General features: G+C 34.7%; 5 protein-coding genes across 6 annotated transcripts; 4 read left to right on the forward strand and 1 right to left on the reverse strand.

Annotated features, from left to right (window-relative positions):
* The first annotated feature begins 9,226 nt into the window (after positions 1-9,226).
* Positions 9,227-14,669, forward strand: LOC128207672 (restin homolog). The gene is made up of 3 exons (XM_052910725.1): positions 9,227-9,682; positions 12,686-12,735; positions 13,019-14,669. The coding sequence occupies exons 1-3, from the start codon at positions 9,373-9,375 to the stop codon at positions 13,994-13,996; spliced, it is 1,338 nt and encodes a 445-aa protein (XP_052766685.1). The 5' UTR covers positions 9,227-9,372; the 3' UTR covers positions 13,997-14,669.
* A 3,107-nt stretch (positions 14,670-17,776) lies between these two features.
* LOC128209630 (SAYSvFN domain-containing protein 1-like) lies at positions 17,777-23,120 on the forward strand. The gene is made up of 2 exons (XM_052913742.1): positions 17,777-17,914; positions 22,755-23,120. The coding sequence occupies exons 1-2, from the start codon at positions 17,777-17,779 to the stop codon at positions 23,112-23,114; spliced, it is 498 nt and encodes a 165-aa protein (XP_052769702.1). The 3' UTR covers positions 23,115-23,120.
* Positions 23,121-23,233: 113 nt separating this feature from the next.
* LOC128209629 (uncharacterized) lies at positions 23,234-25,819 on the forward strand. Its single transcript, XM_052913741.1, has one exon. The coding sequence runs from the start codon at positions 23,234-23,236 to the stop codon at positions 24,788-24,790; it is 1,557 nt and encodes a 518-aa protein (XP_052769701.1). The 3' UTR covers positions 24,791-25,819.
* A 1,087-nt stretch (positions 25,820-26,906) lies between these two features.
* LOC128209779 (conserved oligomeric Golgi complex subunit 2-like) lies at positions 26,907-43,793 on the reverse strand. The gene is made up of 18 exons (XM_052913982.1): positions 43,615-43,793; positions 41,801-41,962; positions 41,376-41,441; positions 41,096-41,176; positions 39,685-39,788; positions 39,226-39,331; positions 38,165-38,344; positions 37,436-37,560; positions 36,014-36,137; positions 34,854-34,993; positions 34,497-34,558; positions 33,373-33,542; positions 32,524-32,751; positions 31,258-31,333; positions 30,918-31,063; positions 30,381-30,517; positions 29,421-29,592; positions 26,907-27,654 (listed from the first exon to the last, which is right to left on the reverse strand). Exons 1-18 carry the CDS (start codon positions 43,693-43,695, stop codon positions 27,529-27,531), a joined length of 2,286 nt encoding a protein of 761 aa, XP_052769942.1. The 5' UTR covers positions 43,696-43,793; the 3' UTR covers positions 26,907-27,528.
* Positions 43,794-46,749: 2,956 nt separating this feature from the next.
* Positions 46,750-57,867, forward strand: LOC128209198 (ribosomal RNA processing protein 36 homolog). Of its 2 annotated transcripts, XM_052913126.1 has the most exons (10): positions 46,750-46,847; positions 49,680-50,007; positions 50,575-50,590; positions 52,387-52,447; positions 53,289-53,360; positions 53,961-54,027; positions 54,290-54,394; positions 55,001-55,075; positions 55,848-55,965; positions 57,660-57,867. In XM_052913126.1, exons 2-10 carry the CDS (start codon positions 49,684-49,686, stop codon positions 57,803-57,805), a joined length of 984 nt encoding a protein of 327 aa, XP_052769086.1. In that variant the 5' UTR covers positions 46,750-46,847; positions 49,680-49,683; the 3' UTR covers positions 57,806-57,867. The 2 variants fall into 2 exon arrangements, with proteins under 2 accessions (XP_052769086.1, XP_052769087.1); XM_052913127.1 differs by lacking the exon at positions 46,750-46,847 and having other exon boundaries at positions 49,706-50,007; positions 50,575-50,589; positions 52,385-52,447.
* The last annotated feature ends 828 nt before the right edge of the window (positions 57,868-58,695 follow it).

Raw genomic sequence — 58,695 nt, forward strand, 5'->3', positions numbered from 1 at the left:
CAGCCCGGACACAACAACTTATACTCTATGTCCTTATATGCAACACTCCGTTGTGAATAAATACCTAAGTGTGACCTTGACCTTAGAGGTAGGGACACGGGTCTTGCACGCGACACGTCGTCTTGGTATGTCGAACACATGTGGCAAGTTATTTTAAAATCTGTCCATACAAGGGAAAGTTACAGCCCGGACACGACAACCTACACTCTATGTCCTTATATGCAGCACTCCATTGTGAATAAACACTAAGTGTGACCTTGACCCTAGAGGTAGGGACACGGGTCTTGCACGCGACATGTCGTCTTGGTATGTGGAACACAAGTATATCCTTACAAGGGAAAGTTACAGCCCGGACATGACAACCTATACTCTATGTCCTTATATGCAACACTCCATTGTGAATAAATACTAAGTGTGACCTTGACCTTAGAGGTAAGGACATGGGTCTTGCACGCGACACGTCGTCTTGGTATGTGGAACACATGTGGCAAGTTATTTTAAAATCTGTCCATACAAGGGAAAGTTACAGCCCGGACACGAGTTATTGAGCCGGACACACGGACGGACGGAAGGACGGACCGGCGGACGGACGGACGGACAGACGGACGGACGGACGGTGCGATTTTAATATGCCCACCTTTGGGGGCATAAACTAGGTATGTCTATCAAAGATTGTTAGGTACCGCCTTGGAACGGTCAGTATACAAAATATTCCTGGTTTTGTCCGGTCAATTTGTCTTCTATCAGCCCGTAAGATTGTTAACATAACGTGAAATACTAATTGGCCTATGCCATCTACCGGTTTCTATTATAAGATGATTTTAAGATGTTAGTAATCTAATAAATGATATTCTATGCTTTGGAATGTTTAATTCATTTAAATACGTTTGGAATCAATACTGATGACAAATTGATGGTAACAAAGCTCTTGAAGAAATTCGGCAGTTTTGTCTAAATATATATATTAACGCCTGCTATGCTCAGTATAACTTATTTCCAACCCGTTGAAACAACTAGACATCTTTCAATCCTGAAGATGATAAAATGTCACGAAATACACCTGCCTATTTTTTTTTTATTTGAAAATACTTTTATGCCATTTCTTAGTATTTTATATACAATGCTCACATAATTATGATATTGAGATTCAATTATTTGATTCTAACAGATCTTCCAACATACAATGAATATCTACCGAGTTTTCCACGGACAAAACTATTTTGTGTGGATCTTTAACACTTAAACACATACCACTCGTTATGATCAAGAGGGCCATTTATCACGCTACGGTCCGACTCCGCCATGTGTTTAACCTCTTTAATATATATAGTTTTTTTTTCTTCTTTCGTAAGTTTACAATATTTTTTTGTGAAACTGACCTCCAATTTCACTTGTATTCCTATCACCTTTATAACTGATAAAGATAAGTAAACCCTGAAATTAAATAGTTTTTAAGAGTAAGCAAACAACATTGTTCATGTTTGCATTCTTAAAGAACATTTACACGATTACTGGCAGCTTAGAAATTACAAAACAAAGTATAACAGAGTTTGTACTTTACAAGTAACTGCCAGTGATGCTACTACATTTCTATAAAAAAAAAACTATGACACACGTGAAATGAAAAACGATCTTACACTAATATCAACAAATATCCTTTCCCGCAGCATGAAGAATAATGTTATGTTCTAAAATAAATAAGAACCTTGTATTCTTGATGTCAAAATAGATGTGCAGTGTACCAAATTTAAGGCGATACAAACTTGCCCCTTCGTTTGTTCTGTGTTTACCTCAATATCAAACGCTAAAAAACGCCACCATGTCAGTCTTCACTGGTTATCGATAACTAGCACACTTTCTCAATTTTTTTTTATATCTAAAACGACTAATAGACTATACTAAACTATACTTTATATAATAACATATGCATTTAAAACGAACATCAATGACATATGAAAGGTGCTTTCCAAATAAAACTCTATCACAATATGTATAAAGATATTGTAAATTATAGCTCAAACCACGAAGTAAAAGTATCAGCTAGAGTGCTACCTACATACCTTCGAAATCAGTCGTTAGCTAGCTTAGTATCGCATAAGATTAATCGTTGTCGTATTCATAATCATAATAATGACTTTACAGTTAACCACGTGTATCCTCGCAAACCTTGTACACAGAAATACAGAGGAAAATGTAGAACATAATTCAGCTGTGAAATAATACTAGTAGTGGTAAGGAGGATCAGGTCAATTTGTTCTCGTAATTGATTTGTCTGCGATTATTTAAACATTCACCAATGTGCACAAATTTAACGTTGTCGACAACAGAAATGATTAGTCAACATTCTAGACAGAATGCAAAGCCAGCAAAATACCAATGTTTTTGTCTGATTTATTACCATTTTGCATGAAGAATAACATGAAATGGTGATTTTACCGCTTCAAAATTGTTTCAAAAGCTTTTTTTATAGTGCAAACAACAAGGGTTATCTGTACGACTTCATCTGCAGTTTAAACTGTGGATTTATTTCTCTGTTTGGTCATGTTTTTGAATTCCATTGCGCCATCAGCAATCTATATGCGGGCTTTCTACATAATTGTATCGTGAGAGGTCATCATATATTTTTGCTTTTAGCGTCCTATTACGTACCGGGCCATTCTTTAATCAAGTAATGCATTATTGACAACTAAGTGAAGCTTCCGGGGAATGCGTCACAGATGCGACTTCGAAAATGTTTGCAATAGTTTACGGTTTCTATTGTTAATTGACAGTGTGTTTTTATTCAATTTCTAATTTACAATAGAGAATTCTGTCGAGAAATAAATTAAGGAAATTGAACGAGACATTGGCATTGGTAAGTATTTGTTTATCAGAAGCTGAGTCATTTTGCACTGCGTTAGTCAAATGCTTTCAAACATCTATCAAATAAGACAGTGATGTGTTTCTGTTGTGCCCAACAAATAATAACCAAAATGAAATCGCTTTCGTCTCGAATCGTTTATTGTTGATTTTGTTGTTTTGTCTTAATCTACTAAAAGATGAATATGTAATATTTATCTAAAGGCTCAAATAATGTCTTCTCATCCAATGTATCTGTCTGTGATGGGACTATATCCAACAACAGAATAGTGAAAGTCATTGATACGATCAAAGTACAACCGTTCGTTTCGAATGCAAACTAACAGGCGATCAAGGGTACGCACATGCATGGTAAATAACTCGCAGGTCTGCTATAACTTATCATTTTTCTTTCATGCCTTCTTTAAGTAACATTATGTATCGACAACAATGAAAAGCGTGAGTGTATGTGCATATAAACTAGTTAAAGATCCAAGTGAGCTCGTGTTCCAGTAGCCACACATTCCGCTGACATTTCCAAGGTACTTCCATTATTCCATTATTATTTGGATGCGTGTGTCTGTTTTTGGTACATGTATATTTTGTTAGGTTAAACTTATTTAGTTATACAATGATTGTGAAACAAACTATTACAACTTATATTTATTTATCACTCTCGTTGGCACGATGTTGCGCGAGAGTGTGGTCTTGTGCTTTGGGGGAAACCGGAGCACCCGCAGAAAACCCACTTGTCCGGCTTGGTGACCACTAACCAAACTCACATGCGCCCAGGCCGGGAATCGAACCCGGGTCACCTTGTTGAGAAGCGAGTGCGCTAACCACTGCGCTAACCGGACAACCTATGGTATATTTACGTTTGTGGTTCTCGTTCAGTGTCGTTTGGGCCCTTAACTTGTGCCTCTAATCAGGGTTTATATTTGTTTGTTTTGACAACTGAGCGAGTCCCTAATGTTTTCATTGTAATATTGACTGTATCAGAGACGGTGTCTACCGACTGGATTGTTCTACAGGACACATTCTACGCGAATATAGGAATTAATGGTTTTACTTAATTCTTAAGAATGTGTCGATTGATACTCCAGAAAATAGAATAATGCTTAAAATACTCAGTTTTATTTGTGTTTGTGTTTTACTTCCCGTTACAAAGATTAATAAAGCAGTTCTGTTACATAATTATTATTTTTAAATCAATAAAACTATAAATGTGAATAGCATTTTAGATGACCAATTTGTATCGAAATATTCCTTTCTGTCTATATCGAGTAAAGGCGAGCATGTTTTGTTCCGTGTTACAAGGTCAACTGAAATTATTATGCCTGTAGCTGTAAATGCTTGTGACGGCGGAGGCATCTTCTTCATTACTTTATAACAGGAATCGAATATCTATAACCCGATTACTTGTCCAACAGACCACAAAACGTCATGGCGTTCTAAAATAAAGTATGTCCAATTTTCTTTCGTAACCTTTACCGCGGATTAATGTCAATCAAGTTAAGAGTATTTCGTTTTTATTAGACATCACAGATTGGCAGAGTGGTTCAATATGAATCGTTTTCATCATTAATGACTTAACTTCCGAAATGTATTGGACAATTAATCACTGCGATATTATTCTGCTGTACACTACAGTCAACAAAATTAACAGTGATTTTCCATAAGACAATGGCCAGATATACTAAAAAGTCTAATAAAATAGACTACCCATTTCCTTAGCTCTTACAAGTATGCATAGATACATAAAGTTGACAACGCGAACGTTTTCGATGATAAAGACCAAATGTTAATTGGTAAGCGTACATGTATATGCCCCTAGGTTAGAAGTTCCCGTTTTTATCGGTCACGTGTTGCTCACAATCTCGTTTCCATTGCTCATTTTAGAGCTATATTTCTACCACCTCAGATAAGTAGAGCGAGAAATTTAGCAATGCTAGAAATTTTTATTTTGCCCACGGGCAAAGATAAAACAAGTACCCGTATGGAACTCCTTTTTTTATTTTCATCACACAATTACCTCCCTTGTTGAAGACTGTCGTCTGAAGCATCATGGAAACCTTGTCTGGTGACAATATTTAGAATGCTAATTTATTACTTCTCGCTTCAAATGACACCATAAAAAAATCCTGCACCATTCAAGAAATAATGCTGAACTCTCCTTAGAACTATTTAAAGACCGATTTGACTATTAACATAATCTGAATCACTGCGCGCATATCCATGACAACAACGAATTGTCACATATCCATACGCATTTATTTTTATTACGCACAAAAGGTTTCCAGCAAAAAAATGTTTACTAAATTTTATTTAACTGAAGTGGGAGAAAAAAGCATCTACCATAGCCGCTTGTGGAAACGGTAAACCTCGTTTCCGTAAAACACCCTACGCTCGGATCGGGATGAACTTATCTTACACTCTCGGTTATGGAAGATACTTATAATCTTACCTTTACCTACCTGCATTCTTTTTGGTGTTTTCGAAACCGAGCAGCAGTATCATATAAGAACGTTGGGCGTATATCTAGCGTATTCCAATATTTGCTTAGATAACTAAAGTTTGAGTACTTATTTCTTCAAAAATATCTAAAAGAGGATAAAGCTAAAACAATAATTAATATAGGTGTTAAGAAAAGAAAACAATACATTTTTTTTCATTTTTGGCCATTTAAACAGCAAAATAAAATTACTCAACATACATAAAGACTCCTTTCTAGGCATGCCTGTGGATTTTAACAGTAAAATGATAATTTTCAATAATATTTTTCATCATTTATTTATTCTAAAAGAAAATCGTGTTTCATTGTTCTGGTGTTTATCACTAAAAACACGAAACTTGAAAGCAAATAAGTGAAATCTCTTTTAATTATATAATGCTTCAAAAGAATTATTTCAATGCTGATTTCATAAACTAGATTTCTGAATAGAATATTCCCTACACGTGTCAGAATACACGGACGTTAAAATATTGGTCGGTATCTTAACAGGAATATATTTAGGGTGATATATTCTGATAAGAAAACAAAGATGCAATTGCAACAAGATCGAATAAAGACATGATTTTAATCGGAATTTCTAACAAACCTTATTTGCCCGACAATAGACGAATACACTAAGGATTAGTAAATAACTTTGAGATGCAGCAAAATGTCTTTAAAATAGGGAAAAAAGGATAAAGATGTGGCTGAAGTTCATCACCTTGACGTTATAAGCACCGATAGTATTTATGATTTAGTTTGGTTACATTTGCAATTGATAGGCATGTGTTGATCAGGCAAGGGCGGTATTCCCAACAGTTATCGTAAGTAGGTCTATTTAATTTGATGTTAACAAACAACAGTAAAGATACCATTTGGGATACTATTGGTTGTGTTCTCATATTATTTAGGTCAATTGAAAATATTATGCTATGGTTCACTGAAATAACAAAACGTCAAGTTAAAATAACTAGTGGGTGATACGTCAGTCATCCCACATTCAGAGGATATTCGGTATCTCCAGAACAACAAACCATCAGATTAATTCGTCTTACCATGTCCATAATAAAAGCCACCAATGGACACCAGTTATTGCTATCAATTCTGAAGATAGACGTGATTAAGACAGACTCTGGTGATTTATTCCGGAAACAATCTTGTTACAAGAGCCAATTTCCTCGAGTAAGTTTTAATTTGCATGAAGAAAGCAAGACTTTAATTGACGGTTTTGCATTTCCTGAAATGAATCATTATATCCAGGAAGCAAACGCCTCTTTATACGTACTTGGCATTTCCATTTTGTGGTAGACAACTGCAAAACGCACCCAAGTGTCGTACAGCGTCTAGTACGCACCCGAGTGTCGTACAGCGTCTAGTACGCACCCGAGTGTCGTACAGCGTCTAGTACGCACCCGAGTGTCGTACATCGCCTAGTACGCACCCGAGTGTCGTACATCGCCTAGTACGCACCCGAGTGTCGTACGGCGTCTAGTACGCACCCGAGTGCTGTACGGCGCCTAGTACGCACCCGAGTGCTGTACGGCGCCTAGTACGCACCCGAGTGCCGTACGGCGTCTAGTACGCACCCGAGTGCCGTTCGGCGTCTAGTACGCACCCGAGTGCCGTACGGCGTCTAGTACGCACCCGAGTGCCGTACGGCGTCTAGTACGCACCCGAGTGCCGTACGGCGTCTAGTACGCACCCGAGTGCCGTACGGCGTCTAGTACGCACCCGAGTGCCGTACAAGAGCCACTTTCCTCGAGTAAATTTTAATTTGCATGAAGAAAGCAAGACTTTAATTGACGGTTTTGCATTTCCTGAAATGAATCATTATATCCAGGAAGCAAACGCCTCTTTATACGTACTTGGCATTTCCATTTTGTGGTAGACAACTGCAAAACGCACCCAAGTGTCGTACAGCGTCTAGTACGCAACCGAGTGCCGTACGGCGTCTAGTACGCACCCGAGTGCCGTACGGCGTCTAGTACGCACCCGAGTGTCGTACGGCGTCTAGTACGCACCCGAGTGCCGTACGGCGTCTAGTACGCACCCGAGTGCCGTACGGCGTCTAGTACGCACCCGAGTGCCGTACGGCGTCTAGTACGCACCCGAGTGCCGTACGGCGTCTAGTACGCACCCGAGTGCCGTACGGCGTCTAGTACGCACCCGAGTGCCGTTCGGCGTCTAGTACGCACCCGAGTGCCGTTCGGCGTCTAGTACGCACCCGAGTGCCGTACAGCGTCTAGTACGCACCCGAGTGCCGTACAGCGTCTAGTACGCACCCGAGTGGCGTACAGCGTCTAGTACGCACCCATGTGTCGTACAGCGTCTAGTACGCACCCGAGTGTCGTACAGCGTCTAGTACGCACCCGAGTGTCGTACAGCGTCTAGTACGCACCCGAGTGTCGTACATCGCCTAGTACGCACCCGAGTGTCGTACAGCGTCTAGTACGCACCCATGTGTCGTACAGCGTCTAGTGTGTGACATCTATTAATGTGGCTAAACCACCAGCCATTGCACATCTGGTAATAGGATTGCAAGACTTGTTGTTTATAAGAAGTTAAATTTCTTTTGCACCGATCACCTTGCATGTGATTATATTATTTACATGCTAATCAGATTTTGCACAGCTAAAATTATCCCTTAAGTCAAGGTAAAATTGTAAAGATCTAACAGTTGTGGTGGCTTGTAATTGTTCCAAGTCTTTTTGAAGATAAGTATATATTCATACACTAAATAAAACTTTTTTGGAAACATGAAGATAACAGTCAATTGTTTTCATAATCTGATTATTTAGGCGAAATGTAAGAAATGTATTTTTTAGGTGTCCGCCATTTTAAAAACGTCCTCATTGGCAGACTCTTATCTGTCCAAAAAAGTGTCCAAAATTGCATTCAATTATAAAGTGTATTTTAAATATACAAATTCCAATTATTTTATAATGAAGATATGGGTTTGGCAGTCTAAATGGTATGGTAAACTAAAAAAAAATCGTTTCTTTTGTTTTTGCCTTTTTCTTAATTTCTTGGGGTTTATCGCAGAACCGAAAGACATTGAAAAATATAAGGTTTTGGTACCACCATCCCAAAGATGCCATATCATGTTGTATAATAAATTATGTAATCTGTTTTTTCTTGATATGTGGTGTCTCGGATTGTCTGTAGGGCCTTGATGTTAGTGCCTTTTAATGAAATCATGATTAAATTTACGATTGCTAGACTAGTCTCTGGTGTTTCAATCTTATTAAAATATGTTTTGTTCGAATGTGAAATAGATTAAAACATAATACCATTAACTCCATGATGTATCCGTATCATAATAGATCGACTGAAGTAAGGACAACAGCCCTGATAGAATACATGTGATACCTCTTGTATGCAGAAAACAGTTGATTATTTGTAAAATGAACGGGTCAATATTTGCCATGACAACGCATACAAACATTCATTATATATTTACTCATATATGCTAATTATATTAGTGCATTAAACCAGCGTATTCTATCACAACTAAAGACAAAGGGATAAAGACACTCCATACCTACGCATATGCTCAGTTTATTCTGCCAAGACTATTCAATAATTTCTTAACATAACAGCTGCTTTATAAAAACATGACTGTGCCTCACATACAGAATATCACTAATGAGCCCCGGCATTGAATGTATAAAGACGGACAAAGTTAACGTTTGGCGTGATGAAGACATTGATCTACCTATCTCATCTAACCTACGCACGCACATGAAGAACAACCGATACTTTGTTCACAATATGCTACCTCCTCTGATTTGAAATAATGCATTAAAGCGGCATTGTTTTATATACTTCGATTCGATCCTATTGTTCGTATGTTTTTGTTCATTTCAAATGGTATTTTGGGTCACGCTGGGCATGAGACGAAACAGTTTCATATTTTGATTAAGTCTGTCTTTGGCAAAACATCTTGGAATAGGAAACATCTAATTAAGAAAACTAATTAACCAAATTTGTGTCTCTTTAACACGAATGGATAGGGTGAATTTAGTTTAAGCAATTGAAGGGAAATGAATTCTGTGGACGAGGCGGTATTTCGTCGTAATTGGGAACTACTAAAACAGGAAATAGATGTCGATGACTTTGTTCGTAAACTTGTAAAGGCTGGTGTGTGGGGCTCCACGCAAGCCGAAGCAGTCCTCAACGCGGCCCCAGCAAACAGGGATGCCAAGGCGGAGCGGTTTTTACATGCGGTTGTCAACAGCGGCACGAAATGCCTCCAGACCATGTGTAACATCTTACTTGAAAACAGAGACAATCCAAGATATGAAACATTGGTCAAGGCGCTGGGTATACAACAGTCATTCACCCAAGATTCAGGTATTTTTCTTAATTTTATCTAATGGCATGTGGTATTCTCTTTTTACAAAACTGGGACGTAAAATGGGTTTACTGGGAACGAAAAAAATACATGTTGGTACCCCAAGGGCAGACGTATAATCGTGATAAAGTAAAGTGTGGCAATGTGTTTGAGGATTTTTATATGGTATTTGTCTATGTTGTATGCCACTAAATTCTCTATTCCTTATTAAACAGTGAAAATGCAGCGCGCCGTATTGTAAATCATATCAAGCTTCTGGCGTGTTAAGATCCCGTTTCACGTGCCGTGTGACATGCCTTCAACACACTGAAATATAATTGATTATTAAACTAATTATATTGATTTATCGATATCAAATATATTTCAGGAAAACACTGTGTCTCTCAAAGAACAGGTTCCCGAAAGGAATATTGCGCTTTAATTGAGCTAATATTCAAGAAAATGATTTGATTTTATTTGAAGAGAGATAACTGCGTATAAGATTTGGAATGCCGTGTATGTGCTGAGTGCCGTTTCTTCTATTAAGCTACAATCAGTGTATTAAAATATTGAATTAATCGAACGAGGCAAATAATTAAAAGCAATTTTGCAATAGAATGATTTTCAGAGGAACTGCATTACCATGCATTCGTCTCGAGTGCTTCGCAGTCTCAACAGATACGTGGTTGCACACCGAACTAGACGAGAACATGACTCCACAAAAGCGCCCTTTCACATTAATTTCCTCTATTAATGTAACTTGACTTTTATGCACGCCTTCAATTAGTAAACGTCTAGACAGACAGCAAATAATTAATTCTGTAGTTCTTCAGCTGACACATTTTGTTAATTCAGCTTTCACCATTTCTGTTCCCAAGCGTGCTCCATGTCGGTACATAAAGGTTCTATAATTCCGAATAAGCAGAAAGTAGAAGAGATAACACAGTTAATAATCCCATTGCGTGTTAATATTATTTCATTTAAAACATAAATCAATTCATAAATGGTTACGAATTTAAGTTATTGCATATTTACGCCCGTTTGATGGATGCAACAATTTACAATCCAGTCTAAGGCGACGAGAAGGCGATTCTCGTGTCAATTCAGATCGGTTTCAAAATTGGTGTTTGTAATCTGGAATTGTCTAGGAAACGCTTCGAACTATGTATCCAATCTTGTTTCTGCAATTAAGTTCCAAGTTCCAAGCATAATGGAGGAAGTAGAATAAAATGCCAAAAACACTCTTGTAGTAAACTGATATAAATGTATTTAAGTTACTATTTAAGATATTTTTAATTGGGTACATATTGAATGAGTGTGTACGTTATTTCAGTGTTTTTTTTTAAATGTATTTTGCAAAGAAAACATAATCCCTTTGTCGTTTAGATAACGTTTTACGATTGTTCGTATGTATGAATGGACATTTTATATAAAAAAGTTTAATACAAATATAAACATGTTTGCGTTTAATTGGTTATAATGAAGATGTAAGGAATATGTAAGACCATTTGTCTTCATATTTATGACGTCAAGATTTTAAAATTGATAATGTCACATATAAAATCGAACTTTTAAACGTACATTCGAATTATTTGATGTCTATAACGTTTACAGTTGATATTTTTTTACAATAATATACTACAGTCTTTGTTTTAATTAATAGCAACACAACACCTTTTATCTTGATTGAACATCTGTATGCGTCCTTAAAATGCAAATCAACGCATGTTCGGCTGCCTCCGAATGTGTACGCCCTATTTTGTGAATACAATCAAGTCCGGTTGCAAACAAAAAAAATGAAGTCTGTGCATTAGAATTCGTCTAAATGGATGCACACAGAATGTACCACAAACCTAAAGAACATTTTTATAATTACTTCCAGTAAGTAAATGCGTAGGTTTCTTGAACTTATATATTATCCAATACCCTTTGAGATTAAACGCTTTTAATCTGAACATGACGTATATTGGCCGAAAAATAATATGTTTTAGTTAGCTTATTTTGTGACACTGTGACTGGAACGAAATCGCAATACTGTGGCCGTCATCCCCAACATTGGGAATAATCCTTAATTGCGACCCAAAATTACAATTCCCATGCCTTCATCTGGACATGACATCCTCAATCACGTAGCACATAGCTGAAAATAAATAGATTTTGTTGTAATTATCTAGTGTCAAAGGACACCTCTGAAGATGTAATATCCGTCTGGGTCAGATGGCTCTTAACAAGTTAACTATGGTGGGAAACGTTTCAATATCTTAGGGGAAAGCCCATGTGTTCTAAATATAATAGACCAATCATCCCGTTTCTGTTTTAATTAAGCGCATTCCCTGACTGTATTCCTTTGTAGTGACTGGTGTGCATCTAACAAAATAATGGAAGGATTTAGTGCTAGGCGTGCCTTTCTCTGGTGCTTGAAAATAGAACAGCGCTTAAGCAGGCGTTGTTGCACTTAACAAAACCGTCATTTGAGCATTATTAATCCGTGTAAATGCATTAAAACAACACATACAATGCATTATTTCATAAAACTACATTGAAACAACGCATGAATTTCATATTATCGTATGGGTTTAGGAGATAGTTGTTTGTATGTTACGAAGGGTGTTACGATGTTACGAAAAAGCGCCCAAATCAGATTCAAATAACAACGGAATTACTAGTTTGTTATGATGTAAGAATAATTAACATATTAAATAACACAATTGGGTTTTTTCAACACGGCCTGAATAGACGAATACAGACAAAATATCATTAAATAGTGAATCGTACACATTACGAATGGTTCTGTATGTTGCAGTCCAGTGTTGTCAACACATGTTAGTTCTATACTCCCCTTGACTACAAACTTATATCACCAGCCACAATAATATACAAAATCCCACTTTATTCAAGTTATCATGTGACTAGTGGATATTGGTTGAGATGTTATGATTATGTTCATCAGGATTGATCGAAGTCGTGTCTATTTACACATATACCTGGTATAAATTTGTTATTTTTATTTTGTTTTATTTTAGGGGTCTCAACACTCGGTGCCGTGAGGCAGTCAACAACCATGTCAGCTATGGTACGATATCTTTGTTTTCCATTTCGTGATCAATTGCCATCGATTTGATTTATTGTTATTGATTTCAAGTGTTTTATCCACAAAAAAGAGATCCCTTGTTTTCTTTAATCGTATACTATATATATTAATTGCGCGTTAACATTAAAAGTGTAGTTGGAAAATTTCCATGATTTGTTAGATAATGGTTCTTCTTTTCTGTTGATAATTAAGTTCCGTGTTCACCCCAAGTTATGTCAGTGGGTTATAAAGAAATGATCAGTTTCATTATGTTTTATCTATTCAGAGTTCAACTAGTTCCTTGAATTTGAACGTCGGTGCTTGTGCAGAAAACCTTTCTGGGGAGAGAAGCGATCGTATGGTATCAGCCCGTGCACCTTGGCGAGCTGATGAGTTTTTCCGTCGCGAAGACACAGAAGAGAATCGACCGAGCACACCTGCTGAAGCTGTCCAAGCAGCCGTACAGAAAGCCAGTGACGAAAAGAGCGGCAATCTTGATATGGACGCGCTCGAGCAAGAGTTGGTGAAGATTGCTCCTACTATAGCTGATCTGTTCTCTAAAATACATACTCAGACAACGACAGTTGTTGCAACAAGTGACGAAGAATTGAAGAAGATCAGAGAAGATAATGATCGCTTAAGAAAGACTAATAGAAGTTTAGTGGAAAAGTTAAATTCATTTCAACAAAAAATTATTCAGCTTCAGTTAGAAAACAAAAAATTAAGAGAATTCAATGACAATGAAAAAATAAAACAAACCCAATTAGATGAAAGGTCTCTCGAATTAGACTTGTTAAAAGAAAAACTGATTTTTCAAAAACACGCCCTTGAAGCTAAGGAAAAAGAGCTTGACCTTCAACTGGAAAAATTGCAATCCGTTGTAACAGACAATGAAGAGCAAAAATTAAAATTGGCAAACTTAGAACAGCTGCACGAAGAAGGTCTCACAGATTTCGAAGAGCAGCAAATACAGATTGATGAATTGAAGAAAGAGAAAGAGCAGCAAAAGGAACAAATAGAGGTCCTAGAAGTGAAGCAAAAAATGAACGAACAGTTTCTTGTACGGCTGGAAGAGAGGCTGGCGATGTTAGAACAACGGGGAAACCAGAAGAAGACAAGAACGCGGTTTATGGGAACTAAGCCATGGATGAATGGGATGATGGGGAGGTCGCACCACGTGCATGTGAAAATACAACCCCAGTTTCCTACTGACTTTTCGTCCGCTAATATCGGTGTAAAAGGTGGCAAAGGATGGTCATTTTGATACTGGGATAAAAAAAAGATTTAATACTTGAATTTTATGTTTGAGCGAAAATATTGACAAGAGATGATACACTTTGTAAAACACCAAAGTGAAATCAACTTCGATGATGAAACATATGCAAAACAAGACAGGAGATTTCCTACGGAGAAATATTTCGAATTAGGTTAAATTTGCGTAAACTACATACACAAATGACGAATGACGACCGCTTTATGCAAGATGATTGTTGGAGATACCAGATATTGACGGCGCCCATACTAAGCTATTCATTATGATAACAATAAAGCCGTTCATCATTTGTCTTAGGTAGCTACTTATCATATTTCTTTTGTCTGCCACAGCACTGTTGTATTGATTTGAATATAATACATGCGATTGTGTATTTGATATCTGTACAATACATTTACAAAATTATAATGTTTACAACACGCATGCTATTTATGAAAGATTTACAGAGCGCCACGGCTACTTCGTTTTAAATGTTTACTTAAACTACGAATGTCATTAGCTTAAGGCAGATTCACATTTAATTGATATATCCGTATTTTCATGTTATACAACATCATTCATTGGCTTGCTATTTTTGTGAAGGAATTTTAGAAGACGTTGTCACTGTACAATGTGACATACTTGACATTTTACATTTATACTTGTATTTATAGAACAAACATTCTCAACAAATACTTATAATATATTTTATTGCGTATTTCATTTCATTTTTTACATGACGAGTATAAATTTTTGAAAACAACATTGTTTACATTATATAAAATAAAAATATGTTTTAACCATAGAATCCTTCCTGAGAAAGATCTTAACGTCAAAGAATAGATGGCTTAATAACCAGTGAGTGTTTTTACATATTTCATAGCACGTTACATCTATATCTTGAACAATTGTGATGACCCTAAAAATTAACTCCATGGTTATCAACTTTATAAGTACATTATTTATTAGAAAGCGTCCAGTAGACCCTTTGGACGTGAAAGTGATCACCATGTAATGGTGATAACGATGTTTTTTTACAGGAGAAAACACTGTTAAAACCCTGTCTGGATGTCTCGTCATGTTGCTAGGCCAACACAATAATGATATATCATTTTTGGAAGCCTATCATGGGTTACGTTATCGTGAATATTATTCCGTAATCAATCAAGCTCCATGGCTGTATTTGTCATTGAATACGAACCATAGAGTATGATTAACGAAGTAAGACACTGACAGAGTTGGACACAAGTTTCTTATATTTGTGTCTGCCATTGTCTTATATTGGGAAATGAGCATGGCAGAGAATTCGATTGAATACTTATTTTAGAACATACATGGAAACATGTTACTTGACAACATTCTTTGCTGTCACAAACGTTATGTAAGAAGTATTGATATTAAACTCACCTATGAACACCTGCCTCCATTTTTGAGGATATCTGCAGGAAGGCACACGTTAACAGAGTCTATGGAGAACTTAGTTTAATTAGGTGAACTAGCATCAGGTGAACATAACGGCGTTTAAACCAATATACCATTTTACCATGAAGGCTCTATTACAGCAGAATTAAAACCGTTCATTAACCGATTATAACGAATGTGACATGCACAAGCCCAAAGAACAAATATGAGGCGATTTCCATAAACATTTAGTTTACATAAATTGGGAAAATGTGTTAAAAAAAAGTATTCCAGCTTTTACTTTGCTGATACGGGTATTTTTTCACTTTCATTTGAGTAAAACATGATTGTTTTCAACAAGACATTAATCAACAGTAAGCTTGTCTAGAATACTAGCTATATCTAACTACAAATAACACTGCACAGCTGTCAGTGACATTGAAAAAATAGATGTTGGCAATAGTTTTAAAAACAAGTCAATTTAATACAGAGTCAATAAGCATCCTTTCTGACATACTGTCATATGATGAAATCAGATGTGTGTAATCAGGAAATCCTTGGTGCCAAGGAACACCTCGGCCATTTTACATCGAAAACAACCTCGGATGTATGCCGGTAAACAGTAAAAGCATTTCATAAAATTTTAAATAATAGTATTAATTAATGGTAATGTTTAATGTGTAATTTGAATAACTTATTTCTTATTATTTGCTAGTGACGTGTATTGGTGCATAATTAATTTTGATCCCCCAAGAGTAAAGTCCACATGTTTAACCGATATATTGAAATTACTACGCAATCTTCTTGCAACATGGTAAAGAATGTAAAGGATTCTGACATTGTAAACTGTCCATATATATCCGAGGTTGTTTACGATGGAAAATGGCCGAGGCGTTCCAATTGTGTCCCCTTGCTGACCACTAGGCCAGTTGTTCTATCTTATTTCTCGTGGTCAGCTACTGCTCGCCAGGAAGGTGAATGGCATACCGCGTGACTAAAATTGGTTGGATGGCTGTGGTCATTCTATTGGCCGTCGCTCACAAACATTTCACTGATAGTTGTGTTGTGTTGAAAGTGAAAGTAGACTATTTCTTTTAATAATAAAATATTTTAAAAGTCATGTTAATCAATCGTTCAGATCAACACAAATCATTTAAACCCCTTATACATTTATTATCTTTCGAAAAAAGTAAAAGTAGATCATCAGAAACTTCAAAAACACATGTTAAACACTACGTTTCCATTACAACTCTTATTTATATTTGCGCGCTCACATCCGGAGTTAATTTATGGGACAGAAAATACTAATAGCCAATTAGATTGAAAAGGTCTTATGCATTTTGCATCAGCACAAATACCATATACATTTCTGCTGTTTAGAATTCAGTGCGAGGAAAACGTAATTTCAAGTATTTACTAGGCTTATACTGAAGAAAAGTAAACTGTTGCAGTTAATGTTGTTGTTGTAGTTGTTGAGTTGTTGTTGTTGTTGTTGTTGAGTTTATACAGGTCTGCCCGCACCCAATAATGGTAAACTGAATTGCTACAAAACCCGTTTTCCCCAACCTTGACCTTCGTAATTGCATTTGACATTGACCAATTAGTTTTTCACTTCTGTTGACATCCTCGCTCAATTTCTAATAGAGAGACACATACCATACAAACAAATTCATAAATAAACAGATGAGCAAATTTATCCAAAGTTCTTATTTAAATGTTGACAAATATAGATAATCACCGCTTAATCACTTAAGAAATGGAGTTTCAGTCATGCCATTCAGAATAAAAAACAATATTTGTATACCAATAATCTTACCTCAAAACTTACAAATATACATTAACCAACATGAGTTCTTGGACTAGGTAGTCATGGTGGCCGAGCATTCTGTCGACATGAAGTTAACGGCCTTAGGTGTGATGTTATCAGCATGGCGGCAATTTAAGAGTGCGGGCTTTCGCCGTGAGGTTAGCAGCCTGGTACGTGGCATTGCGGCAATGTCGTGTGGTGTGAGCGGCAGGGAGGCTTTAAGGCCTTAGAGTTTCATATACTGTATTATAACATTAACGTTTTTATTGAATAATATGCTAGTTTATGCTATTTGCCAGGCTATGATGATATGTTTAATATTATAACAAATATGAAAATATCTTGTCTATTGGCCGCCATTACCCGTATTACATTTCACATGTTACTTTATTTTTACAGCTCCCGGGAGAATAAGTTCCTTGGTGCGACACTTATTAATAAGCTTATGCCTGGAACAAACATGTCATCGATATAAAACTGTGTACACGTTGGCGTACAGCATACTCGTCACGGCCTAAAGTAACATTTGACCGTTTCGTTATATGCCGTTTTAGTTGTATACCAGCAAACGTCTAATGATTGTGATGGAGGAACAATTGGCAGAATATCGTCGATCAAAAAAGATTTCTCAAGAATCGCTGTTCAGTCGAGTGTTTAAAAGAACTGACAGCGCAAAACAGAAGATCCAGACGTCTTCTGAAACGGACCCAACGCCATCAATCGTATGAGCAATATTGGCCCTTAAATTAAAGCTGTCTATTTCAACGTATTTGGCCATTTGAAAGAGAAACCAATTTTAAGGCAAAACAATTCCAGCTGCCATGTTTAAATATAATCAATCATAAGAATACATTGGATGGAGATTTGATTGCTGCTTTTTGTGTTAACAAATTACTATCTTTCCCCAAGAGGCTTAAAAGCTGCAGTGTATCTGCTCCTAAAATCCAGGATTGGTATAAAACTCAGCGAATTGCTCAGTCTGCCTTTAGTCCAAATAATTGTACGTTGACTGATTTTTCTTAGATTTTTATATGGCAAGTCCTTCACGTACAAATTGTTTAGTATCAAAAGTGGGTAGTTGTTCCGATCAGGATTCCGGGTTAAAGCATATAGCGTCTATAAAATATCATAAAAACAAGAAATATTACCAGATAATATTATTTTATATTAGTTCCGTACACAAAAAATAAATATCCAACTTTTAACTATGAGTTTGACGGCTTTTCTTCATTTCATACTGTCAAAACATAACAATATATACATGAAGGGCACCTGCAAGGCTTCAGGGCACAGGTTTAAATCGCTCGGAACATTTCGGCCATGGCTGAGTTGTTACGATTGTATAACGAGGTCTATCTCGAAGCTTTGTCGGAGGAGGCCGAGTTATTACGATTGTATCGAGTTGTTCCCCTTCGCATAATTGTTGTCTGTGTCAGTCAACTTTTGTTTTATTGGAAAGGTAAACAACTTGTTTTAATGCATTAAATGCTTGTTTAGTGCAAAATAACATTTCACTTACATGGTAAAATATTAATATAACTCTTTATGATCAATTTCAACCATAAAATACTTCACTTAAAACAATTTCAATATTTTTAAAACACCCCCGTTTTTTGCACATTCCCGTTTAGACGTAAGGGATTGGAAGAATCCCGTATAACATGTCTAATATTTTAGACTAAGTCTGCCTTATGTAGACTGCGTTTTAAGGTTATAAAATGTGCCTTATGTAGACTGCGTTTTAAGGTTATAAAATGCAGCGGCGCAGCAAATACAGATATATAGTGAAAACACAGCTTTTGTAAAAATACATAGGTACTGCTTAAAAAAGTAAGTAAGTAGTGATTTTCAAACATTATAAAATAAATATGAAGTAAGAACCATACTTAGAAACGTGTATTGCTAAATTAAATGAGTTTAATTGCACAAAAATAGCATTCTGTACTGACTTGTTTCTTAAGAAAAAAATATAGTTTTTTTTCTTTTAACTTGTATTATCAATTTCACTTAAGTCTTTCTTCATCCATTATTAATGTTTCCAATGTACATGTCGTCATATGATCTGTATATGTTCGTGACAACTAGAACATAAATTTTTTACTTAATGTTTGTTTATCAATTTACAATGGTTATTTGAACAATATTTAATATTTATATGAAAAACTACAGAAACAAGCTCAGTAGTCAAAAGTTTAATATATTATCAATATAAAACAAATGTAATGTGTAAAAAAGCTACCGGGGTATATACTTTTATTGTTTGTTTGTTGTTTCGACTCATTGTAGTGTATTTTTTTAACCGGTACGATGTGAGTATCAGTATAATTTGTATGTCAAAAGTACGAGAGATAATTCATTTGTTTGGTCTTAAGTATATATACACACACAAAGAAAACCGGATACCCAACTTTGAAATATTGCGATTGTGTTTCAACCAAAATGTAGGACCTATGCTTACGTTTTATAAAGAAAGGATATAAATATCTCACTAGGCACAATTTTGTATGTTAAATTATACTTAAAATGGTGTGATTTGTTTATCGGTATAATTTGTACATCAAGAGACATTTAATTTGTTTGGTTTTAAGTATATATGTAACCATTATGATTTATTATATTTAAATTTGGTAATAATTATGTTATAATCTTATATATTTTTTTTAATTCATTAGAGCCTTGCATAATACTGTCATTAATATAAACCTCAATATTTTCCAGTTGACTTAACAACATTAGCTGTGTGTTTGTACCAATAAAACATGCTAATCCATTAGTCATTTACATAATGAGGGAAAGCCCTTATCTGTGACACACGTCCATTGTATAATTAATGACAGACATAAATGTTTATTGGTATTTACCTGTTATAAACAGTACAAGAATAATGAATAGAACAATATAATATTTGGGAGGCTATTTTACTAATGAAATATTACTTAAAAGGTATAAGCGATAATATCGATATAATTACTTCTTAACAGAAATTCATTATTTATAAATTTAGCTAGTGTCAATAATATCGACCAGCAGCTGCTATTGTTTAACTCTTGGAAAAAAATAATCTCATTTTAAAAGAATCGTACATACTCGTAACAATCACTGGGTATCAACCATTTTAGATAATGAAAATATTTATTTTCTGGACAGTAAGGGTAACGAGCGAAAAGTTGATATTGTAATAACAAATGGATTAAAAAATCAACTGTCACAAATTTATGGGAGAAATAAAGATGAAATAAATGAAATAATTCGGGACATAATGAGACAAAATAATAGTATTGACTGTGGACTATATGCCATTGCTTATACTGTTACAACATCTTATCTGGGAGTAAGATTGCATTATTGGTCCCAGATCTTATTGAGTTCATAAGATGTTGTTTCCAATTAATATACAATTCCAACAATTAACGATCTCATCTAGTCCAACGCTTAGAAAATGAATGTATTACCAAATTCCCATTGACAAGTAAAACAATTATGGTAGTCTTCGTAAAAAGAAAAACATTAAATCGATAAATATAATAAATTATTTCATTTGTAAACTTCTGGAGTGTTAAGATGTTCGGTTCAATGTGACGACTGCAACAAAGGGTACAACAAATAAGGCATGATTAAACATTTAGACGATACATATAATCCCCGTGTGATTTTTTCATCCAAAATTATTTCGTAATTGGCCCATGTGTACCACACCCTTTATGTAATTAAGTTTACATTACTATGTATAATAATTATGTTTCAATATATTTTGTTTTCATTTTATTCATTATGACATCGGGTTTATAACTATAATGTCAATCTGTAGCATGATCTTTATATCTGCGTTTTTGTTAAAAAAAAAATGAGTTTACATATGTGACATATTTTATACTAGGTATATCAACAATTGTATAACAAATATCTGTTTAAAGATTTGTAATACTATATACTTGTTGTTTTATAATAAACAACCTGACTTTTGAAATATTGACAATGGAGTTTGATCTGAATTATTCCAACTTTGTTAATACATTCATTTTATTACATGCTTGTTTCTCAACATTGAAGTTAATTTCTATAAATTTTAATTATTACGAAACAGTAGCAGATCTAGATCGTTTCAATTCTGCATTTTCAAAAAGATTTTAAATAATCTTGTTATCAATAACACTTTATACATAAAATCTAGTTTGTTTAATTAATTCTGCAATTAATTACTTCCTTCTTTTGTTAATAATTGTTTTAATAAATTGTGTACATTTCTTAAGTATCTTTGTCATAATGTTTTTTTTTGTTAGTGCTGACTCTTAATAGATGAATCCACAGATTGTTTGTTTAATTAATAACACTTGAACCTCTGCAATAGGGCCATGAACACCTTTTCCCTAGATGGCTTCGCAAATCACTGCATTTTCCCTTTTTGTCTATATTGGCTGCGTAAATTGCTGCGTTTTATACCGACCCTAAAATCACAAAAGTTGATCATTTCATAGCTTGGGACACTAAAATATGGCCCTTCAGTCCTTTGATTTTTTTTAAAAAGTAATAATACAACATTTCAATGCAATTATAAGAATTTTACTTGAAAAACAATATTGCTCTAAACAACATCAAATATTTCCTCAAATAATTAACCAAAGGTTATACATTTTACATGTCTATCAGAAAGCTGAAAGACTAAGCTACAAGAAAAACATAACTTTTATGCTTAAGTTTCTGCAACAATTTGTACTTAATCAGACTATATGTGCAGACTCAACACTGAAAATGCAAATTATAAAGCAATGGAGAGGTTCGAAAACTTTAAAAAAAAAATCCCCCCTAAAAAGTTATCATAAATAATAGTAACAGTTCTCCCATCATTATTAATAAGCCTGGGTTTTTGTTTTTGAATGGGGAGAGGTGGCATGGTCAAATTGTTGTGTCAAAACAATGCACCCTGCAAATAGGACGTATATTTATCCGAATCAAACGTTTTTTGTGAAAACTTTCAAAAATGAAGGTTTGGAAGTTCAGAATATCAAAATCTAGTGTCAGTGTTACTTAATGGCCACATTTTCAATTGAATTATTATATCACAATTTTTAGAAGTTTGCAAGTAAAAAAAAAATTAGTTTAAGTTACAAATGATTTAATAGTTAAAGTATTTAGTTGGATAATAGTGTCAGAAACGTTCTTAGCATTCCAGAGACATTATAACTTCAATATTTCAGAGGAAAACTTCAAATGGATGTTCATACTTCCAGTTTAAAATTCTCAATAAAAAAATTCTAAGTTCTTAGATTTAGAAATATAGATATTACTTGTAGCTTGAATATATAAAACAGAATAAATAATAAAGAATGAAAGCAAGCTTTACCTAAAAATATAGCAAATAATGCCTAATATATTAAACACCTTTTAATATAATTTGTTTAGCTCATAATTCTCAACCAAAATCTTCCTCCAGGCTTCTATGGGTTGCATTTCAGCAAACCTGTATCATTAAAACTAATGTTTGGGGAATACATTTATTCACAGATATCCCTTTTAAATATCAATGAACATACTTTAAATAACTTTCTTTCCCTTTATTTTCAGGTTTCATCACAAGTACCAAAGAGGAGTCATAAAGAAAGTATCTCCGCAAACGGTCCATCATCAAATTCCATATTAGCTTCAAGTTATCCAAGCTCCAGACAAGAATATATTCTGCTTGGACTAAAGACGTTACTTTGGCTTCTTCTGTGGAAATATTTCATATCTATTGAATTTGGAGCTGTCTTTTTTATAATATCCTGCTCCTATCTCATGTACAGAAATACCGGAACTGGACCAAGGGTCAGTAATAAACTGAGTGCATACTCGGTATTTAACCCTAATCAGGAGCGTATTGATGGCACATTTACAGCAGAACAGTTTGAAAAAGAACTTCGTCATGGTTCCCAATCTGTGAATTGAAACTACATGATCTCATTTCTATATACCTCTATATTGAACGTTACTATTATCTCATTTTTCTTATACACTGCTTATTTTTTAACATTCTAAAGATTGCATTTATTGAAGTAAAGCTATACATGGATCTGGGGAAAACATCTATCAACATGGCTACAGTGAAATGCATTGGTACATTAATAATTACACTTACTATTTTTGTTGAAGTTTATGCAGCAAATACAAATGGTACTGCTCCTTTAGCAAAGGAGGTTATCGTAGTAGGTGGAGGAATAGCAGGAATGGCTGCTGCTAGAAGACTTCTTCAGGATAAGTCTTACACTGTGCGTGTGTTTGAGGCTAGGAAGGACAGGTATGGAGGGAGAATCTGGACAGATAGATCTTTGGGGAAAACTCTGAAGGGTGTGGATGTGGAGATGGGAGCCATGTTTCTCAACACAAGGGCTAAGAATAATCCTCTCATTGGGTTGGCAAAAAAGTTTGAACTTAATACTGTGAACTCTGGATCAGTTCAGATAAGATATTACAATGACAAAGTGGGACTGAAACTGTTCTCTGGAGAAAATGCAACAGGCTTGCTAGCTGAAGCCTTTGGTATTATGAGCAAGGCAATAAAAAATGCTAAATCATCATCTGACAGTTCTGTAATACAAGTTACTACAAAAGAGCTTCAGTCTTGGATGGAGAATAATGCAGATGTTAAAGACAAACAAGGATTTGATCGAAATCTGTTAGGACCTATTCTTAATTCTTTTCCTGCAATGACAGTCCACAACTTCTCATCAAAACTGTATGACATGAACATAGATTTGGGTTGGGACAGTATCTTAGTTGATGGCGTAGGTGCTCTGTTGGATAGAATTGTAAGTGGTAGCTCAGGTACAGAGCTCCCAGTGAAAGTAGAGCTTGGTAAGGTGCTTAGAAACATAAAGGTTGACAATAAAAAGAAGAAAGTTTTAGTGCGGACAGCTGATAGAAAACAGGTCAGTGCAGATGCTGTTGTCTTTGCTTTACCACTTGGAGTACTAAAGACTGATGAAGTCTGGTTTGAACCTAGACTACCAGAGAACAAGTACCAGGCAATACGTGATATTGGTCTAGGTTATTCAGGAAAGATAATTATTGGTTTTGATGAACCTTTCTGGCCCAAAGATGTTGGTAGTTTTATTGCATGTTCTGAAACTGCCAGAAATGGTTTTCTTCAGTCATGGTTTAATGCATATAGAATCAGTGGAAATCCAATTCTCCATGGTAATATATTTGGAGACCAAGCAAGAACGTGGGAAATTAAATCTGAGAATGAGCTGAAAAAGATGGTTTTAAAGATACTTGGAGAAATGTTTGGCAGTGATGTTGTGAATGCTAGAAAGATAACAGTGTTCCAATATTCATCTTGGTCATCTGACGAGTATATACAAGGGTCTATATCGTACCCCAAAGTAGGAAACAGCAAGAATATGTGGAAGACATTACAGGAGCCAGTTTGCCCATATATATTCTTTGCTGGTGTTTACACAGAGGATGACAGCCATATTGACTCTCTGCATGGGGCGTATAACTCGGGAATACGGGCAGCAGAGCAGATCCTGGGTAATTATTGTAACGTGAAACCCTCATCAGGTACAAATGCGGGACAAAAAGCTAAAAGGAAATTAGCTCCCGGAAAGGAGGAGCTTTGAGTGAGGAAAATTAATTTCGAGACTTATTGATATGTCTGTAGTGAATGTTCTGCTTAAATTTGCCTTTCAAGGACTAATCCATGATACCTATTGTTTTTCAGACCTTTTTTCAACCTTTTATGTTCTCTCTGCAAAACACTCTTTCAAAGAATACTGGACTGAGGGAGAGAGAACTTTCAGAGAACAATGTCTGGCTTTTTTATACACAGAGTTATTGATAATATCTGCAGCAAGTTTTGATTCGTTTCTGATGAAACTGTCCTGAATGATGAGCACTTTTATCTGTTTTGATGGACATTTGTGATTATTTACTGATCAACATCATGAATAACTAGATTGCTTAATAAAACAAAGTTGTGTGCTGATTGTGGTGAAATCTCATCCATTGTCACAATAAATCACTAAAATGATCAAATTTCTTGTCTAGAGAAATGACTTATTTTGGGATGTTTTATGTTTGAGGTTTTGGTTAAATTTGTTGATAATGTTTTATTATTATCACTTGCCATTTATGCATTCCATATTTTAGAACTGAACATGTTGATTTGCATCTAGAATATTTTCAAACATTTTAGGGAGAAGTGGGTCTGTTAGGAGCTTGAGAATTTTCTTTATAACATATATTTACATTAAACAAAGGCGCACTTTACATATTATGAGTCACTTAATGTTGGACCTATTGAATTCATGATTTATATGATCTGAAATAATTGTCTGTCACATTTGAGGTGTTCGTTGAATGAATCTGTTTGTTTTCTCTTTCAAGATTTTTAATCATTATGTACAATAATATACAATTATTCACATTATGAGGTGTTTATTGAAGGAATCGGTTTTTTTCTTTTTTGGGTTGATCATTATGTACAATAATATAATTATGATCACATTCATGCTGTTTGTTAAAATTCAAGTTAATACACAAAATCATGCATTTTGATGAATTATGCAGATTTTTAGACATGTATACTTAATTCAACATATCTATATTTTATGCATTGATCAATAATTAATTATTCAAATAAATTCATAATAAAATTATGGTCTTCTCTTTCGAACAAGTTTAATGTAGTGTTTCAATCAGGTGTGTTTTTGTACCGTATTGTTAAACTGTAAGGTCAGCATTAGGTTATTATTGCTACGAAAGATGTAGGAGGATTAGTTTAATTTAAACTTATTTTATTATTTTATAATTGTGAAACAAGTAATCACAACATTATATTAATCACTCATGTTGGCACGATATGACGCGAGGGTGTGGTCTTGTGTTTTGGGGGAAACTGGAGTACCCAGAGGAAACCCACTTGTCCGGCTTGGTGACCACAAACCAAACACACATGCGCCCAGGCCGGGAATCGAACCCGTGTTGAATTTATGAGAAGCGAATGCGCTAACAGGAAAACCGAAGGAGGTTTGACCTTTAAATGTGACCATGACCTTTCAATTAGTGACCATGACCTTGAACAGAATTCCTTATCATTTGCTAGTGTTTTAAATTTCCAGAAAAGCAAAACTACATGATTGTCAGAACACATTCATTTATCATCATTCGCTATTCAACTCAATACCACCATCTTTATATACCGGTATATAATTTCTATTTGTATTGCCTAAATTAACATTCATACACACATGCATAATTACAATGTTGTACCTCTGATACAACAGAGTATTATTGCAAACTTTGTCAATATTTGGGACTTATTTACTACGAAACGGTAAAAAATATTTATGGGAGAAAAGATGTTGATTTTGTATAACCAGCTTAATCCTTAATGACATCCACAATTTCTATATACATCCCTGGGACTGACTAGGATTAGCCTTTCAAACAGGTGACTCATCAAATTTTTTTGAATTCTAGTTTCAAATACTGATATAAAATCCCCATAATGTAAGTGTGACCTTTTCCTGAAGGCTATTGTGTAATGGTTATCGCTAAGAAATCAATATTCCAGCACATTGACCTCCAAATGACCTTAACCTTTGAGATAAGGTACAATTCTTGTATATGCCACACCTTACAATCTACAGTTCTGTTAATCGAAATCTGAATGAAAATGAGTTAATTACAGCCGAGATGGTCACAATGTAAACTGACAGATTCACAAATAGACGATGGTTTTGATAACTTTATTTATAAATATTCTTTAAAAGTGAAGAAACTCTACACATAATATGACATAAACATCACAGTAACACTTCTTTAATTTCATAAATAACCAAATTTCATTCTCCATGATAAATAATGATACACAAATGATCCCACAATAATCTTACACAAACTTAATTTATTATGCCATAAAATTGCCCACAATTCACTCCCAATGCCATGATTATTGATACAATTCCATGACATGCACAAATAAACAGCAGCAGGTAAATGGAAAATTCAATGTTAATGACGCACCAATACTGAATTAGTTAGTCAATGGTCTATGGTTTTGAAATGTCTCAAGTCCAAATAGAATAGACCCACAAGTTTTCACCATTGATATTTTCATGGATTTTTTTTTTACAATAAAACATGGACTTGCTATTTGAGTAATGAGTTTGAATTTTGACTCCGAACCTGACAAACATAGGCACAAGACTGACTAAGAAATGTCAGCCGTCTGCATCATACTGAATGAGAAACGTAAACCATTTGCTGCTTGCAAACATGTATACCAGTCCTCTTATTTTCATGATCCAAAACTGCATAAAGGCATACAAAATTTAATCCATCACACTTGTCACATTTAAGTATGTGTAGAGTTAGTGTCAGTAGAGTTTGTAGAGGTCATAGCGGCCCTTGCTTCCTCTACAAGGGTCAGTAATGTACTGTACTCCTCTACGGCATTCGCATCTAGCTCAAACTGGGACAGCTGGAAAAAGAAATATTTCAGTTAAAATACAGTTTGTATTAAAAGTCATATAGAAGGACAGCTTAATACTTTTAATATACAATATATAGGACCTGACACGAGTTGTCATTTAATACAAGATTTTATTAAACAAGTTCATGAAATTTGTTAGTAAGCGAGCCTCTGGCGAGCTTACTAACAACTTTCATGGACGAGTTTAATAAAAATCTTGTATAAAATGACAACGAGTGTTTCCAGAGAACAAGCTGTTCTTACCGTCTTGGGACGTACGTGTGATGAGAAACCTGTGCTGCGGAATTCGTATTTGTTTTTTTTTGTAACTGACAGCTGATTAAACTGGCAAGCAAATTTTATGGCATTGGTCACATATTGCCTGTTAAGATGGAGATGTTTGAAATGTTCTCGTGTTGTTTGTCACTAATGTGGCTGTATTTGTTGACTGACTGGATATTTCTGTGACTAGTAATCTGCATTATCTGGTTGGCGGAACATTGTTATCAGAACGTTTTCGAACAAGATGCTTTCTGGCACTATGATTCGTTAGCCATTTGTCTCCCGGAAGTCCTACCGCTTCATTATTCAGGTAAGTATTTGTTGGCTTTAAACCATTTTGTTTACAAACAATGCGGAGGGATATCTAGGTCGCGTGTGATTAGTCTAGCCAATAGAAATGTCTGATATGTTATCTTACACATGTGTAAGATAAAAATATTCATAATGGGTATATAACACGGAAAACAAGGGTAAGCATGTGATAAATCAATATTTCGATCAATAAACATTATTATCATTGTTATCTTTTTACTAAATGTTAATACATTGAAAAGCTAAAATACCAGATTCAGAATTCCTTTAACTAAAACAAGAAACGCAAAGCAACAAAACCAGGTTTCAATGATTGACTGAAAACTCTGTTGTGAGCCTCATTTTCAACTGTTCTTTTATTTTAAGTAACAGTAACCTCGACCTAATCCAATGAAAGTCCTCCATAACTCTTCCTACATACCAAGTTTGGTCACAATATGTCAGACCTAACTAAAGTAATTCAGTTTCAACTATTGTTTTTTTTGTTGTTTTTTTAAAAGTGACCTTGACCTTATGTACTGAAACACAATCCCATGAAAGCTCTCCATAAAATATTCCTATGACAAAATCTCTGATGACTCCAGGGCTATGACAAAATCTCAGTGACGGAAGCAGGGCTATGACAAAATCGCAATGATGACTCAAGGGCTATGACAAAATCTTAATGACGGAAAAAGGGCTATGACAAAATCTCAATGATGACTCCAGGGCTATGACAAAATTTCAATGACGGCATAAGGGCTATAACATAGTCTCAATGAGAACCCAGGGCTATGACAAAATCTCAATGATGACTCCAGGGCTATGACAAAATTTCAATGACAGAACCAAGGCTATGACAAAATCTCAATGACAGAACCAGGGCTAGGACAAAATCTCAAAGAAAACCCAGGGCTCAGTCAAAATCTAAATGACAAAACCAAGGATATGACAAAATCTCGATGACAGCACAAGGGCCACGGCAAAATCTCAATGATAACACCAGGGCTAGGACAAAATCTCAATGACGGCATAAGGGCTATATCTCAATGAGAACCCAGGGCTAAGACAAAATCTCAATGATGGCACAAGGGCTATGACATAATCTCATTGAATCTACCAGCGTTATAACAAAACCTCATTGAAAGGCACCAAAGCTTTATTCCTAAAAAGAGTTTAGCTAAAGATATAAAAGTCATTACCTGATCTCCTAGATTAGTGATGTCAAGAATAAATTGTTGGCGTATTTTGTCGTCATCAGACATGCCCAAGGATCCAGACCCCTTGTCGGTCCCACGGACTTTCTTAAGGCGTTTTAAACTGTCCTCCATTTTCTTGACTGATGTCAACACCTCAGATGTGACTGTGTAATATCTGGAGGAATATATGATGTCAATAGTGATTTATATGATAACGATAATTTTGAGATGGTTCTTTGGAATTGATACATACTTCAGATTGTATAAATTCCCTTCTTCTCTTAATTTCTTTTTTAACCTTTTTTATGATTCATTCATTCATCACTATAACTCTTACATTCATAGCTATAAATCTGTCCTTAAGGAAATATTCAATGAATTTATATGTACCGGCAGTTGTGTATCCACTTGATATTTGCCATCGAAAAAGTGAAGTGACAACAATATTTAAATAGTCTGTTGTGAATTCTTTGAATATAGCTTATTGTTGATTTTTCCAATTAGTACCTGGTATACAGTTATTTCATGGTATAACCGTTATAAAAGCATCATTTTTGAGGGCAACAGTCAAAACAGATGCCCCAAGGTGGAGGGGATGACATCTGAACTGTTGTCCGAGACAAAGGCCGAGTGCAATAGTTCAGAATGTCATCCCTGACACCAAATAAACATGATACTGTAACTGTTTTATTACTTGATCAAGAGTTTATCTTAACAAAGAAGGAAATGAAAGTTTTTTTACTGTATCAAAAGTTTTAATGTTAAAAACCTTAAAATAAACGTTAATGATTTGGCATCTAAAATTAAAATTTGGAAATTCCAATGACAGCATGGCATGAGTGAGAAATAGCTCATACTGTTGACCAGGGTTTAGTTCAATTTAAGACAAATTGATAGCTTTGTGTAAAATAGCAAAAAAGAACAGGTTTGTATTGACATAACGAATGAGGTAATAATACTAACTGTTTAGCCAGGTTTGCAAACACCTTTCTACAGAGTGTGAGTTTCTGCTGGTTCCCTAGAATGTCTTTATGTTCATCTATGAACATGGACAGATGCTTCACTGTTGAACAAATATACACCGATGGTTTGCTTGGTACCTGCAATAGGAACATAACACAAGTTTTTCCCTTTAAACATTGCCATGAGATTGCTCTTCAGGTCTATTTCTAAAGTCAAACATAATAGAAAACCTTTTTGTTTTACCGCCACCATTGATTAAGGGAAAGCGAATCAATGTCAAATGATATAGGAGCCAGATAAACATTTTGTCCTGCATAAGCAATTACATGAGGATGTACGTGACATATCCAAGCTAGTTTAGGTAAAAATAACAGAGTAAAGAAGACTTGTTAGTGTCTCGGAAGTCAATTATTATTACATTGCAGAATAATAATATGCATTACACAAAATCTTATAGGGGAGGAAAATGATTGCATATAATTCTGCTCTCATTAAATAGTCTGGAGTGGACAATTAATCACACAATAAAAAACCTACATCTCTGTTGGTTCTGCGGTATAGCCGAGGAATGTCATTGGCTTGTTTTAGATGAACAGCGCATTGATTGGTCACATCCGATACAACATAATCATAAAATTGGGGAAGGCTGCTTCTGATGGCCTCACAGCTGTTGTCTAAACACTCTGAAATGCAAGCAATATGTACACACTTTATCAGTCACTCAGGAAACAAACAAAAATTATGTATTCATCCATTATTTTTCTATTTCACACTTGTTTTGTTAAATGCTTCAAATGGATGGCAAAATAAAATATGCTTGCTTAAAATTTCAAAATGTTAAATTTACAATTCTGAACATTCATAGGTCTGAGCTTACCTTGTAATGATTTAATGGCATCCTCAGGCAAGCCTTTCACCATTGGAATAATAGTCTTCTGGAGGAATTCTGGTAGCTAGAAAAAACAATGTACATTACCATTAAAAGAAAATCAAATGTTATGTGTTTCCATACCAGTTTCCTTATCAGCAAGTGCCGATGCAAACATTACTCCATGTCTTTTTTCAGTCTTTCAAGAGGCTTTATAAAAAAAGTTATAGGCGTTGCTACACATATGCATATTCTTATTGGTTACATATACAATAAGTTTCATGTGAACATCTTGAAACAGTTTAAGAGTTATTTGACAATAACTACAAGGCCAGTTATAACAATACTTATGTTGCGAACTCAGATAGAAAATGCCATTGAAAATCAAATAGGAACTGGTACTTCAATTGACTATCAGAGAACAAAACTATATAATTCAACTATATAATTCTTCTTCTAATGCATGTATTGTAATGATTGTATGCATTTAAGTATAGTAAGTTTAGTAACTATATGCAGACTTGAGTTAATTGGCAATCAATTACAGCTACATATCTTTAATAACAGAATCCTTATGTTTTTTTCAACAGTTATTTTTCATGTTGTTTCAACCCTCGCAATTCACGGCCTCTTCTTGAAATACATATGCATACAAAATTAATGTTACATAAAATATTATGTTCAAATATTATATCCAGTCAGCTGCAAAGAAGATGTCTCTGAAAAACCCAACACAAAAAAGCATAGGTAGAAACACTAAACATTTAGTTCTTCTTGCAAATAATTAATTATACCATCTTGCAATCTATGAATATAAAGCCAATGTATACACATGTATGTTTTGGTTTTGAAATAACGATTGTCTGTTATTTTCAAATGTTGATTACCAGTAAGTACAAAAAGTGTCAGTAGTGACATCGAACATTCGAACAAGGATAGTGGCCAACGTGACATTGTCTCAGACAATTGTTAAATTCTATTTCATAACTGCTACATCACTACACAAAACATAATTTCAAACCTTTTTTCATTGAAATACAGATGAGCAAAAAATACACAGAAAAAAACTAATGTTTTAAAACAGTAAATAAGATCAGATAATTCAAATTAAACCACTGGATTGGAAATTCAAATCTCTCCAAACTGTTCATTGATCAATTATTGATTTAACCAAAAAAAAGACTATGAAAATAAGTTATGCATAAGGGTCGAATTTTCAAAAATCTCCATATGCAGTACTGATATGTACTGACACTTTTTGCATTTAACATTTACCAATTTTGAAAGCTTCTCTGCATCTGAAGTAAGGCAGATAACTTGGGCGATGGTGATTGGAGGTGACTGGGGTGTAGTTGGAGTTGCACGACCCTGTCCGGAGGTGGGAGTGGTCCGACCCTGCCCTGTGGTTGGGGTGGTACGCCCCTCCCCCATACCTCCAGAAACATCTCCCACCGCTAGCCTGCTGCCCCTCTGGTCATGAACAGTGTCAGGTATGTCTTCAATCTGAAATGTCATGGCAATAGGAGATTATATGTTAATGTTTTTAAGTGTTAAATATTAACAATTACTATACAATTTCTAGTTGATATTTGTAAGTCTTTAATGGGTTTTTTTTTATCAAAATGTTCACAAAGTTGCAAGTTTATAGACATTCTATAAAATTTAATTCATTAAAGGGTTGAATGTGCAGCATTGCAGTTTGTGTGTGTATGAAAACATTTTGTTCAGTGCCCAGTTAGTGAAGTCTGAATGTCTAAATGACTTCAAGATTATCCGCACAAAGGCCAAATGTTTCCTGCTAAAAATGAGCCTACTTCTGGAATATTCAATATTTATATTTATAATCATGATTTGCAACATATCTCCAACTACACAACTCAAATGAGCAGAGTATAAACTGATTGAACAACAGCAGACTGTTTTCATCAATATCAAACACAATTGATACCAATATAATGTATAAAGGACCAATTTAAAGCAACATTATTGTACCGTTTGACAGTACAATAATGATGCTTCAATGAAAGGCATTCTGAAAATGTTGCATTCATTGTATTATGAATTGAAAGGACATGCTTCCATCTAAGAAAGTGTGGGCAAGGTTAAGGTTTCACATGAGCCCACCTGTTCTTTATATGCTTCATCCAGCCAGGTAGCATACCGTGCCAACATCTGAAGGTTCAGCTTGAAAAATCGGTGACACAAGGGCGACAAGAATACATCGGGGTGCCAACATCGCTCCAGGCTTGTCCATAGACTTTCTGTACTTATCAGTAAAAATTGACCATCTCCAGCTACAAGGAAATATTGGTATCTTTATTTATCTCCTAAAAGATGTCCCCATCGTCTTAAATTTTTGTAATAGAAATAATATAATCCTTATCATAATTTAAAAGCATTGAATATTTTGCAAGTTTAACAGTAAAATAGTGATGATTTATGTATTTGGAACTATATATCATAAATCTGAATTAATCTGCTTATTTTCTTTACTAAAATTGATAAAACTTGCCAAAGCCCATTTTTTAAATCAATTTTAGAAAACTACTAATAAGTTCGGTCATGAAAAAATCTTCATATAATTTGTAAGTCGGTTGATCTGTGGGTGTGTATTGTATCACTTTGAATTGCTTGCATAAAGTTTGTATCACATGAGTCCTAAGGTTGAGGGTGATGTTTATTTACACAAGCAACAGAACAGATTAACAGATGAACCAACTAGCATAAATGTAGTATTTAATTTATTTTGAACCTTTAATAATTTTTCCAAACAAAAATAAAACAACAGTAAGTAAGTGTCTTCACAAAGAATTTAAATTTGAAAACAAGCTCCATCCTTCTTTCACATTATTTTTTCAGAAGTAGATTTAAACATGCACTGTGTGATATGGATGAAGAAAATACAGAGTGTGATACAAATATATTTTTTTTAAGATATTTATTTATATATATTGAATACTGAGACCAATATATTCCTCCTATTGTTATTGAAGCATGCCAAAATATCAATAAATCTCCAGTTAATAATGAACCCTACATAAAGCTCTTTTACGAAGCTTTCAAATCATCATTAATCATATTTTCTATCTAAAAATCACCATTATAAATATATAACTGTTGATAAATGATCAACCCATGATCGCCTTTTTCCTATTAAGTATAGCATAATGGGAAAACAGGACCACTTAATATGTTCCGATTTTATGAATAGGAGATTTATTGTCAGATATGGGAAGTGCTCTAAATACCTGGGCATTTGTTGAATGGTGTAAACAGAGAGGTCTCAAATGACCCTGCAATCTCCTGGAATCTACAAGTGCAAAATGTGGGTCAGTTGGGATTTGCAGGATAAAAAAACAAACACATTAACAATCGTCCACAATAAATTTCTCCTAATGTTTCATTTCTTAGTGAAACTTAGGTCCCTTAAATACACTGTAATATATAATGTAATAATGTTTTACCTTGGGGAAATACGAAAATGAATGAATTCATTGTTTTATTATCATTATTATTATAAAATTTAGTTCTGGCCCTTTTCAGCATGGTCTTGATCTGATTATAAAGTCATAACACATATACAAATGAGCACCTAAAGTCCTGACCTTATCTGGAAGTAAACCGGGAGACTCCATTTATTCATGAATGTGTGATAGCTAGGATTGTCCCTCAGTCTTTGCACACTGGCCTGACTTCCACATAAACACTCAAACTTCTCCAAAAACTCCATGCTCATCAAGTATTTCTGCAAAATAAGTTTGTTAACCAGGTTGGTCGAAGTGTTTCATTCAACAATCATGTAAGCCAGATGCATTGGCCTTTAATACTACATATACAATTATATTCATTGAAATCTGTAACATCTGTACTATATCTTGAACAATATGTTGAGTTGTGGCCAAAAGTTAGGTTCTGCATGCCTGTGCCACTGACTCAAAAAATGACACCAATGCTATACCAACTCATTGACTGATTTCTTAGAAATTCATACAAGCTAATAACAAACCATACACGGTGTCCCTCAAATAAGTATGTTTTAAAGCACATTTTGTGCAGATAACTTCACATATACAGAAATAAAAGCAACTTTTGTCAAACTGATGGTTACATAATTGCCAGCTTACAGATTGGAAGATGTCAGGATTCCTAGGATCAAATAGGGAGCTGGTTATAGCGTACTTACAGCTTGGAAGATGTCAGGATTCCTAGGATCAAATATGGAGCTGGTTTTAGCTTACTTACAGCTTGGAAGATTTCAGGATTCCTAGGATCAAATATGGAGCTGGCTTTAACTTACAGCTTGTAAGATGTCAGGATTCCTAAGAGCAAATATGGAGCTGGCTATAACTTACAGCTTGGAAGATGTCAGGATTCCTACGATCAAATATGGAGCTGGTTATAGCGTACTTACAGCTTGAAAGATGTCAGGATTCCTACGATCAAATATGGAGCTGGTTATAGCGTACTTACAGCTAGGAAGATGTCAGGATTCCTAGGAGCAAATATGGAGCTGGTTATAGCTAACTTACAGCTTGGAAGATATCAGGATTTCTAGGATCAAATATGGAGCTGGTTATAGCGTACTTACAGCTAGGAAGATGTCAGGATTCCTAGGATCAAATATGGAGCTGGTTATAGCGTACTTACAGCTAGGAAGATGTCAGGATTCCTAGGAGCAAATATGGAGCTGGTTATAGCTAACTTACAGCTTGGAAGATATCAGGATTTCTAGGATCAAACATTGAGCTTGTTATAGCTTACTTACAGCTTGGAAGATGTCAGGATTCCCAGGAGCAAATATAGAGCTGGTTTTGGCTTCAATGCTGCTAACAACCTCTGGCCAAACTGAGTTCACAACAAAATCATACCCACGAATGGCCTCTCCAGTTCTAAAAGATATAGAGCTGATGTTACTTAAATTCCTCAAGATAACTTTGTTTTACATTAAATAATATAAATAGTAATCTTCTACATGTTACATGTAATTTGTATCTTTACAATATAGTCATTAATATTAACTTGAATTTTGTGAATAAGTTACATCACCTGTCTGGAGGGCCCATCATTGTCCAACCAAATTTAGTAGCACAGTTCAACGTGCCATAGCGAACGCAGATAGTTTTATATAAATTCAATACCTTTCATAACATTGACTAAATTAGTAGTATATATTACTTTAAATTAATGATTGCATCAATTCCCTGCATATTTCCAGAAAAACATTAGATATAGAAATGTTAAACATTTGAATTTAATTTGTTATGACTTGTGCGAACAAAACATTGCTAGGTCAACGGATGTAATGGAATCGTGGTCTTAAATGTATGGCATTGCTTACTGAAACTATTAATTTAGTGAATTTGTTGAAATTTTGACAATTTCATGAGCCATAGCTGTGTAATAAATTATGGTATAGATCTGCTTGTTTATCAAAAACAAATGAGACATAACCCACACTACCATTACCATGTCAACCCGTTTGCTTAAGGATTTGGTAACTAATGCTTGGGTATAAAAGGGTAGTCAAAGTGAATATGGTCATAATTTTGACAATTAAAGGACCATGACTTGAACGTGAATACTGTTGTGATTTCTGGTTGTTGATAAAATTTGTCACGACCTTTAACATTTTAACCTATTGTAGTGAAAACTAAATTACAAACAGAGAGAAAGAGAATACAGTAATCAAAGTGAATTTTGGCAATTTTTGTTAGGGGCCATAACTCCAGAGTTATTGGTGTGATCTGGCTGTAAATCAAACTTTAATAGTAGAGATATTATGATAATGAACATTTTGACCAAGATTTGATAACCAGCAGAGAAGTAAGAAAGCATAAATGAAAGTGAAATCATGGATGACAACAGACAAAATGTCTGCCATGCTATCCAGGGCCAGGCCACATAAAAACTGTCAAGTCTTTATGTCAAAATTACTGGTAGTTGCTAGATCATGTTACTAGTAACTTACTCAACTGTTTCACACAAAAGTTGTAAGAATAATTATGAGGTTTTCCAAATAGTGACTTTGCAGCATAAACTTGTGTGAGGCTTATAACAGGCTTTTGTAAGATGGAAATTCAGCTCATAGCCTCTCTTGTCACTACAAGAACAAAATGTGTTGATGGAAATGGTTTGAGATCAGTATTTTCAGCATGGTACATTTTTCAAAAGAAACTAATCAACTCACCCAGAAGAAACTCTTGAAGTGACTTCTGTGAGGAGTTTACAGTGTGTGGGAATAAACTCTAGAATCTTATCCAACATTCCCTTTAAGCCATTGTGGTTGGATTTTATAAACTGTTCTGTAATGATCTGTAAGAAAGTGATATACCATTATGTGTGTAATATATGGGTAACTTGCATTATTATTTAGTTTAAGTGTAAAATTCAACATATTCAACCCCTAACTGGACTTAATGACATTAGAAAAATTGAATGTGTTAGCACTTCATATATTCAAAACAATTGAAGATTGACATTGTCATACAATTACCGTAGAGACAAACACAACTTTTTTCATCCGCAGAAAAATGATTCGATCATTTGTTTGTTTTTTTGTTGTTGTTTTTTAAATAATATCTAAAGTTGCTAACATAATTATATACTATTTTCCAAATTGGAAGTAACCAAATTTTGACCCCTGCTAAAATAGAATAAAAAGCACTGAAAACGGATTATGGAAAAATGAATATCAGTCTTATTTTTTTTTTATTAAGGTTTTCCAGAAAAATATGAAGTTGGAAATAGAAGTGCATTTTCCATTTAGAACTTTTTTCATATTTAATGTAACAACCATTCAACATTCATACCATCATAAACTGGTAATATACATATACCAGGGCATGACAGGTAAAACAATAAACTTAATTCAGCCTGAGAATGCAATGCATGCTCTTTAACAAAGGAAAGTACATACCACTTCCATATAAGGTCTGACGATATGTTGACGGTATAGATTCTCGGCATCCCGAATTTTGTCAATAAGGGCATACGTGCGGAGGCACTGTCTGAGCATGTCGGTGTTTCCACTGTCAAGCCCTTCCAGGAACGACCCCTCCAGGCTGTACTGCAGGCTCGTGGTTATAACACCTATCCTCTGGGAAAAGAATGTTTAAGCAATGAATAAAATAGCGAAAAAAGCACAGCAAGTGTGGAGCAATGCTCATCTGCTTTTGGGTAGGGATCAGTCAACTAGAATTCTGTGAATCAGATGCATCGCCTGTTGGGAGTACCCAAATTTGTTCTAGTAAAGGTCACCAAGTAGCTCAAAAGTTTGATCTGAAATGAAAGTGCCCGTGATTTTACTAATAAAGGTCACCATGACCTTTATCTTTAAACTATTGACCCCAAAATCAAGGTAGGTCATCTCAAGACCCTAACCAAAGTGAATATCAAGTTTGAGACTCAACACCCAATTGTTCAAAAGTTATTGATCAGAAGCGAAAGTGGAATGACTACAAGGCCTTTTTCCTTCTGTCTGCCATAGTTCTATTATGTAAGCGGCAGTAGCAGGCCTTGCACTTTTGACTTATCATTGTCACTAAATGCAACATGTAAGCCAAGATTCAGGGTTTAAATTCCTGACACAAACACAATGGCTATCGCAGTTCAGGGACTTGTTTTTTTCAAGGGAGACAAAGTAAAAATCAGCAATGTCTAGTAATGTCAAGTACCTACAGAGTATATGATAATGAATAATATAAATCTTAATAAATAACAAGCTGATCAAGCTCCCAAAAAGCTAATAAATTAAGAATGGTAAAACTCATAGGCAAGATTGGTGTTGAAAGTAAAGTAATTATGTATGAAGGATTCTATAGAAAATGCCATGAGTATCTTTAGTTTTATTATAACATTTATGTTCATAGTAATGTCATACAGTAAGAGACATAGAATTTATAAATACTTTAAAATTTAGTTTCTAACACTTTGATTCTATTCAACTATTAAATATGAATACTCCATTTTTAAGCTTACAGGTTTAATGTTTTCGATCAGAGGTAGACCTCTACACTTGCTGACATAGAACTGCAGCTTGTTGAACTCTGTGGCCACTCTCTCGATCAGCTGACCATTCAATGACCTAAAATAGAACGTAAAACTATACTGGTAATAAAGAGCACTCAGTGAATGCCAGTACTAGCCTACATTCTTTGTCAAACAAGTGCATATGGTTTTAAATGACTTAATGTCATCTAAACAAAAAAGCTTTTCATTCAAAGATAGGTGTTTCACATATTAAATAGCAAGTTGCTGGGAATCCAGGAAATATTATAGTCACAATTAGCAGTGAATGTATAATTTTATGATAAATAATGCTGTGACCTTGACATATCAATTATCAATTAATTGAATTATTTCATCCTGATTCATCGTGTAAATATTGCCATTATCATTTAACACATTTAAACGTTAACTATAATTTTGAAGACTCACCCGCAGTGTTGGACAGCCTCATGGTTGGAGCCTGATTGTATTCCCAACAGCCTTTCAATTTTCTCCACTGACTTATTGATGTTTAAAAGTCTTTGTAAGCAGGCCTGGAATCATTTTTTTATCAGCAAAATAAGATTATATAGTAAAAAATCTCAAATAGCTCAATAGAATTTTTAATTTAACACTGACGGTCTTGTTACAACTTTGGAAGATAGTTGCCAATTCTAACATTGATGATATTTGTTGATCTCAGCGTACGACATTATTTAATATTACTCTTGGTTATAGAAAAGCCTCATTTGAAACACCATTGTTTGCAAGCTTGGGTCCCACAAGGTGATAAAAAGTGAGGAAATTTGTACACCACATTTTTATTGTTGACATATGTAGTGGTATGTCAACAAATAGTACCTTATCCATAATTGTGGCATACTTTGTGAGGACCCAGTGAAAATTCAAACAAAATCAAACAATTGATTTACATTTTTCCATTGACAAAATAACTTATTAGCAAGCCAGAGAATGGAAAATTGTAACTTCTTACATTGCATTTAAGTCATTAAAGTTTGATCCAAGAGAAGTAACATGCAAAATTACTCAGTTGTACATGGCAAGAACTGAAGAAATGCTAGTGTTTTAGCCAGGAATTAAAAAGGGCAGGGTGGGCCAAAAAAAGGGCAGGGTGGGCCAAAATAGGGGCATGGTGCTTTCTTAAATGGGAAAACAATGCGCACAATATAAGCTTTGTATTGTTGTAAAACGACCATGTACCTTACAAAAGTACATGCATGTTCATGCACACATTGTAGTATTAATATCCCTACACAATACTCATAATTCTTCTTTTTTGTTCATTTTCACTTCAGACACTTTCTTTAACATCTCGGGTTGTTGTCACCAGGGCTCTCACAAGGCTGATTTTTTTGGGAGAAGTCACTTCTCCCACCAGTCAAATTAGGGAGAAGTGGGGAGACTTTAGGGAGAAGAGATACTTATTGAAAAACCTGAGATAAATATTGTGCCATGCCAAAAATTGACAGATTAGGAAACGGCGGCATTGACCAATGAAATACTTTTAGGCGTAACTTTGTGATAAACAACGATCTGAATGGCCCGAAGGGCGCAAGGGGGTGGGAAAAATATGACAGGGCGTGTAAAAAGGGGCAACAGGGCAGAGTCAAAAAAGGGCAGGGCGGGCCGCCCTTCCATTCCGCTTTAGCTAAAACACTAAATGCCACATCATACATGTATACCAATTTTTGGCTAAAACTTCCAACGATAAGGATATAAAGTTTAATGGGTAATGACCAATGAAATGGAAAATCTAGTCTATAACTTCAGAGCAAGATTTTTTAATCTCAAAAGTCATTTTATTTTGCTTGTATTAAAGAAAGATATAAACAGAAATTACCTTTCCTTGTTTTATTTGTTGACGCTGTCTTAATTTGTTCTCAACTGCAGATATTGCTTCCTCCATTGTGTTACGAACAACCTATGAACAAAAAATAATAACTTAAAATAGATATTCATATATTTTAATCACATATTTCATAACTCTTGAATGATGGTGTGAGCAAAAAAACTTTCGAAAGTGTCTGTACAAAATTGCATGAGACATTGTTGTATTTAAGGCACAAATTTTTGCTACTAGGAACAAAATCTATTAACTTTTACAAATGTTAACCTCATACCAATACTTCATTTTTCAACTGGTCCAGAGGTTTGGTCAAACTACCGATGGCCTTGTCCATTCCAACCTACAAGCAAATAACAGTTTAGAATAATATCACAAATAAATATGTACATTATTTAATATCTTAAATTAATTAAGAATATTTTTAAATGATACTTTAGAGTAATGTTCTTTGTAAACAGCGAAAGACATAAATACTTATACTTAATAAGGCTAAAATTAAAGACCAAATTTTTTAGGAATGGATCTATCTCATTAAGATATGAAGCCCGACTATGAATAGTTGAAATAGTAAAAAGACCTGTAATCACAAGAAAAAAAATGAAAAAGCATACATGAACATCATCATCATGCTATGTTTGGTATCTTATGATTATACACAAACATAAATCTTAAATGACAATGATCTCCTGCAAGTATTACCAGGTTACTAGAAAGATTAACAAAGTCTGCATAGTCCTTGTTGATTAGTTCAATCATGGCATTCCGCAGAATCTTCAAGTACACAGACAAGTCATCTCTGAAATCCTCAAGCTGGACCCGCCGCCTGCATTCCAACACAAACTTGTCTACATTGAAGTCCGGCTGAAAATGAGTAGATAAGGACTGAACAAAAATGTGACTCCAAAATTACCATTGGGAAATCTTTTCAAAACTTTAATGATTCTTCTTATTTAGAAGGATATTGGGTTTGACATGCTTTGTTGTTTCATAAATAATAGAGTCCATCCATTAAATAGCTATTTGTTATATCTGGGTTGTTAGACTATCAACACTGTGGTATATACGAACCATCTTTCCTCTTTCAACTATCTTTTAAAAGCGGCTCAATTCAATGATCAGTCATCTATAGAGTCAAAAACCTGAAATACTGCCTACGTTTATATCAATAAATCTATCACCTAGATGGTAGGTGGAGTCAATAGTCTGTTAATGCCTAATCAGCGATTAGTATCCCCTGCATTGTAGATATATACACACCCTGGTGTGTAAACAAATATAATGATCCAGTGAACACGTGGCTCCAATAAATCAATACCCAACTTTGGGCAAGAATTAGAAAATGTTGCAAAGTTTAAGACAAAAAGCATCACTTTAATTTAATGATCATGGGGAAAAGAGTACAGCATAATTGAGTTTGAACTTTTTATCTTTTTTAAATATAAAACTGACTCAAATTTGTTCCTTATCTACTTAGATCACAAAATGGCACATAAAACGAATGCAACTTGTATTGTTGTTGCCTTTTATTCTGCCTGACAACACATCACCTGACCTATATATTATCATGTGACTTTTATCGTCTGCACCGGTCATTCAATATTTATAATCGGGAAGGGGACTGTTCATGCGTAAGTGATTACATGAGCTTCAAGACCTAAAACAGCGCCAAAGGAATGATATTCATTCCAAAAAAACTGCATTTTGGGGGAGTCTAGAGTTAATGTATTTCATAGTTACTGGCTAGGGTCACAAATCCGAACACTTTTTGAGGTTTTTCACAATTATCTTGGAGACTTTTTGTTGTAGTAAATTAAAATTGCGTATGCAATATAAGACTTAAAATAAAATGGGGGGTCAGGGTAACATCTTGTCCAAACACAGGTAGGGTGGGTAGCCTTTTTTTTTTATTTTGCTTTATTTTAGAAAATTATTCACATCATTGAGAAATGGCCTTCAAGTAATTAGTACTTACCAATATGAAGCTTTTAAATTACATATTAAAACACAGACACAAACATTTTGAATATTTTTTATCGAAGGATAATAAAAAAGGTAGAGTCGGCACCTATTTCATATGTAGGGTCGGGAATCCCAAACTAAAAATATATTTATGGAAGCCAAAGCACCTAATATTCATAAAGACTTGTTATTGCAGAGGTATCCCATTTTTTGTATTATATTATACAGTACAGTTGAAGTTTAAACTTTCGCTGAAATTTGTATATGCCTTGGGGTTGTTGATTTTTGACATTAATAAAATAAAACAAAAATCTACCTACGCCTAGAATTCCTAGACTACAACAATTTTTAATCTGTTAAAAGTTTGAATCGTTGACAGAAGAAGTGATGCATTTTGTTGACAGCCTCTCCTTTATATAAGAATGAATGTCATGATTCAGATTTCACAGCAAGACACATGTTAATAACATAATGATCAAGTTAAACAGAGTCTATTCCAGTCTCCACAGTCGAGGAAAGCCGGAAAATATTGGGGAATTTTTTTAATTGCCAACCTTCATAAATTCATCCTTATCGAAGCAGAGTGATGCAGGTCCGCTAGGCAACGGGACACTTTTTACAGGATCTCCTGTCATGTTGTACAACTTGATTTAAGTTCTATCAGGATACAAAACAAAACAAAACTTCTCCGTTTTCTTGCCACATACTTATTGATCCATGTCAATAAGACGACTTCTTCGATCATTAAACGCTTGATTTTTTATCGCAAAAGCCGGTACCCAGTTCTTAGGACAAAGAGGACCGAATACTCCACATCACTAACATGTATGACAAATAGCACAATCTAGTAATTTAAAGTACCAAAATTCCAAATAGGGTATGTTATGAATATGTTTACAGGCATGTCATACAATTGTGTTAAAACCTGTTGATTTTTTGTTCTCTGTTATTATGCATTTCTCTAGTTTTAAAACATTACAGTATCTGTAAAAGTATATATATATGCTTTCAAATATTTTTACTATTCTTTATCATAAAGATTACACTATTCTTCATTTTATTTATTATAATTTATTCCATGCGATTTCTACTAACCCTATTATTTACCGAATTCCTATATTCAAGTTCCAAGCTTCAATTGAGAGTCTTTGCTTTCTTAATTGTTCTGAGTTTAAATAAGAAATGTAAGTATTTAGTTGTAAATAAAAGCATGAACAACTTCCTATCTGCATATTGTTTAATCATTACCACTCTTAATAAACGTCCAATTGCTGAAAGCCGCCACATATGCATTGGGCCATACACCGGGAATATTCAAATTATTTGTTTAATTTGAATATATCTAGGTGGTTAAATTCTGTCATCAAAATATCTTGTTGTTACAAAGTCTAATTTTGGTTTTAAAGATATTTCGACATTTAATGTTGGTTTGAGATATACGGAATTAGACAAAAGGCTAGTATATACAGTTAAATACTATACGGAATTAGACACAAGGCTAGTATATACAGTTAAATACTATACGGAATTAGACACAAGGCTAGTATATACAGTTAAATACTATACGGAATTAGACACAAGGCTAGTATATACAGTTAAATACTATACGGAATTAGACACAAGGCTAGTATATACAGTTAAATACTATACGGAATTAGACACAAGGCTAGTATATACAGTTAAATACTATACGGAATTAGACACAAGGCTAGTATATACAGTTAAATACTATACGGAATTAGACACAAGGCTAATATATACAGTTAAATACTATACGGAATTAGACACAAGGCTAGTATATACAGTTAAATACTATACGGAATTAGACACAAGGCTAGTATATACAGTTAAATACTATACGGAATTAGACACAAGGCTAGTATATACAGTTAAATACTATACAGAATTAGACACAAGGCTAGTATATACAGTTAAATACTATACGGAATTAGACACAAGGCTAGTATATACAGTTAAATACTATACGGAATTAGACACAAGGCTAGTATATACAGTTAAATACTATACGGAATTAGACACAAGGCTAGTATATACAGTTAAATACTATACGGAATTAGACACAAGGCTAGTATATACAGTTAAATACATTCAATGGAGTTTCATTTAATTTCGTACTTGTCACTATTTCACTTGTAACCTTTTTTTATCACAGTTTACCCTGAACCGAAATAAAACGTTACAAGTGGGAGATTTTAAAAATACTCATTAACTAGTTTAGCCCACTCCCCCTACTCACCCAAGTGAGCTCCATTTTTGCTACGGTTGCAGGGCGCTAACCTCAACATTGATCTATGAAGACATTTTGATGCGTTTGTCACTTTGTGGTACGTCTGTGTTGTTTTGTACGTTGTGTTCTCTCGTGTAGTGTATGTTAGGTCTAGATAAGACTTCTGCCTTTAAACTTGTATATTCGTGAATTTCTTCTGGCTTGCCCCTGTAGTTTTCGTTATATATCCTAACAATTAAATGTTAATAACAGAACCATATTATGACGTGCAGATGCATATTTCATAACGTTTGGCTAAAACTTAACTAATAATACAAATTTTAAACACGAGTCCTGTTGGTCTAAAGTTACTCTCAAGTTAAAACCGAGTTTACGCTATTGCATTGCAACAATGTGCGCAGCGGTTTTGTGTAGCAGCAACTCTTTCTCTCTCCTTCCACAATATTACGTCTGTATTTGCAAATGAACTTAGCATTTCAAGGTTTTAAAGCATTGAATGATAAGTGCACCCTAATCCATCACGATATTTTCAAATCAAGTATAACATTAATCAGGGGGCGTAATAAGGTTTGATACAAATTTAGGCGAGAAATGTTCACTTGCAAACAAAATGGTGGATATTTAAGAAAAAGTACAAATTCTTGGTTAGAGCGCATTGCTACTGTTCCGGCGGTCGTTGGTTCGATCCCCACATCGGGCGCATTTTTCCTCCACGGTTTACTTTAATGGTGGCAGCGGTAAACGGCATGAGTGACTCCTTCGGACTTAAATGTTAAAGGTGCTGGCTGGGAGAGTAGTGTGTGTGTGTGTGTCTGGGGGTGGGGGGTAAGAACCAACCATTCAGTTAGCTCAGTTAGTTAGAGCGCCGTGCTAGTGTCCCAGCGGTCGTGTATACGAGCCCTACATCGGAAGCACTTTTCCCTTCAGGATTACTTTAGATGTTTATAAATGAACACGTTCATATTATACACATTTCACGTATTTTTTTTGTCAAATATGGCCTTTCTGTACATGATGTAACTGTGATTGCATGTATACATATATGGTCCATATTTCCAAACTTTATGTTTATCACTCGACTTTACCCGTCGTCTAGTCGTTTGTTTGTGTATTTACGCTTCACTTTGTTTGTTGCAAACATATTTTGAAAACTTTGTTAGACTAAAAACAATCCGGGCCTCCTCTCAACAGAACAAGTGATCCATGCTGTTCGGTTTAAATTACGTGTATACCACAGACTTACGGGGATTTAATGCGTTGGCGATTAAACCATAGATATAAAGAATTAGAAAGCAAATATACTTACCTTTTTTAACAATGTATTATTTGATATTTTATTTTTCCAAAACGGTAAAGGTTATATTAGTAAAGCTGCTTAAGTTAATTATAGTGCAATGATTACATCTCTGTGCCGACTTTTACTTTCTTTTTGGCGATTTTCACAACGGGTAAATATTTCGGTTAACGTCACCTGTTTTCGCGTCATAAATATCTGAATTAATTTTTCGGCAAAAAAAGCAAAGCGCTTTGATATTTTAGGTAAAAGCTAAGATTTTGATTCACGAATTCCTGTTTTTCTCAATTGTTTACTTAAGTACCTTTGCATTGTAATATTTTTATGTGTTGAAGAAATTTATTTCGGACAGGACAAAAGTTCGGATGAAAATGATATTAGTTCTTAAAGATGCACTCCTACTCCAAAACAAGATGTACCGCAATTAAGACAATTGTTATGCCCCCCCTTCGACGAAGAGTGGTATATTGCTTTGCACATGTCAGTCGGTTAGTCTAAAATAATAGACGTGTTATACGGGATTCTTCCAATCCCTAACGTCTAAACGGGAATGTGCAAAAAACGGGGGTGTTTTAAAAATATTGAAATTGTTTTAAGTGAAGTATTTTATGGTTGAAATTGATCATAAAGAGTTATATTCATACTTTACCATGTAAGTGAAATGTTATTTTGCAATAAACAAGCATTTAATGCATTAAGACAAGTTGTTTACCTTTCCAATAAAACGAAAGTTGACTGACACAGACAACAATTATGCGAAGGGGAAGGACTCGATACAATCGTAATAGCTCGGCCTCCTCCGACAAAGCTTCGAGATAGACCTCGTTATACAATCGTAACAACTCGGCCTAGCTACAATAATGAGCGATCAGGGATACTTTTTTATTATTTTGACATTTCATGTGTATCCCTGTGTCACCAGTCTGCCATAGTCTAAAAATCGTCAAAAGACTGGTTGACGGCCATTTAGGTGGACTACAACTCGGCCATGGCCGAAATGTTCCGAGCGATTTAAAACTGTGCCCTAAAGCCTTGCAGGTGCCCTTCATGTATATATCGTTATGTTTTGACAGAATGAAATGAAGAAAAGCCGTCAAACTCATAATTATAAGTTGGATATTTATTTTTTTTGTGTACGGAACTAATATAAAATAACGTTATCTGGTAATATTTCTTGTTTTTATGATATTTTATAGACGCTATATGCTTTAACCCGGAATCCTGATCGGAACAACCACACACTTTTGATACTAAACAATTTGTACATGAAGGATTTGCCATATCAAAAATCTAAAAAAAATCCGTCAACTTACAATTATTTGGACTAGTCGGTCGGTCTGTTGGCAGATCAAAGTGTAACGGTCCGCTGTAGGCGGATGTGGCATTGTGCGATCATAATATTCCGTATAAAACGGAAGTATGTTCGTAGTACGTATGTTAACTTGGTAATATGCAAATTAGCAAAGCCCGGGATCTGTAAGAATAGAGAAGTTAGTGTATATAAAGACCAGTGGACCCCTTCAGGGTCGAGCATGCTTTTCCCTGAAGGGATCTGTTGGTGTTTGTTTCATTACGCCAGAAAGTTCGGCTATCTGGTGTTTGTTTGTTTGACGGTGCATGTTACAAAAGCTTGTCCGAGTGATAACTCAACAATCCGTGGACCTATTGTCATCAAACTTAACATGTAGGTTGGGCCTGACTAGTAGATGACCCCTATCGATTTCAGGGGTAATCGGGTCAAAGGTCAAGGTCACAGTGACCTTTAATGGTAAAAGGATTTTAAAGCTTGTCTGAGTCATAATTGAACAATGACTAGACCTTTGATCATCAAACTTGACATGGAGGCTGGGCCTGACCAGTAGATGACCCCTATTGATTTTACGAGTTCTCAGGTTAAGGTCACAGTGACCTTGAATGAGAAACTGCTCTTTGAGTGATAACTCTACAATGCCTGCACCCATGACCCTCAATCTTGACTTGGGGTTGGGCCTGACCTGTTAATGACCCCTTTTGACTTAGGGGTCGTCGGGTCAAAGGTCATGGTGACCTTGAACGCAAAGAGCTTGTCTGTGTGATAACAATGCCTGCACCCATGACCTTCAAACTTGACACCTAGGTTGAGCAGTTGATGACCCCTATGGATTTTGAATGGTCGTAGTTTTAAAACTGCCTCAAAGGCATGCAATGTCAAATCAGCTTTTATTTCGGTCCATGCATATTTCATTCAATTGACCAAATAATCCTGACAACATGGCGCTCAGGGGGGGGGGGGGGGGGGGGGGGCATGATGTTTGACAAACATCTCTTGTTTTAATTTACCAAAAAGGATGAATGGATATCGAAAACAGTGGGTCTTATCAAGGATACTGTGATAAATTTAAAAGAGAGATTCAGAAAACACATTTCTACCTTATGTCATGATTAAATTGTGGATGTAAATGTCCGGCATGATATAAACTCCAATGTGTTTGGTTAAGAGCTATTTTTTTGTATTTCGGATATGTTGAATGTTCGTTATCTCAAGTATTTTCCTAGGTCCTGACAACTTTGACATAATTAGTTTTGACTGTATTTTTAACAAATATTTTTTTGTACTGTATACATTTATTTGAATGTGCTTCATCAAGGGTTTATATTTAAAATTGATTTAAAAATTAAAGGGTTATTTAAATGTTTTGAAAAATGTACGGAAATCAATGTGAAATCCAATTTTGGAGAAGTAAAAACCACTAAGAAATCATTTATTATTTACAAATATTTTTTTATTGTACATTTTTTACATATATTCAAATATGCTTAATACAAGGTTCTCGATTAATTTGAATAAAAAAGGACGAAGTAAGAGATTTTTTTTACAAAAATGTACGTTTTTTTTTGTCTGACATGATATATATAAAGGATATTGTAATAGGATGCTTTTTTAGGACTTTGTCTATATTGCATCTTGTTCAGTGTTACTGTTATAACTACTAAAGCATTATTATCTGTACACTGAATGATAAATAGCTTATTATATATATGCTGTTTAAAGTCAAAGTCAACACTTGAGACTGCACTATAGCCTCTCTGAATTTCAGGACAATGGAAGAGCAAAGTGGAACAGACAGTGACAGTTCAGATTTAAGCTCTGATGGTCTGAATCATATGCCTAGTAGTAGTGTGAAGAGAAAGTTTTCACCTGTCAAACAACAGGGAGTATCACATTCACCTAAAAAACAGAGAGGCACAGAAACCTTACATGGCAATAAAAAGTCAAAAAGGAAAGAACCTGGTGAAAATAAAGACTTGCACATGCTTCCGGAATCATCCAATGAAGAAAGTGGTTCTTCATCAGTTGAGGGTGAGGAAGAAAATTCAGATTCAGAATCTGCACCTGCAGATGAGCAACCAGAGGATAAGCAACTGGTTAGTCAGGCCTTTGTCAACTCTTCGTTTCTCAATATAATGTTGGCGTCATTATTTTCTATATTCATAATGTCCGTGCTCCTCATTTAACTTTTGGTGAAAGGGGCCCTAAGAAGATTTTTAGACTAAATCAATAATTATTTTTGTATAACTTTTTATCAAAACAATTCATCCTTTTTTAAAATACATAAATCTTATTACGCATTAGACAAAATCATAGGTGTTTATCCTGAGGGGAAATTTTTACTGTCATCAGTGTTCTCAATAAAACCTGGCTGCTGGCTGAAACAGTTCAAATGACAATTATGGGCTGGTTCAAATTTGAAAAAAAAAAATAAGTGAATTTTATGCACAATAAGTAATTGCTGGTTGGTTACATTGCAATTAGAGACGGTACAACTGAAACTAATTGACAACCCTGTGTTAATGGGGACTAAAGTGTACCTTGTTTATGTAAATTGGGATTGAAATTCAGCCCCTAAGTGAGCAGATTGAGGACTCTGTCATACCATCGTCAACATTGTTCTTACAAAAAGTCTCTAGATTGTTCTTGTTTTGTCTTTTCAGGCTGCTATCAAAAAAGGTAAGCATTTAATAGTGAGTCAAATCAAAGCGCTTACTCAGGTATTTTAGCTGGATTTCATTATATAAAAGGGCTTGTAATGGGACTACCCGTATACACATTATTTTTTAAAAAACACATGCCATATTATGTATAAAGTGTATAAATATTCAAATAAAAATCTTGCATGGTTTCAAAGTTAATGCCAACTTTTTTCATGAAAACAAAAAGGCTTTTAGAAATAGAATAGTTTTTGTGTCGCCTGAAAAGACGACATATAATAGGGGTTACTTTTGGCGGCGGCGGCGGCGTCCTGGTCCCATTTTCGCTTGTCCGGGGTATATCTCCTAAACTATTAGTGGTATCAACTTGAAATTTCATATGTAAATAGATCTAATTGAGGGCAAGTGCACTGCACAAGAACTGTTACTCTTGCTTCCATATTTTTAGAGTTATTGCCCTTTGTTATTTTTCATGCTTAAATTTTTGTCCGGGGCATATCTTGTAGAATATAAGAGTTATCAACTTGAAACTTTATATGTAGATAGATCTCATAGAGGGCAAGTGCAGTGCACGTGCAGTGTACAATAAGAGTAACTCTTGCTTACTTAGTTTTAAAGTTATTGCCCTTTGTTAATTTTCATGCTTAAAGTTTTGTTCGGGGCATATCTTGAAGAATATAAGAGGTATCAACTTGAAACTTCATAGCTAGATAGATCTCATTGAGGGCAAGTGCAGTGCACAAGAACCGTTACTCTTGCTGCCATATTTTTAGAGTTATTGCCCTTTGTAAATTTCTTGCTTAGGTTTTGTCCGTGGCATATCTCGTAAACTATAGGGGGTATCAACCTGAAACTTATTCCGTAGGTATATCTGATTGAGGGAAAGTGCAGTGCACAAAACCGTAACTCTTGCATCTATATGTTTAGAGTTATTGCCCTTTGTTAATTTTCATGCTTAAAGTTTTGTCCGGGGCATATCTTGAAGAATATAAGAGGTATCAACTTGAAAATTCATAGCTAGATAGATCTCATTGAGGGCAAGTGCAGTGCACAAGAACCGTAACTCTTGCTGCCATATTTTTAGAGTTATTGCCCTTTGTTAATTTTCATGCTTAGGTTTTGTCCGTGGCATATCTCGTAAACTATCTATACAAGGTATCAACCTGAAACTTATTCCGTAGGTATATCTGATTGAGGAAAAGTGCAGTGCACAAAAACCGTAACTCTTGCATCTATATGTTTAGAGTTATTGACCTTTGTTAATTTTCAAGCTTAAATTTTGTCTGTTGGTGAATTGGAGTCTTACTTCAGCCATCATAAACCGGTCTGGATAGCAGTTTAGACAGAAGAAAGACAGAGATGCTCATTTCACACCTGAAAACGTATTAATCCATTATCTTCAAATTATTTCTCAATGTCATTGACTTCAGTATTTATTGTGCTCATTTTTGCTTATATAACCAATTGCTTGCTCCTGGCTTAACGTTGTTACCTTCAGTTCAAATGCCACCTACACTTGAAAGTTAAATGGCAACATCATTGTCTATAAATGAATAAAATGCCAATCTAACAGCTATAATGTCGACAGTAAATAATTTGTCAGGCGACACATCCGACTCACGGAGTTCTAGTTAAACATTACACTTAACGTTTTAAACACCCTCCAAACAAACATGCTAAAACAATTGAAAGTTGGCTTAAAAGATTTATAAGTCTTTTATCTACAGATCCTGGATCAGTTGTATTTAGCTACCAACTGTATCCTTGAAGTTTCTTATTATTTAAACAGTGATATATTTTTTATTTAAATTTCAGAGCTTTCAGAAATGCCCCTGGAAGACCTCATCAAAATTAAAGAGAAACTAGGACTCAAGGCGTAAGTGCTTTTTAGCCAGATTTTTCAATGGAAAATGATGTGTTATAAAAATTCGGGCTTGCTTCGATAAGGCGGGCAGGTTTATGTTGTTTACAATTCTGCATCAATGTTTATTCCATGTCCTAATTCCAATAGTTTTTATTCAATTGTTATAAAACTCGGTCTGAATACAAGTTTGTATGTTGTCTTAAATAGATATGAATATTTGTCATCTCAGGTAAAAAAAAAACTAGGTCACTAGGCCACTAGATCAAATCTTAGAAGCAAAAACATCCGCTTTATAAATTGATTTTTTTTATCCAATTGTCAGAATACTTGTCTGCATGTCCACATGAACAATTATTTTTAACTGTAAACTGAGGTCAAAAAGTAGTTCACTAGGTCAAACCTTAGAGAGAAAGAAGGCTGTCATGTACATTCAATCCTTTATATGTAATTGTTAGGAAGCTTCTTCACAATACTTGTATGCATGTTGTCTTCAACAATTATGAATATGGGTCATCTCTGGTAAAAAATTATGCCACTAAGCTAAAAACTAGGTCACTTGGCCAAACAATACAATAATGGTAGTGAAAAGCAAAATTTTATTAATTACTGCCCACTATCCATTCATACTATTGAAAAAACGCCATTCTCAAAATGAAACATTCGGCTATTATGTGATGTTCTGCATTGCCTCTTGTATAAAAATATGTCAGATTTTAGGAATTTCACTTAGATAGTCTGTCATGATGTGTTGTAGAAAATATCTATGGTAGGAAAGTGTACAAGCACTTGAAACATGTATTTGCATAGTTTTACTTGGCCTTATGCATATAGTGTTTTTACACGTATGTTGCAGATTCAACAAAATCATGTTTGGAGACAAGTTTGAGAACAAGAGGAAAGTTTTCAAAAGGGATAACAAAAACAGGTAAATATTTCTAAATGAAAAAAGATACCTCTTGTAAAGGCCTATGTGTATTGAACATAGTGTCACTGTGTGGTATCAGACCAACTTTTTTGAGTTTTAGCTAGACTTTTAAATGGGTGATGGAGAAAAAGGGCACAGTGCTATTAAAGTGCGAAAAGGGCAGATTGTATTTAACTTTGAGGAACTAATTATTAAGAATTTTACAGGAACTGCTGGAATTTGCATTTAGTTGACACATTAAAAAATAGACTTTTGGGCAAAGAAGCAGCATGCTTCACTTAAAAATATTCTACATAAAATCCAGATTTTGAGCAATCATGGAAAGCATTACCAATGCAAGTGGGGCTTGTGCTTCTTTTACCACCACAGCTTATCAGTATTTATTGTAAACATGTTGACCTTTTTCGAGCGACCAAGATGGAGCAACACACATTGTACATGATTGTGATGGTTCTTTCTTTTACAAGAAATATTTTGAGCTTATTTGAACTCTTACTTTAAGATATTAATTGTATCAGATATTTAAATAAATCTATGACGTCTTTTAGCTTTAATTAATATATTTAAATTATCAATGTAGTTGTTTTTGTTTCAAAACAGACCAATGGAGATTTCTGCAAAGAGGAAGGTACCATTGCTTCGCCATCATGATGTGCCAAAAGAAAAGGTTTGCTCATACATAAAGCTATCTAAAAAATATAAAATGAGTTTACTAGTTGTTTTGTCTCCCTAAAAGGGTAATAATTCATATCATTTAAGAGTTGATTATTTAGCTGATTCTTCAAGCATTTAAGTCAGAGCTTGCACTATTCCTTGTTCATTAAATATAATTGTACAAGATACATATATTTTATTAGAATGTGCTCTGTATCAGTTTAACTACATAAGGTAAAGGATGCATGCTCTCTATTTGTTTTCAATGTGGCCAGGTTCGTCGAGACCCTCGGTTTGATGATCTGTCAGGGGAGTTTAAGGATGAGCACTTTCAGCGCAACTTCTCCTTCCTGTCGGATGTGAAAGCCAGGGAGAAACAGGTACTCCTTTCTACTAAATGTCATATTGGAGTGAAAATTTAAAGTATTTGTATATACTTACTCACATTTGCGACTTTCATGTTTATTTTAAGGCTGTCATGAACTTCAATTTTATGATAGAAGTTTTAGTATTGTTATTCATTCAAAAAATGTTTGTTCTTTGGTTTATAGACAAAAGATGGGAATTAAAAACAAACCATGAAGAATAAACAAACCATGAAGAATACTTGTCTTGTTTTATGAGTGGTGCAATTTCATTGACTGTCAGCATTCTTTAGTTATATGTATATTAATTATTATGATCATGTTATCAGTTCAGCACTATAGTGCTATACATGTATGTTCTGAATGACTCTTTTAAATTAATGTGCAAAACAAAAACAGATTTGGCTTTCAGCCAAGACCAAGGTAGTACATTGCTGAATAAATACATGGCATATTTTAAAGTTTTGTAATTTTTGAAATGGGAAGTTTTGACAGCGATTTAAATATCGGTAAGCACCTGAACAGCAAAAACACGCACAACATTTCTCTTCTTATTTGTGTTACCGCTGTCTGTTCGGTTAAAATACTACTACATGTCGTATGTATTTTGATCTTTTTCAGTTGGTTCAAAAGAAGCTGCAAAAAACGACCAATGAAAAGAAGAAAGAAGACCTCAGCAAGCTATTAAATAAAATGGTAATGCTATATGCATGTATGTCTGTGACTGTCAGGTTAACTACATGTTAATGTATGTAAGACAACGAAATGAAGTATACACCATGTCTTTCTGTACGCCTTCAAACACAATGAAAGTCTGCATGTATCAAAATTTATATAAGTTTATATCATACAAGTGTTTAAGTGTTCAATTACAAATTGTTTCTCAGAAAATGTTTGGAACATTCTGTCAGATTGATTACAAACAGCTTTTTCTGTCAATATTACCATTCAGCATTGAGGACCTAAAGATAATAAACATCATCGATATAAGGGAACTGGAAAAATCATATGGTTAAAATTAGTGTTGGGAATCGGTTTCAATTTTACTATCGAAAATCGGTTCCACTCAAGTAACTGATTATCGATAGTACAATCGTTTTTTTTAAATACTAGATAAAACCTTAAGTGAAGTTTGATTCATGCACATTATTAAACTCTTAATCATTATATGCATATACGTTATGTCTATGATTAAAGTTATTTAATAAGTGTTATATAAAAAATAGTTCATTTTTACTTGCTCATTGTGGCTTTCATCAGCCATTTTGTTAAAGAACATCTGAACACCTACTTATATTTTTTTTTCATTTTTTTTTCTATGATCGATTATAACCAAATACAATCGATTGTCGTCGATTTCAGGCCCAACCAATCGATTTTTGATTATAATCGATCATCGGAACATCACTAGTTAAAATGTTTCCTTTATGAATACAGTAGATTATGACTTGTTGTATAATGTATTCAGACCCAAAGTGAACAGAAGGAGGAGCGAGAGAAGAAGCAGGCTGACTTAGAAAAGTCCTGGAAGAGCAAAGAAAAGGAGCTGGTGAAGGAGGGCAAAACCCCCTACTTCCTTAAGAAAGGTAGGAAACAATGAAAGTAAAACTTTTACTTCCAGAAAGATAGGACTCTAATAAGACATACAACGTCTTTAAGAAAGGTAGAATATTCCTCCAAGACCCCATAGCCCTTAAGGAAGGTACATGTACTATGTAAAGTACTTCATAAGGCAAGTATGTCACAGTAGAAATTATTGAAATTCTTTTGGCTGAAAAAATGAATATACAAAATAGAAATTATTTTGGTTCAAAAAGTGAATATACAAAATGGGCATGAGAGTCATTATTAAATCTACATTTATAAATCCATACTTTGGGGAGGTGAGAAAGACATCATACTTCCCTAAAAAGGGTAGGGAATATGAGAGAGACATCATTCTTAAGAATGATGTGAAGAGTAAGAAAGACATCATGCTTCCACAAGAAAGGTAGGACATGTGAAGTAGTCACCATACTCTTTAAGTAAGGTAGGTTATTTGAACAAGACCCATACAGACAAAAGTAAGGTCATGTGAGAAAGACACCATTCTTAAGACAGAGACATGAGAGCATGACCCGTATTTTCTAAATTATGGCAGGACATGTGTAGGAGACCTTGTATTTCCTTACTAAAGGTAGGAGTTGTGAGCAAGACCTGTACTTCCATAAGATAGTTAGGCCATTTTAGAAAGAATCAATACTTATTTTAAGAAAGGTAGGACATGTGAACCCATACAGAAATAACAATAGGACATGTGAGCAACATTTAAGACTTCATGTATCGAAGAAAATGTAGGGCATTTGAGCACGATTTCAAACTACTGATACTTTCTGAATAATGGTAAGGCATTTGCACAAGATATAGGACAAACTTAATAAAGGCCAGACATATAACTTAAACCCTATTCTTCTTAAAGAAAGTTAAAACACACAATACCATATATTTCATTATGATGGTAGGAAACAATGAGCTAACTTTCTTGTAAGAAGATGCCCACAAGGGCCTATGCTCAAGTGACATGGCTTGTTTGATCATTTTCTTTACTGATACCTCACTTTAAACATTTTGCCTTAGTTCATGGGCACCACAGTTAGTCTTGTAACATATAATGAGCAATTGTGAATTTTGTCATTTATATTTTACTCAAAAAAACAAGTAAATAAACATTATTGAAGACTCAATTGTGTTCACAAGCTCAATTATATCAATATCAAGGGCCATAATCCAGTCATGCATTAGCTATCTGGTTTTTGAAAGGAACACAAGTCACATCAATATTTTAGTTCTGTACGCATTTGATTTAGATACAATCAAACTGAAGACTTTAACACACTCTCAATAAGTTGTATACGGATGCACGGACAATGGACACTGGCCATCACACAATTTATTCTGGCCTTTGGCCAGTAAAGCTTAAAACTAGGACATGTGAGCAAGATCCTGTACTTATTAAGAATGGGAGGGAATGTGAGGAAGACCCTGTACTTCTTTTAGATAGGTAGGACATGTAGTACCTCATAACTGCTTAAAAAAGGTAAAAAGCAATAAGCAAACTTCTTGAAGAAAGGTAGGACATGGAGCAAGACTCTGTACTTTAATAAGATAGGTATGGCATGTGGCCAAGAACATGTACTTTCTTAGAAAGCCTTCAAGGTAGGACATCCTAGCCATGCTCTCATCTACCTAAAATAGGGTACTTCCTAGCATAATATATTCACCTTTTGTTTTGATTTTCCAGGTGATCGCAAGAAGCTGGAGTTGGCCGAGAGGTATCGAGATCTGCAGAAAACTGGCAAGTTGGATCAGTATCTGTCCAAGAAACACAAACGGAATGCACAGAAGGACCGCCGAAAACTGCCAAACAGACACGACAGATACACATAGCTGTGTCATTGTGTTCGTTTTGTATACATGTACATATTCTAATAAACTGATGATTCGCTGTATAGTTTTCTTCTAATGTTTCTGACCCCTCTTTAAAGGACCGATATACTTGACTAGGTCTGTCCAAAATGTTTGTTGACAAATTTGTTACAGAAAATATTACCGATGTAACAAAACTATTTAAAGCGTATCACTTCAACCAGCAGCCATTTACAATATGTTAAACCTAAAACTGTGAAGAAACATAAATCATATACAAAATTATGCATAAGTCTTAGTCAATGTACTTTCGGTGCTTGAAATAGTGTGTGCTACCAGGTTTGCTTGGTTTTTAGTATGTTATGCACTATCCTAGGTCTTAGTCAAGATTCATTCTAAAGCAGCGATATTCTATAAAAATAAAATTCTCTGACAACATTTACATTAACTTTGCTAGGACGTCTCAACTTGTTTTGTTTCTGCTCAGTAACTATAGAATGCTTTTGAACCTATTGATTTTGTGATCAGGTCAAAGGTCAATGTCGCGGTAAACTTGAGGTGAAAAAACCAGTTTCTGCTAATAACTGAAGATCCTTTGGGTCCAGAAACTTCAAACTTGGTATACTAGTTGTTCATTCAGGTAGTATGTTGGCAGTGACCGTAAGCTTATAAATGGTTTCTGCTCAATAACAAAAGAACGCTTGTACCCAGGATCTTCATACTTGGTATGCTAGTTGGCCATGACTTGTAAATGAACCCTATTGATTTTGAGATTAGTAGGTCAAAGGTCAAGGTCACCATGACCTTGAGATGAAGAAACAGTTACCTCTCAGTAACTTAAGAATGCTTGCATCCAGGAACTTTATACTTGGTATACAAGTTGGTCATGACTAATAGATGACCCCTATTGA

This window comes from Mya arenaria, chromosome 11 (genome assembly GCF_026914265.1).
Source record: "Mya arenaria isolate MELC-2E11 chromosome 11, ASM2691426v1".
Lineage (NCBI taxonomy): Eukaryota > Metazoa > Mollusca > Bivalvia > Myida > Myidae > Mya > Mya arenaria.

Excerpts from the sequence above, each read along its gene's own strand:
- LOC128207672 (XM_052910725.1), top strand. The coding sequence starts at position 9,373 with ATGAATTCTGTGGACGAGGCGGTATTTCGTCGTAATTGGGAACTACTA. Across the intron at positions 9,683-12,685 it reads GTCATTCACCCAAGATTCAG|GGGTCTCAACACTCGGTGCC; the intron begins GTATTTTTCTTA and ends GTTTTATTTTAG. Across the intron at positions 12,736-13,018 it reads CAACAACCATGTCAGCTATG|AGTTCAACTAGTTCCTTGAA; the intron begins GTACGATATCTT and ends TTATCTATTCAG.
- LOC128209630 (XM_052913742.1), top strand. The coding sequence starts at position 17,777 with ATGGAGGAACAATTGGCAGAATATCGTCGATCAAAAAAGATTTCTCAA. Across the intron at positions 17,915-22,754 it reads CGGACCCAACGCCATCAATC|GTTTCATCACAAGTACCAAA; the intron begins GTATGAGCAATA and ends CTTTATTTTCAG.
- LOC128209629 (XM_052913741.1), top strand. The coding sequence starts at position 23,234 with ATGGATCTGGGGAAAACATCTATCAACATGGCTACAGTGAAATGCATT.
- LOC128209779 (XM_052913982.1), bottom strand. The coding sequence starts at position 43,695 with ATGACAGGAGATCCTGTAAAAAGTGTCCCGTTGCCTAGCGGACCTGCA. Across the intron at positions 31,334-32,523 it reads CAGAGAAGCTTTCAAAATTG|CTACCAGAATTCCTCCAGAA; the intron begins GTAAATGTTAAA and ends TGTTTTTTCTAG. Across the intron at positions 30,518-30,917 it reads ACCGCAGAACCAACAGAGAT|GTACCAAGCAAACCATCGGT; the intron begins GTAGGTTTTTTA and ends TTCCTATTGCAG.
- LOC128209198 (XM_052913126.1), top strand. The coding sequence starts at position 49,684 with ATGGAAGAGCAAAGTGGAACAGACAGTGACAGTTCAGATTTAAGCTCT. Across the intron at positions 54,395-55,000 it reads TGAAAGCCAGGGAGAAACAG|TTGGTTCAAAAGAAGCTGCA; the intron begins GTACTCCTTTCT and ends GATCTTTTTCAG. Across the intron at positions 55,966-57,659 it reads CCCCTACTTCCTTAAGAAAG|GTGATCGCAAGAAGCTGGAG; the intron begins GTAGGAAACAAT and ends TTGATTTTCCAG.